Source organism: Eptesicus fuscus, chromosome 17 (genome assembly GCF_027574615.1).
Source record: "Eptesicus fuscus isolate TK198812 chromosome 17, DD_ASM_mEF_20220401, whole genome shotgun sequence".
In the NCBI taxonomy this organism is placed as follows: domain Eukaryota; kingdom Metazoa; phylum Chordata; class Mammalia; order Chiroptera; family Vespertilionidae; genus Eptesicus; species Eptesicus fuscus.
The window spans coordinates 51767539-51837647 of NC_072489.1; the positions used below are offsets into that span (position 1 = coordinate 51767539).

The 70109-nt window shown below is 45.6% G+C and overlaps 2 protein-coding genes across 7 annotated transcripts; both read left to right on the forward strand.

The window, feature by feature from the left end:
• The first annotated feature begins 1404 nt into the window (after window positions 1–1404).
• Window positions 1405–30254, forward strand: CASP7 (caspase 7). 6 transcript variants are annotated; one of them, XM_054729001.1, is made up of 7 exons: window positions 1405–1494; window positions 7923–8047; window positions 25108–25364; window positions 26107–26235; window positions 27181–27356; window positions 27716–27845; window positions 28647–30254. In XM_054729001.1, exons 2-7 carry the CDS (start codon window positions 7923–7925, stop codon window positions 28874–28876), a joined length of 1047 nt encoding a protein of 348 aa, XP_054584976.1. In that variant the 5' UTR covers window positions 1405–1494; the 3' UTR covers window positions 28877–30254. The 6 variants fall into 6 exon arrangements, with proteins under 6 accessions (XP_054584976.1, XP_054584978.1, XP_054584977.1 ...); XM_054729003.1 differs by having other exon boundaries at window positions 1423–1462; XM_054729002.1 differs by lacking the exon at window positions 1405–1494 and adding an exon at window positions 2214–2271.
• Window positions 30255–43544: 13290 nt separating this feature from the next.
• Window positions 43545–58613, forward strand: PLEKHS1 (pleckstrin homology domain containing S1). The gene is made up of 12 exons (XM_054729054.1): window positions 43545–43572; window positions 45446–45534; window positions 45647–45753; window positions 46481–46615; window positions 47999–48074; window positions 48939–49055; window positions 50865–50990; window positions 52737–52843; window positions 53307–53513; window positions 54249–54350; window positions 55583–55718; window positions 57991–58613. Exons 1-12 carry the CDS (start codon window positions 43545–43547, stop codon window positions 58168–58170), a joined length of 1410 nt encoding a protein of 469 aa, XP_054585029.1. The 3' UTR covers window positions 58171–58613.
• Window positions 58614–70109: the final 11496 nt, after the last annotated feature.

Consider the following 70109-nt stretch of genomic DNA (forward strand, 5'->3'; position numbering starts at 1 on the left):
AATGGGACAGTTTAAGGAACCAGAGAGAGCACTCATTGCTGGGGTGAGGTACACACAGCCCTCACCTTCTCGGCAGACACGGCTCGCGGTCGGTCCCCCGTGTCCATCCCACTCTCTCACATCTGGAGCCCCTCCGTCGTCACCGTGATGGCGTCAGGCCATGGGAGCCTTAGCCAAGGAGCACGCAGCACCTCCGGCCGTCAGGATTGGTTCTGACAATGTTTGTCTTAGCCTGGGTTCCCCAGAAAACAGAACCTGAGGCCAGGGCTTATGTGTAAGGACTTTATTCAGAAGTGTTTTGTCCGAGGAACAGGAGCAAGGGGCAGGAAATGGAGGGGAAGAGTCCATATGAGGGTTTGTTCTCCAAGGAGCCACCACTTGCTATGAAGTGCATTGGGTCGCTTGATCTCCATCTTCCAAGGGGCCATCTAAACAACTATGACTTAAGAACACCTGCTAGGGCAGTGGTCGGCAAACTCATTAGGCAACAGAGCCAAATATCAACAGTAAAACGATTGAAATTTCTTTTGAGAGCCAAATTTTTTAAACTTAAACTATATAGGTAGGTGCATTGTTATTAACTTCATTAGGGTACTCCTAAGCTGGCCTTTGCTAAAAACTCAAGGAGCCAAAGAGCCGCATGTGGCTCGCGAGCCGCACTTTGCAGACCACTGTGCTAGGGAAAAGGAAGGATTTATCCGTTGGCCTCTGTCTCCCATTGGGTGGAAGCTCTGCCCCATTGGGAGCTAACTCCCCTCCACGTCCATGCCATGTCCGTGTCCGCAGAGTCCCAAAGGATTTTCACTTAAGTTAATAAATTATAATTATTCCTCTACACTTGCCTGGGACCAGTCCTTCTTAAACCAAGAAAGCGTCCTTACCTGGTGGGATTTTAGAGACAAGATTCAAGTCTCGGGCCCAGGGTAAAGCAAGCAAACCAAAAGGCAAGGTGAGGTTCTGACCTGGTGTCACACCACGAAAGGTTTCCCTCCTTCCACTCAAGGTGTTGATAGTTCTTTAAAAGCAAATATCTCTGCTATGAATAAAAACTGTGTCTTCTCAAATATTTCCACTTCAGGGTGATTGAGTTAACCAGCTGCTCAGCACCCTGAGGAGTCCTGGAGAGAAAGGCATTGGAAGCCTCCGTTGGAGGGCCAAGGGTGAAAAAGCCACGTGTGTGTGTGTGTGTGTGTGTGTGTGTGTGATGGGGGTCGTGGGGTTAGGAGTGGAGTGGAATCTGTGGAAGTGCACTGTTTCCCGGTTTAGACTAACACGCGGCTACCACCAGGGGGCGCTCAGTATTTCGGAGTGACTGGAGCCACATCCGGCCAGCTCACTGTGATTTGTGATGCACGTTTGCTCAGAAAAAACTGAGTCAGCGACCAACCTACCGCCCACTTGCGAAGACAGAAGACCGGCGCCCCTGCGACTGGCAGCAAGTGAGACCGCAGCGCTTCCCACGGTGAGGCCTGAGCGGCTCCGTCTTGGAAGAAGGTAGTTTCTGCAGATGCGGGCGCGAGCTCTCGGGGGGGGGGGGGGGGGGTTAGGAGGGCGCGAACCGCACAGACTAGGGGTCAAAGGTCCGTCTGCGGAAGACCTTTAAGGCTGAGTCCCGAGGCCCACGTCGAGAGGTAGACTGGAGGCAGCTGCGGCGGGGGGTGGGGGGGAGGCTGGCAGGACTCTGAAGAGCGCCCATCTTTGAGCGCCGGGAAGCCTGCAGGGCGCGCTCTCCCGTTGGCGTGGTTGGGACAGGTGTGCGGGGCGCGCCGTCCAGGTGAACTTTGCGCGCGGCCACGTCTGCCGAATGTGCCCTCCTGGGGGCTGCGAGCGCGGCGGCGGGATCTCACGGATCTCCGCAAACGACCCCGCACGCTCTCCGTTGCGCGCGGCAGCTGGGCGGCGGGAGCTCTGCGGGGACGGTGCGCGCGCTGGCCCGGCCACTTTGCGCGCCCAACGTCCCGGGACGCGCGGCCCGTTCGGCATTGGGCGCCGCCGCCCCGGGACGAGGCGCGCGACGGCGGCGCAGAGTCCGCTGCTGGGCGCGCTCTTCCGCGACGGTGCGCACCGCCAGCTTTGCGCCGCGCCGAGCCGAGCCGCCCGGGGGGGGGGGGGGGGGGGGGGCGGTGACCGCGGCTCCGCCTGGCCGCGCGTGCCCCGCGTGCACCCCGGACTCCTCCCACTGGCGAACTTTTACTTTCGCTTCCGTGCCCGCGGCCAGATGCAGGCTGCAGCGGGACAGTGACGGCCGCAAGCCCCGGCTCCCGAGGAACGGTAACTTCGGTCCCGCCCGCGCTTTCGACTTTCCCGCCCGGCCGCGGCGGCGCGCCTCCTCGCTCCTCCGCCCTCCCTTCCATCCCGCGCGCTCCGCCTTCCCTTCCTTCGCGCGCGCTCTGCCGGCCGCCGGGACCACAGTCCGCGAGAAGCTGGGTCCCGGGGCGCTGGGCGGCCCGACCGCTTGCGCTGCAACTTTGGGGAGAGGGGCTCTCCGCGGCCCCCAGCATCGCTCGCTTTGATTTGCTTGATCTCCTTTCCCTCCTAGCCAGCGGGCTGGCGTCACCCGGTACTCGTCAGTTTGGGAAAAGGAGAGGTGGATTTAGAAGGGAAGGAGCGGTTCTCGCAGGGCTGACCGCAAGGGCTCCGGTGTCACAGGGCCGGAGGTTCCAGCCCCCCGCTTCCCTGCTTGCCCGCCGTGGGGCCTGGGCCTCTCGGTTCAATGGGAATGATGGTGAGCCCAGGCTAAAGGCTGCAGCGAGGATGGGAGGAGCTGGTGATGGTGCAAAGCAGTGCCTCCGTCCAGGCTTAGAGTGCTACACGCGAGCTGTCATCATTGTTGGGGTACCCTTGTGCTGGGCCCTTGAAGATCCTTTGAGGACGTGAAAAAAAAAGGCAGAGCTGCCAGTTACCTTTCACCTTTTGTATTCAGGGTTGCCATTTATGGGGCAGTAAAATTACCTGTGGGTGATTGTGTGTGAGTCATTCCCAGGCCTCTTCCGTAGAACTTCTGGGCTGGCTGACAGCGTGGCCCTAACTTTTTCTTTAAGGCTGTTTCCTCCCTAAGGATCTACACAGCCTGGCCTTCATCCCTGATAGGCAGGTGTTTCCTAGATCCACAGTCAGCTTCTGCCTCCTCTTGGCTGTGTGGCTTTAGGCATGTGACTTAACTTCCCTGAAGAAACCAGTTTCTTCTGCAATACAGGTGAAGGCTCCAGTCTCCTGTCGGTGCCTGAGCATCAGGTGACAGCGCGGTACCTGAACCGCGCCCCCCCCCCCCCTTCTCAAGTGCTGGAGGTGAGAGGTGGAGGTCCTCAGAGCTGCTTCTCTTTGAGCCTTTAGGAAGAGTGTCTTCATTGGGCCAAGAATGGGGTGTAAGATGTATTACGTAATTTTTTTTTTTGAGGAAGCATTTTCATCCTCTCCCCCGCCCCCCCATTAAAAAAAGTGATTTCCTGCCAGATGTGTACCACTCGCCAACGAAGCGTGCATGGAAATAATCACTGGAGGGTTTTAGTTTCGTTTCCATAAAAGCTGCGTAACATATGGATGTAATTTTAAAATACCGGTGAAGGCTGATAGTCGAATGTTATCTTGGTCTTGAGCACCGCAGGCAGTGGTGATAATAGGGAATATTTATTGAGCATTTAGAAGGTGCTGCACTGTGCTTAGCATTTCACGTGCATTGTTTCTATCAGCCGACAGCCGCCCGTGACTGAGGCATTGTTGTTTGCCCACTTTACAGATGAGAAAACTGAGTACTTGGTTCAAGGTCCTATGGCTAATAGGTGGAGGAGCTGATTCAGCCCCTGATCTTCTGTTTACCATGACTGGGCTCTCCACAGCCCTCCCTGGATCCCTTTAGTTCTGCTGTGTGTCTTTTATCCACAGTTTATTTGGGACACTGAAGAATTTAAAAATTTTAAGTGCATTTCTATTACAGCATTTATAAAGAAACTAGAGGCCCGGTGCACAAAATTCATGCACAGGTGGGGTCCCTAGGCCTGGCAGGCAATCAGGGCCTATCAGGGCCTTCCTTCATTCCACGCCGCCCCCTGGTGGTCAGCGCATGTCATAGCGAGCAATCAAACTCCCGGTCTCCTGGTCAAACTCCCAAGGGGACAATTTGCATATTAGGCTTTTATATATATATATAGAGAGATTTGTATTGCATGCCTGCCGTGTACCTGGCTTTTTTCTGTGACTAGAACCAAAGAAAGGATCATTAAGATAAGCTCTCATTCTGCAAATAGCTTAAGTCATAATGGATAATAGTAATAATTAACCTAGAGTGCCTGGTACTATTAATGCTTTGTGTATATTATACATGGATTTATTTAAGAGAAGGTAAATGTATTTAACAGTTGAGTATGCAGTATCCCAGGATGACCGCTGTTTGAGCCTGAGCCCCAAGAAGGGGACACATCCAGACAAGTAAGGCCAGGTGTGCCCTCAGCAGAGACTGGGGAGCTGAGATAGGCCTGGATTTTCATGGTGGGCTGTGAGGACACATGGAAATAAGGGGTGAACACCAGGACTTGGCTTCACTGGAATGATGTGACTGGGGTCAGGCCCCCCCTCGGGCACTGCCCTTTGCCCTGGGTGAACTTCATTTCACTCAGAAATCAAGCCCAGCGCCACAGGCATCAGAAAGTCACTGAATGTTTCGCCTTGCAGACTTAAAAGGGCCAAGTCCACCACGCTGGCTTGTGGTAGACATACATTCCAGCAGGTTGTTAGAAGGGATGTTTGCTGCCCCCCCTCCCCTCCCAGACTGTTCAGCATTAACCCAGAAAGATGCTGTAGATTTCCCACAGGACACCCTTCTGGCACAGTGTTTGGAGGGAAATCTTTGGAAAATTCCCACAACTGAGCTGTGGAAATTGGCCTGAACGCCACGTGACCGCTCTGTAGCTAAGCCCAAAGCCCCCTCCAAGTGTCCGGGAAGGAGTATGAGCCACACCTCTCCTTGGATGACGCATGTCAGATGTTCCATGAGTGTGCAGTTCCCTCTGCCTGCTCACCCCTCCCTTCTCCTTCTCAGATCTCTGGTCAGACATTTCCTCCTGCTAAGACCTTCTCCAATTCCTCTGAAGCTTAGTCAGTCCCTCTGGTACTCGCACCCACCCACCAGCAGCCCCACATTTGCGGCTTCCTGTTACGGGAATGATGCCTTTTCCCCAAAAAGACAGGACCAAGTCTGTGCTCCAAAGCATGTCTCCGTGTCCTAGCACACAACCTAGCGCATGAGACATCAAGTACACATTCATCGATGAGTCTTCTCTGCCATCCCAATGTATTAAATGTTTGCCTTTCTTAGGAGCTACTTTGCTAAGCGTCCTCTATTTTTTTTTTTTTAATATAGTGGTCACATCATTTTATCATCATACAGCCTAGATCCAGCCTCTAAGATGAGCGATATCAAAAGGCTCAAGGCTTACACACCACATGTTGAAGTTAGTATCTTTTTCTGATGGATCTTACATACTTGGAACTTGCTAATTTTGAAAATACTTCAGTGCTTTGCTAAATACCAATCCGCATTGAAAGGTAATTAAGTCTGTATAAAGGAGATGAAATAAAAACTATTGAGCACTTCTGAGTGCCCGGATTTACCCTTATCTCTGAACGTATAGGGTTTTATCTCTTGATTTCGAGAAACATTTTGAGTCCTAATCTGAAAAATCTAACTGCTTGCGAACTGGAAACACGTTGGTGGCCATGGTGTGGGGGGCCTCCGTGATGTGCTGAGAAGAAACAGGATGGCCATCTGACTTCTCACGGTCATTGTACAGATCTGGGTGGCGCTCCCCCACCCTCTCAGTTCTCTCCTCACTGTCCAGCTCAGCCCTAAGGGAAGCTGGACGTGACGTGATAATGCCCCTTGGAACTCCAGGCCCCTACGTGTGCTTTGCCATCTTGGACACCTCCCCCTAAGCTGGATTCCTTCTCCTCCCCACCTTCCAAAAGGCATTACTTGCGCTCCGGGACACCGTATGTTCTGTCAAATCAATGTCAAGTTCTGAACCGTCTTCAGCCTCAGCTTCTTCATCTGGCAAACATCCGGAGTGAGCCCAGCAGGAATGCAGACTTGCATCTGCCAACCGTGTTGTGGTCTGTGCAGTGGCTCAGAGACTGAGGCCAGTAGACTTAGGGTCTGGAAGAGGAGTGCCTTCATTCTGGAGAACCGATCCCTTCACGGGGAAAGAAACGGGACTTGATTTAGGGCAAAGGACTCGAAAGCAGGCTCTGCTTCTGACCAGCTGCATCACTTCTAGCGAATTCTCTTCCCAGCTTTCCATTCAATTAATATTTACTTAGTAAGCACCTCTGTGTGCCAGGAGCCTGTGCCATGATGAACTTACATTGTCGTGTTTGGGCCAAGCAATAAGCAGAGTGCAAAAAAAAAAAAAAAAAGACAAACATAAGGGCTGTAAAGGGAATAGGAATTGGAAGGGGGGGTGGTTGGGGAAGGGGGCTGGTGGGATAGGAGTAATCAAGGAGGACCTCTCTGCAAAGGTGCCATTTATGCTGAATTCTGAAGATTGAGAAGTAGCCAGCTGGGCAAGGAGGGTGTATCCAGCAAACATGTGGGTGCTGACTTCTAGAAAGAGAGAACCAACCATGCGTCCAGACAGAACCTGAGATGAGCATAGTGTGCCCAAGGGCACTAGGGAGCTGGGAGCTAAGTGGTGTGATGGTGAGGGGTGGTCTCTGGAGTGCCGGTTGCTGGCTAAAGGTCTGAGTCCTACTATTTACTAGTTATGTGGCCTGGGACAAGTACTAGCCTCTCTCAGCCTCGGCTTCCTCATCTGTCAAAAGGCAGTTATTGCTCTGTCCGGGTAGCTCAGTTGGTTCGAGTGTCGTCCTGATACACCAAGGTTGCGGGTTTGATCCCCGGCCAGGGCACATACAAGAATCAACCAATGAATGCATAAATAAGTGGAACAACAAATCGATCTCTTTCCTCTCTCTCTCTCTAAAATCAATCAAAAAAATATTTTTTTAAAAAAGGCAATTATCAAAAAGACTGACCTAACAGTGTTTATTGGCAGTATTTAAAAAAAGATAATGCCGATAAAACAACATTAAATGTGAATTTCCATTCTTATATTGTTATTTTTACCTCCAAGAGGGAGTGGTAGGTGAGTAGGGGATCCTCGGCTGATAGTTTTCCTAGATCAGGAGTCAGTGCACCTAGTTTGTAAAGGGCCAGGTAGTGAATGTTTGCTGCTTACGGGCCACGTTATCTCTTGCCACAGTTGCTCAACTCTGATTGTGGTGAAAAAAGCAGCCACAGACAGATCATCAGTGAACAGGTGTGGCTGTGTTCCAATAAAAACTGGTGGTGGGCCATAGTTTGAAGGGCCTTCGAGTCCAAGGAGTGGGGTTAGATTTGAAATTGTATATTCTAGGGATCTCTTAAAAACGATCGAGCACCAGGCAGACTTGAGGGAATCTGTTCTGGGAAAACGTGGAAAATCATGTGAAGCAGAAAGAGAGCTTACTACTGCAGGTTGCTCCTTTTTGAACTGGGTTTGAGCGATGCCTGGCAAAGGATGAGCACCTTATCACCTGTGAGGAATCCAGGGGAGTTTCTTGGTACAAACCTTAAGGTACCTGTGTACCTTCCACAGCTTCTCGTACACAAGCAACACTTAACAAAATCATGGATGCTGGATTAGAGGCTCCCTGAGGACAAGGACTTGGTTTTCTTCCCCATTGTATACCCGGCTCTGGAACAATGCCTGGAATAGAGTTAGCATTCAAGTATTTGAATGGATTGATGGGGGCGCTGGAGCGCAGCCCAGGAGCCTCCATGTGCAAGAGTGCTTATCTCTAAGCTTAAGTAAAAACCTCCTCACCTACTGAGTGTTATTTAAAAACATCTCACTGGATACCAATTTTCTGTTTTGTTTTTCTCCTCCCAGATGGCAGACGATCAAAACTCTATCGATCAGAACTCTGTCGGGGAGCAGGGAGCTGGGGAGTCAGCAAGCGAAGATGCAATTGATGCGAAGCCAGACCGGTCCTCCTTTGTCTCCTCATTCCTGAAGTAAGTTTCCTTCCTGGCTGGGTTAATGAGGGGCCTGGGCCACTTCTCTGCTTTTCCCACCCACCTACGGGGAGGGGGATACTCAGGGAAGGGGGTTCACGCTGTACAGGGGAGGTGTGCACAGGGTCCTGCTGGCTCTGTGTGACTAGGTTCCCCCGTGTACTCCTGTGTTTCTGGGACAAGCCCAGGTGTAGGGGAAAGCAAGCCATGGGGTCTCCTGCCCAGCGGCTGTGTGTCAGGGTGGCAGCCGCCCACAGTGAGGGGCTGTCCTTGCCAGAGGTGACTGGCAGCCACCGCCATTGGGAGTAGGGCCTGGGCTCACCCCCACCCTGTGCCTTCAGAGGCGCTCCATTGAAGGGGGAGCATCCTGTCTCTACTGAGTCCCACTTTTTCCCTTACTGAGTCTACTTTTAAATTCTAAACCTCACATTTAATATTAGTAATAGTCACTTTGTTTATTGAACTCTTGTACGCCAGCTCAGTGCTGCATGTAGTCCTTACGACCCTAGGAAATGGTTGTATTGCTATCACCATTTAACAGGTAGGGAAACTGAGGTGCTACGAGGTCTAATAGCTTGCCTTTCGGAAGACAGTTAAACATGGCAGAGCTGAGATTAGAACCCAGGTGTTGCCAGCTTCCCCCACCCATTTAGTGGTTCTGCTGTGCTTCCCATTTAGAAGTTGGGCTGCAGAGACGTGGAGGGAGCCTCAGACCTCACCTTAACCCTGGTCTCAGAGGTTCAAGTGAGTGGGGCTTCCTGAAAGAGACAGGAATAGTCTGTGGGTCAGAAGCATCAGACTTCTTGATAGCTCGCTCCTAAGCCAAGGGGGTTATCGTTGAGGTTACGGGGGGCTCTCAGGCAGCACTCAGGATGGGAAGAGCTGATGATGGGGGGCAGCCTGGCTCCCTGAAACATGCTGGAGAGAGCCTCGGGTCATACCATCCCAGACAAAACTCAGAAAAGTGGGAAGACCCCAGCATCCTGGACCTGAATTCCATTGGCATTTATTGGCTGCCATTTGGGGTCAAGAATACCCAATGAAATGGCCAGAAAATAAAGTTCCAGCTCCTGAAAACTTTAAAGACATACGGTCAATTGGTCCAGGCCAGTGGTCCGCAAACCACAGCTCGCGAGCCACATGCGGCTCTTTGGCCCCTTGAGTGTTCTAACGCCACTTCTTCAAAATAGACTCACCCAGGCCGAAAACCGACTTCTGCGCATGGGCCATGAAGTTTCAATCGCACTGTACGTGCCCACATGTGGTATTTTGTGGAAGAGCCACACTCAAGGGGCCAAAGAGCCGCATGTGGCCTGCGAGCCGCAGTTTGCCAACCACTGATCCAGGCTAAACCACTGCAAGCCCTTTCGAGCAGTGGTTTTCAAATGTTTTTGCTTACAGACCCCACCCTACCAAATAATGTCAGACTACACATCCCCCTCATACATTTTTAAGATGATATAGAAGTTCCTTGTCAAAATAGTTACAAAAAAATGTAATATTTCAGTTTTCCAACTCTTTTGAGTATTTGGGTTAAGCAGATTGCTTCTAAGTGAAAGAGGAACAGGAATCGAGTAATAATAATTTTATGAGTCTTAGTATAAAGTCCTTTGATGTACTTCCAAGAAATTATGAAAATGAATGGTGTATTGTAAATATTGACATTTAAAAATCACTATTAATTTCTCATAGATTAAGTTACTGTTCCAGCTATGAATTCACAGTTGACCTAAACAAATAAATGTTGATAAACCATTAGTATTATTGTCAACATAAGAAATGTCCAAACCTGTGGATAATTTTTATAAGCTTATTTGGGGCAAACTGATGACAAATGCCAGGGAGCAAGATCTCAAATGCTCTGGAGAACAACAGTTTTTCAGTTTCTTTTATGCATTTGACATTAAGGAAGGAAATACATGGAGGTGGAAGAAAGCAAGGCAAGGATTGGATTACAGGACAGTTAACAACATTATGTGCTCTCTTGAGGGTTAATACCCCCTTCAAGGGGTATTACTTCTGGCATTTCACAGGTGTGTTAACCTAGATGTACAAGAACAATGGAAGGGCTGGCTTAAAACTAAAGAAGTCATAGGCCTGGAAACTTCCAATCAAGGTGATGGTTTAGGTAAATGTGATACTCTGAACCTCTCACAACCACATAAAAATTACAACTAAACTATGAACAGCTGTCATTCAGAACCACCTGAAATCTAGCTGAACAGAAGTCCTACAACTAAGGATATAAAGAAGAAGCCATATTGAGACGGGTAGGAAGGGCAGAGACACGGAACAGGCTGGTCCCACACCTACTAGTATGTGTGGTGGTTTAAGAATCAGGAGGATAACTTGGCTAGTAGGTCCCCTTGAGGGGCGAGGGCTCCCAGCCCTACACGGGGCTCCCCAGCCCGGATCACCAGTGCAGGAAGAGAAGTAACCACATCATCTGGCTGTGAAAATCAGTGGGGACTCTGGGTGAGACAGAGGGCTGCTCAAATCCCAGGTCCTCTTAAAGGGCCCAGAGTAGGGACAGCAGCTCGAAAAGCACAGGGACATACCTGGAGGAACTGAATTACCTGGCTACGGGCGAGGCTGGAGGGGCCGCTCTCTGGGGTAGGGCAGGCACCATTGTTTCTTTGTTGAGCCCTCCCCCACCAGCTTGCTTGTCTGAGCCTCTGTTAACCAGGGTAGCACTGATCTCGCTCCTCCTCCAATTCACTCACAAGCCTGAACCTCTTTACATGCTTTTCTTGACAAGCGGCTGACCTGAGCCTGTGCTGAGGACTTTTGTAAAATCTCTGAAAAGTACCCAAACCCCAAACAGGCAGTGTCTACTTCAGCATGCCCTGTACCTCTTGCCAAGTGGCCCCAAACTTGGCACCAGTAGTAGCTGGCCTCGGTTGGCAGCATAGCCTCTCTCAGGTGCCTACAAACCCAGCACAGGCAGCTACCAACTGCAGATCACTTTGTAGCTCCGACCAGGTGACTCTGGGCACAGGTGTCAGCTGACCTTGGCCACCAGGCTAGTATTATAAGAAACGTTAAAGGGTCTTCTTTAAGAAGAAAATCCTATCTAATAAAAGAGTAATATGCAAATTGACCATCACTCCAACACACAAGATGGCTGCCCCCATGTGGACATAAGATGGCCACCACAAGATGGCCTACAAGGGAGGGCAGTTGGGAGGGGTCAGGCCTGCAGGGGAGGGCAGTTAGGGGTGACCAGGCCAGCAGAGGAGGGAAGTTGGGGGTGACCAGGCCTGCAGGGAAGAACAGTTGAGGGGGACCCAGGCCTGCAGGGGAGAGCAGTTGGCGGGACCAGGCCTGCAGGGGAGGGCAGTTAGAGGTGACCAGGCCTGCAGGGGAGGGCAGTTAGGGGCAATCAGGCTGGCAGGGGAGTGGTTAGGGGGTGATCAGGCTGGCAGGCAGAAGCGGTTAGGGGCAATCAGGCAGGCAGGCAGGCGAGCAGTTGGGAGCCAGCAGTCCTGGATGTGAGAGGGTTGTCCAACTGCCCTTTTAGGCCCGATCCTACTGGGGTCCCAAATTGGAGAGGGTGCAGGCTGGCCTGAGGGACACACACCTCCATGCACAAATTTCGTGCACCAGGCCTCTAGTATGTATAATAAAATGGCAGTAACTACATACCTATCAATAATTACTTTAAATGTAAATGGAATTAATGCTCCAATGAAGAGATAGGGTGGCTGAGTGGATAAGAAAACACACCTCCTACTTACGCTGCCTACATGAGACTCACTTCATATCGAAAGACACACACAGACTGAAAGTGAAGTGGTGGAAAAAGGTATTTCATGCAAATGGAAATGAAAAAAAAAATAAAAAGCTGAGTTAGCAATACTTATACCAGACAAATATACTTTAAAACATACATTCAGCAATTCCATTTTAGGGTATTTATCTGAAGAAACCCAAAACACTCATTTGAAAAGACACGTGCATCCTGTGTTCATTGCAGCTTTATTTACAATATCCAAGACATGCAAACAACCTAAATTTCCATTGATAGGCAAATGGATAAAGATGTGGTACACATACTAGTATACTAGTACAATGGAGTATTAGCCATAAAAAAAGAATGGAAGCTTGCCATCAGCAATACATGGATGAATCTAGAGGGTATACGCTAAGTGAAATAAGTCAGACAGAGAAAGACACCAAATGATCTCATTTAGATGTAGAATCTAAAAAAACAAAAACAAAATAAAGGAACAAAAAAACAGGAACAAATTCATAGATACAGAAAACATTTTGATAGTTGCCAGATGGGAGGGGTGTTTGGGGAATGGGTAAAAAAGGGAACGAATTAAGATATGCAAATTGCCAGTTATAAAAATAGTCACAGGGATGTAAAATACAGTATAGGACAGTGGTTGGCAAACCGCGCCTCGCGAGCCACATGCTGCTCTTTGGCCCCTTGAGTGTTCTAACGCCACTTCTTCAAAATAGACTCGCCCAGGCCGAAAACCGACTTCTGTGCATGGGCCACGAAGTTTCAATTTCACTGTACGTGTGCGCCCGCACGTGGTATTTTGTGGAAGAGCCACCCTCAAGGGGCCAAAGAGCCGCATGTGGCTCGTGAGCCACGGTTTGCCGACCACTGGTATAGGAGATACAGTCAGTAATATAGTAACTGTGAATAGTGCCAGGTGGGTTCTAACCTTATTGGGGTGATCTTTTCACAAGTTATATAAATGTCTAATCACTGTATTGTACACCTGAAAGGAATATAATATGGTATATCCACTTTAATTGAAAAATACAAAATTATTAAAAACAAAAAAGTGATAGGCCAGGGGAGTGACTACCCACTGTGACCTGCCCAGTTTGGAATTTATGATCTGATCACCCTGTGAGATTACTTTCCGTCAAATCCCTTTTATTTATCCACATTGTTAAGTTGTTAGTCACCAAAGTAATTATTAAATGGAAATTGTGTTGAAATTGCAACCTATAATGGAATGGATTGGCCTTAAAAGTTAGCTTATGAATAAGTGGACAAATAAAACTTATCGCTAGAAAGAAAGATATTTAGTATCATCTTTTTCCTATTTTTTTTATTTTTAGAGATAGAAGCTCTGAGGAACCATGAATAAATGCATGGGGTGGGCGGGAGTTTTGTTCGACTAATGTCATTACTTCTTTGAATTCCTTCCAAGTTCTGTGTCAAAAAACGACAACTCATTTAGGTCCTTCTTCAGTTGTTTTGAAAATTGAGAATTGGGAATTACCTGACTTTCAAAGAATTGTTATTCAGCCCTTAGAGACACTTATATTTTCAGTTTCTGTGACATACACCAAAGGGGCTTTATCAAAACTTCTCTAATAGCCGTTAATCAAACCTGTTCCTCTTTTCCTTAGAAGCAACTTGTCTAGCCCAAATACTCAACAGAGATACGTTACTTTAAAAAGCATTAACGAACATTTGTTAGTATCCTTGTTTTTTCTTCTTGGAAAATGCTTTTAGACCATATGCTTTAAAAAATAATCTTTTTGTTAAGGCCTTGTTGCTACAAATGTAGTTGATTCATTTATGGGAAATGTCAGCTGTGTAATTTAGTTGACAAAGCCAGTTCTCTTTAACAAACTAGTCAGCCACCCAAGACTTGCTTTCCATCAATCGAGGTCTGATACCATTTATTTTCTATTAATAAATGTGTTATTTGATATATCCCTGTGACAGCCATCTTATTCCTGAATTCTAATTCTTGGATGGATGGATGGATGGATGGATGGATGGATGGATGGATTCATTCTAATTTTTGGATGGATGATGGGAAGGGAAGGAGGGAGGAGAGGGCACAAAGCTCAGTGCTGCGTTTACCTCCTTGAATAGGTGTTTGTATTGCTCTCATGGGACTTAAGCTCAACGGTGATGCTCTCCTTGGGAATAATCAGGGTGCTCCCTGCAGCTGATGGCAGGCCCCTTCTCCCTCCCATCCCATCCCCAGCTCCTTTCTCCAAGGTCTCAGAATTACTGTCTTGTAAGGTATTTTAGGGAGCAGTAACACCCCGCTACCCGTCTATAATTGAGGACAGAATGCCCACCACCCTGCCCTGCAGACCAAGGATTCTGGGAACTGGAAAGAAGCCTCTCTTTCTCCCCAGAGCCTGGAGGGCACTCACTGGCCCTGGGTAGGTAGTTTCAAGCCCTCAGTCCCATCCTGGCTTTTTTGTCTCATTGCCACTAGATGGCACGACAGCATCGTTTTATTTCCATTCCATTCCATCCCGGCTTGAATAAAATCCAGCCTGTTCCTTATGTTCATTTAAAAACAAACATTTTTTAAAATTGTTTTCTAATTTTCTGATTATTGAAGAACATTTGGAAAACACATAGAACCACAAAGGAAGAACCTCCAAATATTAATTTAAAATTAGTAAAGTGTTGGGCTTTTAAGAAATGATTGAGAAGAAATACCTTATGGCCCTAGCCAGTTTGGCTCAGTGGATAGAGCATCGGCCTGTGGACTGAGAGGTTCCAGGTACGATTCCAGTCAAGGGCACATGCATGGATTGTGGGCTCGATCCCCAGTAGGGGGACGTGCAGGAGGCAGCCAATCAGTGATTCTCTCTCATCATTGATGTTTCTCTCTCTCTCCCTTTCCCTTCCTCTCTGAAATCAATAAAAACATATTTTTTTTTAAAAAAAAGAAATACCTTATGTGCACAGTCGACATTTATTATGAGCCCTAGTTTATGGAACAAAACCTGGTGTCATCTGTGAACGTGAAGAGGGCTCCTTTCCATGTAAAGGTGACCCTAACACCTAGCACAGGTTACCTGCCACCCAACTTAATGATAAAACTCGGGGTCTATAACGATATAAACTCGGGGTCTTACCGAATGCCTGAGCACAGCTACAGAAAATAGTTAATACCAAAAAATAATCGCTGGATGGTAGGGGACTGAGTGGGAGCTGTGGGAGGCTGGGGAGAGGAGGAGTTGGGACTTGAAGTGTCAGAGAAAAAGCAGTGGGTTATCAGGGGACTAGAAGGGGCTGCCTGCCAGGGGCTGGGAACACACAGCACAGAGTGGGTGAAGGCCTCGGGTGGGTGAGCTGGGTCCTGGTGCACCACTGGGAGCCATTGCCGGTACACGCCCAAGCCCCGGTTGAGCAGCTGGGCATCCTAGCAGATGGCCCTGCCCAGGAACATGTCTGCAGTGAAGTCAGATTCCTTTCTGAGCTCTGCTCAAGGTCGGCATTAAAGGAACATTCTTTAAAGTAGCACAGATTCCACTCACTCTCGAATTCCCCCAGGGCCTTGGAGCCTGTGTGTCCCTGCCCAGGGGTTGTTTACGATCTGGTCCTGAGTGAAGAGGGCAGAACAGGCCCATTTTTCAGAACTTGATAAACTCCCCATTTTTCGAGGCACTGGCTCAGATCCCGTGAGCTGTCTCCTCTGTGTCATCTTTGCCTTCCGGCCTTGGTCCTCCCGGAGTGTTTAATAAATGCCACTTGGTTGTAATTCTTCCTTGGCCGGGCAACTTGGGTTTTCTCCCCCAGTGAGTGTTATGATGTAAACGGGTCCTTATAAAAAAATGTGTTATTTGTGTAATTATAAGAAAGACTCAGGTGGCCTGCCTTTTCATCTGGAAAGGGAAGAAAAAAGTGTTTTAGAAAAAGCAATGCTTTAGAATTGGAGGGGGAAAGAAAACAAAGAACGCAGACCTTAATTCATTCCAGAAAAATATGTTCCATGTTAAGTGAAAGTCATTCAATCACAACCGTGGATTGAAAGAAGCAGGGTCTGGGCCCCCTAAGAGGAAAAGAACATTGAAACATAGCGAGGGGGGTGGTTACTTTTTAGTAAATGAAGCCTTCAGATCCAGACTCCAGAATTCTGGATGCCTGTCTCCCAAATTTGTATAGAAAGAGTGATAAAGATTTAGTGCTGTATTTGAAGCAGGGACTAGACCACCTAAACGAGAATCAGTGGTGGAGTGGAGTCGAACAACCCCGGTTCAGATCCTGACCCTGCCTCTCACTCGCCAGTTGAGGGACTATGGCAAGTCCTTTGACCTTTCTGAGCCTCGGTTTCCTCATCTGCATAATGGGGATGTGAACACCCATCGACTGCATTGTTGTGAGAATTAAAGTAACTTTCAGCTTGCTGAATTCCTGTTGAGGAAGGAACCGTAATGGTAAAACCGGAAGGCTCCTTTAAAAGGTAATTGATCCATCTCCCTTCTATAAAGATCAAGGGAAGTGAAGACCAGAGAAGTGAAGTGCTCTACCCATAGTCACCCAGCAGGACCAGGCCTAACTCGGGAGTCCAGTGTCCCCACCCCCTTACATCAAGTGCCACCCCCAGCTGCAGAGGCATCAAACTATCCAACCTGTTAATCCACCTGCAGAGTGGTTTTTTCCTTCTACCCGAGAAATACAATTCTTTACTGAAACTGCTCTCTTTCTGCTTCACTTCAGCCGAGGGAGGGTTAGGGCCAGCTGTTCCCACGGGGCTGGCAGTGGGCTTTCTGGTAGAGAAGGCCAGGTGCACATCCCGGGAGCAGGGAGCCACCCCTCTGAGACACGGTCACAGGGCCGAGGAACTTTGAGGCTGTATAAACGTACACAAGGCATAGACTACCTCCAGTTATTTTAGGTCCTGCCTCTTCTCAAGGGGAGAAAAACAAGCTCTAAGGTTAAAAGGAAAAAAAAAATGAGGAAGGGAGGTGAATGAGGTTTTCCTAGTAATGGAAATTGTAAAGCACTCGGTATAGAATTCCATCTAGGACTAGGAGAGGACTAGGAAAAGAAGACCTGATGCACATTGAAAGTGTGCATAATGGCCTTGCGTGTTCTAGCCAGGAGGTGGCTGCTGGAGCCTGAGGGCTGCGTGCCTGGCCAGCTTCTGTGACGGTGCGCGTGCGTTCTGCTCGGATGAAAGTGACAGAAGACGGGTGAGGTGGTTGTGTAAGAATGAGGACTGAAGTGTGTTAACTGTCCTGAGTTCTGCCTCACTGTATCTTCCACTCAGTTACAGGTTAGGTGAAGAGAATTCCGTTCTTTATTTCCCCTGAATGATTTTTTTAAGCCCTTGGTCCATTTTTACTGTCAGAGACCTCCTCTGCTCCTTTTCCAGGGGGAAGAGGAAAATGTGGAGGGCTGTGTTTAGGGGAAGGAATCTTTTTTTTTTTTTCCCCTAGCCTGTATTAAACTGACTTGGTTTCCTAGTGTATCTGTGCAAACTGGGCTTCAGAGAAACATGCACTGAGACGGTTTCCCCTCTCGGTCGGGGACCTGAGCACAGAAATGATTCGGAGGCCTGCCCAGGGTCTCAGGTGTTGTAAGCGTCACACTTTGCACCGACTGTGACCCTGAACCAGGAAACGGGGAGAAGCTTTGCTGAGCCATTTGCTTAGGAAGTGTTTGGTTTTGATGTGTTCACATTTTCGCCTTTGCACTTGGAGAGGTGAGATGGGAAACTGTAGTGACTCCTGGGATCACTGACTTCATTCAAGACCATTGAACATTTATGTGCCTCGTGGAAAATCGACGGCTCTGGTATCCACTCTCGTCTTTTGTTGTTTGTATTACTACCTTGAGTGCCTTTAGGAGGAAAAAAAAATATCCTAATGAGTCTGAACTGTTTGGTTCGCCACAAACTCACTTCCTCTTTTTGTTCATTTACTTAACCCTATCCATTTCACATATTTTGCAATCTTCCTGCTTTGCCCCTTTTGGTAGATTCGGCCCTTCCGTGGGTTGCCTGCCTCTGTGTACCCATCACTTTGCATAGCTGTGTAGGATTTTCCTCTACTAATTCTCGGTCCCTGGCCTAGCCATTCATTCCTCTACTGTTTCCAGCTTTTTGCTCTAAAAGATGGAGCTGCTGACTGCCTCTTAGAGGGAATGTGGGTCTTTTTTTCCTTTGGACCCCATGCACATGGAAAGCCTCTTTGTCCCTGGGGAGCTGTCGCTGGGTGGGGAGGATGCTGCAGGGTGGACAGGGTGGAGTCTGGGCATTTCTGCTGGTCAGCAGAGAAGGGGGAGGCCAGGGTGACTTTCCCAGCCCCAGTGTGAATGGTCTTGTGGAAAACTCCAGCGGGCAGCTCCCTGCTGATTCAGTCGCAGGCCTCAGGGCCCGGCCCGCTACGCCAGCCTTCTGTCTCCTGCTGAGCTCCAAGCATGTTCGGTTTTTATTACTACAGAGAAGAGGGAAGCGCGCTGCCTGTCGCAGGGCGAAGCCTGGCTCTGATGCCAAGTGGGGTGCTTTCGAATGGAGACCCGAGGTATCGCCTTGCCTCTTTCCTTTCCTCTCCTCTCGGCCTTGCTCTGTGCCTTGGAATGTCAGGACTGTTGGGATTGCCCTCGGTTGAAATGTGGCAACCATGAATGAATCATCCCAAAAATATTTAGACAAAGCAGCTACGAAAACCAGAGCTCTCATTCCCAGTGAACCGGCCCAGAGGAAACGTGTGCCTGGGCGGGTGTTTACTCTCGTGCTGAGGAATGCCTGCACACAGACAGAGCTCCTGGGAATTCTGTTCGTGGGCTTTGCATGCTTCTAGCTCGTCCCTTCCAAATATAGAAAGCTATAATTCACGTTTCGAGCAGGCTGGGGGATCTGTAAGAGGATAGAACCTGTACTTATCCACTCCGGCCATGGGGAAAATTACATTCTCGCCCGGAGCGGATTACGAAAGTTCAGCGGGCACTTTTCCGAGACTTTTTTCCGCTTCTTTGCAAAGTAAGCCGGCGGTTTTAATCCGCTGGTGCTTTCTGGTAGGCGCTGCCGTAGACTCCTCCCGGAGGTCTTTTTATATTCAGTAACCACCGAGCGTGGGTTGTCATTTTTGGCCTCTTGACTTTGTGGAAATGACTGCGTTGGCCTCGCACTGTGAAATGTGAGGCTCTGCAAACTGGCTCTGTACCTAAGAAGTTTGGATAATTCCAGTTCCTGGTCATCGACGCTGGCCTTATCTGTGTTCTCGGCAGAGATCTGAGCCTCTTTGAACACATCTGGGAAACGGAGATAACGGTACTGGCCCGGGTTGGTGAGGAAACACAACACCAAGAGACAGTGAGGATGGCTAGGAAGCAGCGCAGTGCACCAGCCTGCTTCCTTAGTGACTGCCCATGCGTGCACACGTATGTGCATTTACTAAGTCACACGTATGTGCATTTACTAAGTCATTCTTCCAGGCCCTCCTAGTTGTTACAGTCTTGCTTATCTGGCCCTAAGCACCGTGATATTCTGGCCAGATCTGCTCTAAAATCTGTAGCCAATTGTGGAACACATGAGCCTTTAAGAGGATTTAGAACTTTTAATTCACTGGTCTGGGTTATCATGAGCCTCACACTTAACAGCAGGTTCCAAAACAAGGACCCTGGCTGGGGATATTTCTTCTCAACATAATAATCTTGGCCGAAGTTTTCACAACGTTTAAAAAAAAAAAAGTTCCAGGTAAAGGGTAGGTTTATCAGCAGAGAATGAGCAAAGGGAGAAGGAGGTAGAATGGGAAGAGAGAGAATGTGACCTAAGAATACCCTGGCCAGCTTCTATTTGCTGAGTCTTCTCATGTCTCTGGTCTGGATTTTGCAGAATGAATGGGAGAAGGGTCACTAACACACTTTGTCAAGCATAAAGCATCCCACCAATGTTAATGATACTTGATCCTGGGGATTTGGGGAGCTACCTGAAGTGGTTCCTCCACCATTTGTACCGTTTGTCAGATTTAGGAGAAAGGCTGAGTCCATTGATCCGGACTTAAAAGGAACTCAGCGTGCCCACCTGTCGGGGACCGTGTTCTCACATGTTGCAGCCTCCGTCCTCTGCCGGAAAGGCCTTATATGAAAGTGGGACAAGAACAGCCACTTTTAGAAAATCTTATCTCGGGAGGGGATGATCTCCAGCTGAAGAAGTTTCTAATCTGGATCTTTGAAAGCTTCTTTTTACCCTTGGCGTCCCCTCCCCGGCCTCACCCCTGTGAGAAGCTGTTCTGCAGATCTGTGGACTGTTGCTATCTTCCTGCCGTTGGCTGGTTAATTAGCGCCATCTCTTTGGAGCCCTTGCGGCCGTTACTCCCATCCAGTGGGCGTTGTTTATCGGATGATCTGAGTGGCTCTGGCAGTTGATTTCCAGACAGACGGTAACTTTATGAGCTGCTGGCACGGGGATCACCCATCTTTCCTCCCCTGACTGGGCTAATGGTGAGCGACAGCTCCACCAAGGCTGTGCCGGGGACGCGTTTTGGTTGTGTTGGTCATTTCCATTGAATGTTCAGCTCCATCTTGCAGGTTTCATGGGAAGTTGTGAATCTCACACATGGCCCTGAATACACCTTGCTGTTAATCCTGGGGCACCTTTCACAGTGTGTGCCTCTCAAGGCACATCTTGCTTGACCTTTGGGCCAAGAGCCAGGGGTCCCAAAGGCTGCACCCAGGTGGAGAGTGGTATTTGATAGGGAAGGGTATAATGATACTTATTATAACTACTAATGTTATGATTGACACATAGAAGAGTAAGACGTTTGAAAGGCTAGGGAGATGGGTAAAACCACAGTGGGAAACAGAAAAATGGAGCCCTTTCAACAATTAGCATAAAAATCCAGTAATCTTCAAAATAGGTCCGATCTCGAAATCTATTTGCTGCAAGTGATTTTTAGCTATTAATAATAATTTTATTATTGAATAATGAACTTATTCACATACACTGACAGGCATACAGTCAAAATTCTTTTTCCCATTCCTTCCTGCTATCCTGCTCCTGGCCCCCCCAAAACACAGGTACCCACTTTTAACGATATACAGTAACATTAGTACTGATAACATCCATTTATTTCCTCCTCATTTTCCCCCAAAAGGTAGCATCTTGTTCTGCCCTTTTGTTTCATTCTACGCTTCACACTACTTACTGGAAATCATCTCACATCAGAACAGAGAGCTTCCTCATTCTTTTTTACAATACTCTGTGGTTTTGATGAAAAGACCCTGCCCTTTCCAGTCCAAACAGGAAGTAGAGACTGAACTGCATCTTCGAAGTGTCCTGCTGGTCATTTATGGGAGTGGGGGGGCGAGCTGAATCACATATGCCTGCCAGCCAGGTCTTTTAATTGAGGGATGCTATTAAAATTCAAAATTGGAAATGAGAGAGGCAAGGGGGGGGGGGCGGGGAGAAAACTTGTCAATCCAGAAGCACTTCCAAGTAATATTAGATGTCACACACAAAAGAAATACTTCAGCAAAAACAATTGTCCTGTGTTCCTGCAGAATCAGCCACCCTCAAATCCAGAAAGAGGAAGCAGATATTAAGTTCATTTTGAAAAATGAGAGTTCAAGTTAGGGCGAGGCTAGGTAAGGGGAACTTTCCTTACCTCCCTTTTGAGATATTTACCAAGGATAAGAATCACATTTCATACTCAATTTTAAGGCACTTTTCATAACCATGGAAAGTGTTTTCTTTATTCCCTATTGTGTTCCTTTAAAAAAACACACACACATTTAATTTTCCAAATTCTATTCTGATAGAAGCGGAGTCCTTTTTTTTGATACATTCAAGCCTGTTTCTCTTTAAAAGATGCTCACTGGTTTTGTTTGCTCATCATTGAGGATGGGCTAATGGCAGCTTAAAAGGAATCACATCTTGTTTTGTTACTTGGATATTGTGCAGTTGGTTTTAAAATAATCCATGCTGCCCAAGATAAAAATAGACTTTTATCTCTGAAAGGGCTTTAGTGCATAAACCGTGCTCTCCAGCCTGCCAGACTCAGTGCGACTCTGATTAGGGTCTTTGGCCTTAAGTGACCTGAAGACCTGTCAGGAGTCAATGAGAAAAGGCAGCTGAGAGTTTAACCAGATCCCCACCCACAGTAAAAGCACTGACAGACGTTGATTGTTATTATAGGGACCTATACAATCGGTGTGATTGTACCCCCTCCACCTACCTCAGAGACGTCAATTGAAGACCAGAGATCGTGGTGCCCATGAAGGGCTGTGCACAGATGTGTTTTAAAATATGTTTTTATTGACTTCAGAGAGGAAGGGAGAGGGAGAGAGAGATAGAAACATCCATGATGAATGAGAATCATTGATCGGCTACCTCCTGCCCGCCCCCAACTGGAGATCAAGCCTGAAACTTGGGCATGTGCCCTGACTGGGAATCGAACCCTGACTTCCTGGTTCATGGGTCAGTGTTCAACCACTGACCCACACTGGCCGGGCTGTTGCCACATATTTTAATGTGCACAGATGCTGTCAGTAGGGGTTATTGACAGGGCAGCAATGACCTGTACTACCCCTTCCCAATGGTATGTCCTTGAAGCATACAGAAACTCGATTTGCTGATACTCAACTCCTCTGAGGTTTTTTTTTGAGGCCTGGGAGGGGAGAAGGCTGCATGGGAGTCCCCGCTCCCACTGAGCCCCCTGTCTAATCTTGTGACAGTCATAGAAGGCTCCATCTTTGGGGAGAGGAAACTGATGCTCTGTGAAGGGCAGAGACTCACTGGCCCAGGTTGCACAGGTGCAGGGATACAGACCTCTGTCTGACTCCAGGTCCAGTGCTCTTTTGGAGCTGCCTCTGGGGGCAGATGTGTGAAGAGAACCTGGTATTACCTGTAAACAGACAACAAACAAAGGGAGGGAGAGTGAGAAGAACAGATTCAGAAGACTTCTTTTTTAAAAATAAAACTAGAGGCCTGGTGCACGAAATTCATGCACTGGTAGGGTTACTAGGCCTGGCCAGCATCAGGGGCAATTGGGGGCCTTCTGGCTGCCAGCTGGGGCCTTCCTTCCTCTGCTACGGGGGCTTTCCTTTGTTCCTCACTGACCCCTGGTGTTCAGCACATGTCATAGCGAGCGATCAAACTCCCAGTTTCCTGGTTGGGGACACTTTGCATATTAGCCTTTAATATCTATAGATGATCTGGAAGAAATTAGGCCTTATGAAAGTGGAGGATATAGTCATGGTGAAGTTGAATAATAGCAATAAGGAAAATGAAGGTTCGATATACAGAGCTAACCTGTAATCTGGACCGAGGTAGGAGGAGGCAAAGGGAGAGGCCAAGTCCTTTCCGAGATCCTGAGAAACCCCAACAGATAAGATTTAATGACAACTCAGAGCCCAGTACCCTTGGACCCACAGTTGATGGGTAACAAGCTTCGTGTTCTCTTTCACTTTCCCTCTTCCAGCTTTTGATAAGAGCTTGGGCGGAACGGGAGATGAATAATTCAAGGGCATCGGGCTCTAGAATGCTGACATGGAAGCCTGATTGGTCCCACTTTGCTGATCACTAGCTGGGCGATCTTGGACAACCCCAGCCTCTCTGTGGCCTTTAGTTTTCATATCTGAAAAATGGGGGAATAAGACTCCATTCATTCATGTATGTAACACACTTTTTTAAACCTAATTGTCCTGACTAGAACCTCTTGTACAGTATTTAATAGAGGAGGCAAGAGTGGGCCTGTGTGGCTTGTTCCTGATCTTAGGGGGAAGCGTCTAGTCTTGCATCAGTGAGTGTGCTGCTGTGGAGTTTTCACAGATGCCCTTCACAAGTCGAGTTCCATCGTCATCCTAGTTTATTTCACATTGTTAACATAACAGGGTGTTGGATTTTTCCAAATGCCTTTTCTGTACTGTATCGAGTTGACCGTAGGGTCTTTGGCCTTTATCAATATGATGTGTTACATTAATTGATTTTCAGAGATTTAAACCAACCTTGTATTCCTGGGATCAATCACACCTGGTCATGATGCATAATCCCATTTATAGGTTGCTGGATTTGACTTGCGTATATTTTGTTAAGGATTTTTTGTATCTGTCTTCCTAAGGGATATTGGCCTGTAGTTTATAACAAATATTTATTGAGCCACGTATATGCTAGGCATTGTTCTAGGTACTAGGGACTCAGCAGTTTTTCAGAACAGATTTAAAACGATCTCTTCTTTGACGGGTTTGGCTCAGTGGATAGAGCGTCGACCTACGGACTCAAGGGTCCCAGGTTCGATTCCGGTCAAGGGCATGTACCTTGGTTGCGGGCATATCCCCAGTAGGGGGTGTGCAGGAGGCAGCTGATCGATGTTTCTCTCTCATCGATGTTGTTTCTAACTCTCTATCCCTCTCCCTTCCTCTCTGTAAAAAATCAAAAAAATATATTTAAAAAAAATTTTTTTAAATAAAACGATCTCTTCTTTTGTGGGACTTACATTCGACTGGACGACTAGCAGGGCGGCTTTGCACTCACATTTGACTTTTTTTTTCCTCTGCCCCTCAGTGATACTCCTGTTCCGGCCTCAGGGCTTACATGCTAGGCTTTTGGTAAATTGGACTTAGGTGTTTGAAGATTGAAAGAGGCCGGCTGTCTTCTTTTAAATTGCTGTTCCTTTTCCCCTGGTATAATGTGAATGTTCATCGAATTAAGGGGCACTCGCTCATGCATTCGCACTAACTGACACAGCCATGTAACCAGCACCCACATCAAGAACAAACTATGACCTGCAGCTGAGAAATTCCTCCTGCCCCTTCCGGTCCCTAACTATCCCACCATCAAGAAAACCCCCTCCCAGCTTCTGATACCAGGTGTTCGTTTTCTGAACTTGATGAAAGACGGAGTCCTCCTATAGGCACCTTTTTAAATCTTGGTTCTTTCCCTCAGGATCGGACTTGTGAGGTTCGTTCCTGTGGCTTCACGTTGTCATGGTTTGTTCACTGTCCTTGTTACCTAGTGTTGCCTTCTACGAATATTGAGCAGTTAGCCCTTCCTACTGTGATTGGACATTTGGGTTATTTCTATGCATGCTATGGTCTGTCTTCTGGTACACGTGTTCGCTCACTTTGGGGCACGTGCCGAGGAGTGGAATTGCTCTGTCACAGGGTATATTTAAGCTCAGTTTTCCAAGACTTCCGCCACTTGGCCGCACAAAGTCGGCTCTCCCCAACCATGCGTGACCATTTCAGGTGCTGCGCACGGTCACCCACAGGTGCAGCCGTTCTGGTATTGCATTGTGATTTTTGTTTTTTTCCCTCTGGCAACTAATGCAATTAAGATGCACGTTCCTTTTAAATGTGATGATTAAACAGAGCCGTGTGTCTGCCCCAGGTCTTTCCGTCACAGATTCTGCAGCTTCCTTGGCCGCCCCCTTCATGCTGATAGTAAGAGCGAGGGGCCATTCATGTCCTGGCTTCTTCTACAGCCCCTGACTGGCTTTCTGTTTCCCAGTAAGAAGAAGAAAGATGACTCTGGGAAATCCATCAAGGCCACCCGGGACCAAGAGCCTACATATCGGTATAACATGAACTTCGAGAAAGTGGGCAAATGCATCATCATAAACAACAAGAACTTCGACGAATCGACAGGTAGGTGCTGTGGGCAGGGGCTCGCCTTGCCTGTTCCCTTCCAGTTTCTCCAGCGGTGTTAAGACTGGTAGCACTCATTCAGCAGAGAATGCTGTGCCCAGCTGCTAGGGCACACGGCCCCTTTGTAGATGGTATTTGCATGTCCAGGAGGAAGTGTGCCACGCCAGCACAGCCAAGGGTTCGGCGAGCCTGAGGGAGGGCTGGTGAAGGATGAAGAAAAAGACAGACAAGAGAATAAGCTGGGTCTAGGTGGATCTTCTGTGCTTGGCTGAGGCCACAGAACAGATCCAGACTGCAAAGCTGATGCTTTATTTATAGTCAGGGGTAAACAAGGTAATTGACAATGTTCTTGTAAGTTTCACTTGTTTTGGCAGCACTTGCTGCCCCTCCCACAGCCCACTAGCCACCCAGGAAAGATCTAGGGAGCAGTCACAAGATCAGGCTTAATTATGCTTAGAGGGCTGTGCCCTCCAAGCTGGGACTTGTTTGCGACTTGGCCAGCAGGTCAGTCCGAGGCTTAACCCTATAACCGCTCCCTACAGGAAGGGATGTGGAGAAATCGGGAACTTGTAGTCCAGGGGCCCACCATGTATGTGCATGAGCTGAGACTCGAGGGGAGCTGTTGGCCTTGACTACAGCTGAGCGTTACCTCTCAGCTGCACGTGGCGCCTGGCTGGGTGATGCCGGCACACAGTGCTCCGCCGAGGATTGCTCACCGGGAACTGGTGCTTGACTCCCACAGGTATGTCCGTCCGGAGCGGAACGGACAGAGATGCCGAGTCCCTTTTCAAGACCTTCCGAAACCTGGGTTTCGACGTGGTGGTGTATAACAACCGCTCTTGTGCCGAGATGCACAATTTGCTGAAAGAAGGTGCATGCCTACCCCTTCCTCCCTCTGTCCTTTTCCTGCGCCCGAGAGAGGAGCAGGGCCCCAGCTGGTCTCAGGGATGCTTCGCAGGACACAGGGATTTCAGTGTGGGAGGTCTTTCCTGCCTCCGGACCACTCCATACCTGTCTCTGGGTGGGTGGGTCTCTTTCAGGAAACTTAGCTTTCTCTGTAAAAAGATGAAATCAGCTTATGTGACAGCAAGAGAAATAAGGTCTGTCTCTACAGAAAGTCTCAATTTCAAAAGGCTAATTCCTAGGGAAGTAACAAATGGATACCATTCTGCTGACCACACAGTTTAAGAGTGAACTTTTCCCTGGTGGAAGAGACGGAAGAATAATCCCATGTACCCCACAATGACGTTCACCCCTCCCCCAGCCCCTGACAACCACCATTCTGCTTTCTCTCTCTGAGAATTTGACTCCTTAGGGACCTCGTAAGGGGAAACATCAAGTGTTTGTCCGTTAGTGACTGGCTTATTTCACTTAGCACGATGCTTTATTTTCTTTAACAAATGACTTGCACGACACTGCCTTACAAATATTGACTCATGTCATAGGTACTGTCCTATCCATTTTACAGACAAGGAAACCAAGGCACAGAATGGCAAAGAAATGTGCCCTGTGTCACAGACCTAACAGATAGCGGGGCCACCCCCTGCAGCACCCCACGATGCTGCCTCCCAGCAGCTGCCTCCACCCTCCCACCTGTGGGGTTCACTTCCTCATGAGACAGCAGCTCCATTCTGGTTTCGGACTGAGAATTCTAGAATTCTCTGACTTCTCCACTGGTCCTCCTCCTCTCCAGCGGGGTGTTCCTCCCCCTGCATGGCTCTCTGCCAGGCTGGGGTGGGGGCAGGGAGGGCACCACCTCTGAGGTCCCACAGGGCTTGTGCTTTAACTGTTCGCTGCTCAAATCCCTTGCTTGCAGCCTCTGAGGAGGACCACAAAAATGCGGCCTGCTTCGCCTGCGTCTTGTTGAGCCACGGAGAAGAAAACTCGATTTACGGAACCGACGGCAAGATGGACATCAAGGACTTGACAGGCCATTTTCGGGGGGATAGATGCAGAAGCCTTTTGGAGAAACCCAAACTCTTCTTCATCCAGGTAATCCCTTTTCAGAGCCAGCCCCACTGAGAGGGGGAACGGGTTACAGCGTGACCTGGACCGTATCATCTCTACAGATCTACGTGCTTTTTCGATTGGGGGATGCAAGTGTGGGTTTTGTTTTTCTACCTCTCAGTGTTTGCTTCAGATCACAGATCATGAGGGCTTCTTTAAGACATTGCCACACTGTTACTTGCTTTGCTGACAAACTCAGTTCAACATTCATTTAGTCATTCATCCGATTATCACTGAGCTCCTCGTACATGCCAAGCACAGCTCCAGGCACTGGGACACAGCAGGGAACAGCGCGCATGTGTCTGTTCTTGACTCCATGGAGTGGTCTCTGCTTTGCCACTTAGGCGTGCCGGGGGACAGAGCTCGATGACGGGATCCAGGCCGACTCGGGGCCTATCAGTGACACAGATGCCAGCCCCCGACAGAAGATCCCCGTGGAGGCCGACTTTCTCTTCGCCTATTCCACAGTGTCAGGTATCAAGTCCCTTATCTGCTAACTGGGCCATGCCATTCCACCATCAGAGGGCAGGCTTGGGGCTGTATGCGTTTCCCATTGCCACGGTGATAAACTACCCCAAACGTAGTGGCTGAACACACACAAATGTGTGATCTTAACAGTTCTGAAGGTCAGAATTCCAAAATGGATTGGCAGGGCTGCATCCCTTTCGGACGGAGGCTGTAGGGGTTAAAATCCATGTCCTTACTTTCTCCCCCGCAATTAGAACCTCCCGTATTTCTTGGCTTATGGCCCCCTTCCTCCAGCCCCCGCAGGGCAGCTGGCTCTCCTAGCTCTGCCCCTAAGGTAATTGCTCATTCAGCCATCTCTCACTTCGAGATTTCTTCAGCAGGAGCCAGCCTCTAGTTCTCCCTCGGCAGCAGGAATATATCTCAAAATCCTCTGAGGTCCCCCTTGGATTGAAAAGTAGCACGCACCCCAAAGAATGGTGAGGCGTTCCAGTTACGGAGCAATTCTCCAGCCTCTCCTTAGGCAGGCTCCGTGTTGGACGTGTCACACACTCACTTAGCAATCTGACATGCATCCCTGCTGGTCCACCAAGTCGTGTGCTGAGCATCTCCACGCAGCCCTCCCAATCTTTAGACGTTTGCCCTTTGAGCACCCCAGCACGATTCTCATTAGGGACTCGCATGCAGAGTAGAGGGACCTCGTTTCAGAAAGGTACGTGGGCGGGCCCCCGACCCTGAGAGCTCACTGTCAGGGGTGAGTGGGGCCGCGGCCAGGGCAGCTGACCTGCTCTTCTTCCTGTCCTGTTGAAGGCTATTACTCGTGGAGGAACCCGGGATGCGGCTCCTGGTTTGTGCAGGCCCTCTGCGCCACCCTGAACGAGTACGGGAAAAGCCTGGACCTCTTGCAGATCCTCACCAGGGTGAACTACAGGGTGGCCAGGCACTTCGAGTCTCGGTCCAACGACCCTCAGTTCCACGAGAAGAAGCAGATCCCGTGTGTGGTCTCCATGCTCACCAAGGACCTCTACTTCTCTAAGTAGCCTTGCCCACGCGTGCCATGTAGATGGAAAGCAATCGATCCTTTATTGATGAATCAGATCTTTTTCTTTTTTTTTTTTTTAATGCTCTTGAGATTTCCATAAATTCTAAAGGATTTTTATTTCTGGAAAATTTCTTGGCTCGAGGGGAAAGGGACTTGCTGGTGCTATCTTACGTTCTCTGAACGTTCACAATGTTATCTACGCGATGACTTTGTCATTTCCTCTTAAGATTCTGGTTTTTTATTATTATTATTATTTTTTGGTTTGTACTTTTCCTCTGGTTGTCCACGTAGCACATACAACAACAATTACCTCTGCAGATGACTCTTGGCTGTGTCCACTGTGGTTGGGGGTGCCTTTGATGAACAATTAGAGTCATGTTGGTACCTGTCAAAGAGAGAGTCCCAGTGCTTGACAAAGCACAGCCAAGGGGGTGGTCTCCCTGATATTGCAGAAGCGGGAGATAGAGTGTGCTTTGAGTGATTTTTGTTTTTTTTAATGGCTTAGGGCAGATTCTCATGCAGAAATTTAAATTCCCATATAAGTTACAAAGGAAAATAATTTAAAGATTCTGTTGTGTATCAGTCGGGGTGCAGTCAGGAAAACAAACCGTTCTAGGTGTTCCAACAGAAGAAATTTAATAGAGGAAATGAACGTACACAGACGACAAAAGAGGAGCCCAATAAGAAAGAGGGAGCTGTTACCACCTAGCGCTGTGAGGCAGTGTGGTTCCCTGAGTCCAGAAGCTGGGGTCTCCCCAGGAGCTGGAGGGCTGCCTGGTGGGCGCTAGCACCCCCAAGGGGAGGAGTTATGGAAAACGGAGCCATGGCAGGGGCAAGCCCACTGCCTGAGATGGGGCAACACCAGATGAGTCAGACATGGAGAAGTACCCTGGCTTCACCTCATTCTGTCTTCCGAGTCTTCTCCGGCACTTACCCTTCCAGACCCACCTGGAAGCCAGTTGACAAGGGCGCTGGGAAGTGTATTTCCCTGTAATACAGCAGAGGAAGGGGTAGTGAATGGGGCGGGGGAGGAACAAGGAGTGGATGTAAGCTGCCCATAATGTGAATAGAAATAATTGTATTCCCTGATGTTTAGCAATTCCTCCATTCAGTCCTTTATTCATTCAGCTGTCAGATAATCTACGTATTGCCCACTATGTGCAAACCAGTCTGTTTTAGCTTTAATAGATACCTGAAACTTTTTAGATGATTCCAAGCCTTATTCTGAGTACATTTTTTGGTAAGTGGGGGACAATTGATGGCAAAGATTTTTTGCACTTTGTTTTCAAGGTGGTGGTTTCTTTTGAACTTTTGACAAATAATAATGGGTTTAATGTTCCTATTTATTGATTAAAATGTGGTGGATTAATGTCTAACCTGCTCAGTTTCTGTTCCTTTGGATGTGTCTTATGGTCGTGGGAAAATGAGAAAACAGGAAAAGAATTGACCCTACTCACTCAGCCTCCACACAAAATATAACTCGCGTTTCTTTTGAAGCTGGAACACTCACAGAATACTAAGTAATCACTTGGGAATCACCGAAACTCCTCACATAAAGGGTTAATCAACTTCTGAAGTTGTTTGTGATGGGCTGCCATTTATTAATTGGCAACAAGTCAGATGGTGTAAAACTACCTTCTTTCAATAAGAAAATGGATGTAGGGTCAGTTTATGAGACTTGTCCCTGGTGTTCTGCCATCTAAAATATACCAAATGTTCAAAATTTAAGCAGAGATCATGAATCAAGAATCAACAGGCACCCAGCCCGCTTTCCCCAGAATTCACAGGCTGTTCTTTGGAAAGTAGACTCTCCTGTTCCCTTTTATAGAAATAAATGTGCCGACATACATTGTCATTTGAAGTAAAAATCATAGCACTCCAGTTATTGGCTTTCGAAAGCATTTATTATAGAGAAATGATGTCGTGTTAAAAAAATTAATTTTCAAAAACTCTTCGAGCAGTTATACTTAATTCAGTTTATAAATAGAGGATTACCTCATGCCCCTTAGATCAGAAACATAGAAATGCTATTAAGAAAGCGCCTTTGGCCCTGGCCAGTATGGCTCAGTTGGTTGGAGCGTCATCCCGTACACCGAAAGGTCATGGGTTCAATTTCTGGTCAGGTCACATACCTAGGTTGTAGGTTTTAGTCCCTGGTTGGGGTATGTACGAGAGGCAACTGATTGATGTTTCTCTCTGTCTCTCTCTCAAGATCAATTGGAAAAAAAAAAAAAAAACATTCTTGGGTGAGGATTAAAAAAAAAAAAAGCCTTTGTCCTAGACAACTTCATCAGGCAGACACTTGTTTATCAAGACTACAGATCCCAGCCCTAGCCGGTTTGGCTCAGTGGAGCCGGTTTGGCTCAGTGGATAGAGCGTCAGCCTGGGGACTGAAGGGTCCCGGGTTTGATTCCGGTCAAGGGCATGTACCTTGGTTGCAGGCACATCCCCAGTAGGGGGTGTGCAAGAGGCAGCTGATTGATGCTTCTCTCTCATCGATGTTTCTAACTCTGTCCCTCTCCCTTCCTCTCTGTAAAAAAATCAATAAAATATATATTTTTTAAAAAAAGACTACAGATCCTATTCCAGGATGGGTATGTGTTCAGTCAACTCTAATCTTAAACTTTTTAAAATATATATTTTTTTAATTGATTTTTTACAGAGAAGAAGGGAGAGGGATAGAGAGTTAGAAACATCCATCAGCTGCCTCCTGCACACCCTCTACTGGGGATGTGCCCGCAACCAAGGTACATGCCCTTGACTGGAATCGAACCTGGGACCCTTCAGTACACAGGCCGACGCTCCATCCACTGAGCCAAACAGGTCAGGGCTCTAATCTTAAACTTTGATCCTTTCATTACCTGAAATTCTGATGACAAGTTACCCTAAAGGAGAGCGTCATCCTGGTTAATACATATTCCTACTTCTCGTTCTTATTTAGGACCCAAGCTCCCCCTGCAAGGGCAGCAGGCAGGGCGCTGTTGTCCTGAGGAAGACAGTGCAATTCTGTGCTAACTTAATCGGCTCAAATCCGAGTTTCTCTGTCTTTTCTCAAGGTGCCACTAACCTCCTTTAAGCGTCGGCTTTAGGCTCTGCCCTGAGCTTTCTCTCTGAGCAAGTTTCCATAAACCATCAGAAGCCTGTTATGTTTCCAGATTGCCCCAAAACAGGCCTCCAAAGAAGTGCTAGGCTTCCGTGTTTCCTTGTGATTTACAACCTCAAAAAAACAACCACCAGGGCCTCACTGTGAGAAAGAAAACGATGTCCACTGACAGGGCGCAGACACTGGTTGACAAATCTTTTGTCCAGTCTTGCATTTGTCGCCTGAAATCTTCTGTCCAGCCGCTCTGGCTACCAAGGATGGCCTTCCGACTTCCTAGGGGCACGCCCTTCTGCCTAGCTTTTCACCTGCCAGGCTTTTTTCCTGCAGGCATCTGGCCAGGTGACAAGCGGTGGCGGTCACCAGTTGAAAGCAGCAGTTCATCTGTGTCATTAGGCAGGGAGCCGCCCAGGTGTCACTAATGTCTGAAGCAATGTGATGCTTGTCAGTTCTTCAGGGAGATGACGGTCAAAGGCTTCTTTTACCCTGTTTGCCTGGTAAGTATTTTAGGATCTTCAACAGCATCCCCAGGAAGCTTGGCCCCGCCCAGATCTGCTCAACTAGCATCTGCATCCGCCTGCACATCGCAGTTTGAGAAGCTCAGTTCTGAGGGCAAGGATCACTTGTTGACACATTTTTGCTTCCCCTCGGCACGGAACATGCCGCTGATCCAGGATATGCCTAAAAGGATTAGGGAAGGGACATAAGTGTTTTGGAGCTTTCACCGAAAATATGTTTTCAAGCATCTCTTCTCCTTCAGCAAATCCTCTTGTAAAAACTACATGACGCCCTTCATTTCCACGGTAGACTTTCTACCCCCTTCTCTATGGTAAATGAGCCTTCAGCCGAGTGATGTCATAGGACTGTTTATGTTCTCGGAGTGTCTGCGAATGTGGACCGAAGCCTTTAAAATGCCTTCATAAACAGAGCAGGATTAAGGGAGCCATTCCTCGCATGTTTCCGTTGGCGGTCGGAGCTGTTGTGCGTTGAAGCCACAGGGTTTGTCTCTTCCCACCCATCCTTGGAGCCCCGTGGACACCCAGAGAATTATGCTCTCTGCCTGCCAGTGAGCCCTCGGGCCACAGGTCACCCTTTTGATAGACCTCAGGGCTTTGTTTTGGATCCGATGGCAAATAATTCATTTTGAGTTAGAGATCGTTAACGCAAACACACCACATTGGGAGGGCCCCAGCCACCACTGCAGTACTGATGTGGCTGTGGAAACTCCCATCTTGCAGGTTCACGCGTGGATAGTCCTCTGAAACTGTGTGATCGACAAAAATGATGACTTGGCTTTTGGTTTCTATAGCACTATAAATACAGGGCTACAATTTTCTAACACGTTTGTTTTAAGGATGTAAAGCCAGTCTGTGCCAAAGGATTTATATTGGGAAGGCACCTGAGGTTACGGCTGCAGATATACAAGGTGGTCCTAGGACAACCTGCTTTACCCTGATACCAGAGACTCCCTTGCACTTCAGCACGAATAGCGGCAAAGCCTGAATTAAACACCTGGGAATGACCACCAAAGGGCCAGCAAAGCATTGGCTACTCACACACCCAATGTCTTAATCCGTGTGGGCTGCCATAGAGCGAATTACTATGGATCGGGTGGCTGAAACGACAAACATTTATTTCTCACAGCTCTGGAGGCTGAGAAGCCCAAGATCAAGGTATCAGCAGATTCATTGTTTGGTGAGAATCTGCTTTCTGGTTCATAGACTTCACCTCTTTGCTGCGTTCCCACATGACAGAAGGGGTGAAGGAGGTCTCTGGGGTCTCCTTTAAAAGGGCACTAATCCTGTTCATGAGGGTTCCACTCTCATGACCTAATCATCTCCTAAAGGCCCCACTTCCAAATACCATTACATTGGGGGTTAGGGTTGAACATAGTGAATTTAGTGGGGGGGGGGGGGGACACAAACATTCAATCCATAATATTCAATTAGCCATCCTACCTCCTGATCACTTGGTGCCATCAGTGGGTGCGAGCAGCAGCTGCCGGTCCCAGTCGTCCCTGAGGGCTTCTCCACTTCCCCCTGCTCCTGAGGGGTGATCGGGGCAGCAACCTCCAGTTTGAATGGCAAAGGATTCAAGGTACACCTTCAAGAACTAGAGAACTCTGGCCCAGGAACTTCCACAGGCTTCACAGTAACTTCGAGCCCAGGGCGCCTTCAGAGGAAGCTGGTGAAGTGTGAGGGAGGAGCAGACCACCAGTTTGCCGTGAATGGGTGCAGGTGCGCTGGCTTCTCCAGCTGGTGTCAGCAGGCACACCTCATTCCTTGTCCTCTCCAATCACGTAGGCAATCACTTCTAGACCAGAAGGGCCTCTCCTGCTTTCTTCCCCTCCAGTACCTTGTAGGTACCGCAATGCAAGATGCTCCCTCTAACAACATTTCTGACATTTTAATAAAGAGCTCTGTACAATCACTTTTCATAATCAATATTAACTAGATGACTGTGAAGTAGGAAAGGGGAAAAAAAAAAAATTCTCCAGTGAATGCTTTTTATACCAGAGTGAAGGACCAACTCTTAAAAGCTTAGGAACATCAGCTCTTGCAGATTATCTTTTCTGAAGATTCCAGCTGTATTAAGTGCTGACGGTTTTTAAGCACTGGGATGAAAGAAACAGTCTTTTCCTTTTGTGTTACTAATTGCAATTGGCACTAGAAGCTGGCTTTCCTCTCGAGACATTTACCAGCGTACATTAATTGCACAAATATTTACAGACGGTTAAAGCACAGCGGCAGCTTATACCAAAAACGATATGGAACACTTGGGGGGGAAAAAAAGCCTCTTTGACACATTATATTCGTGGATGGTTACCCAGAATCAGCATAAACTATTTGCCCCTTAGCCTCGGCAAAAGTGTTTAAAGAACGATGTCCCTGGTTGATTTAGTATTTACTTGGCTGGCAGTGGCTGCTGAAGTCTTCCTTCAAGAGCCTGTGGGTGATACTTCTTCCTCTCCCCATCCCCCCAGGGTTAAAAATAAGGTTTCCCAAAATACATATGCATCTTATGGATTGTTATATTGTCAACACTTTGAATCCTCCAGGCCACCCACATGGCATGGAAGAGATTTCTCCCATGGTAGTTCCAAATCCCAGGAACTTCGGAAAGCTACCGTGAACAAGCTGGAGAGCTTGACTAGCAGAGCCCAGGGCTCACCATACGGTTTCCCCAGTGAGCCAGTTGAGAGCAAAGGCCCTCGTCAGACAGCCCTGTTCAAATCCCAGCTTTGGCACTTCCGAGTTGTCTGATCTTGAGGAATCTCTGGAGCTCCCAAAACCTCTGCTTCTCCATCTTAAAAGGGAACGAGTCCTATGTAGGTACCGAGGAAATGGTACCTACCTCCAAGGGTCTGGTAAAGAGTGAATGAGCTAATGAGTGCAAAGCTCATACCACAACGCCTGCCATAGAGAAAGTGCTGAATAAGTAAGTGTTGGGAGTGTGTTCAAAGGAGCCGGCCCCAATAAGTAATTTAGGCCACAGGAAAGAGATTAGGAAGAGAGGGGGAAAGGAAACGCAAAAAAGATTCTAATAGACATGAGGTTCTTTCTGAGGATAATGGCTATGCATGCAAAGGAGAGGAGGCAGAATGTGGGCAGATGCGGAAGATGTCAAGTTGCTGGGAGATCGTAGGAAGGCAAGAGGAGGGAAGAGCCAGGAGCCCAAGCTTCACACGAGGAGTGGGCACTGAGTGTGGATATGTCCCCTAAAAAAAAAAAAAGGGTGCCCAGTTCAATGGGAACTTCAGAAAGAACAGCAATTTTCTTCATGTAAGTATGTCCCCAATATTGCTTCGTTAACTGAGCATTCTGTGTTGGGCGAGTTTTTTTTTATGGTTTTGCTTTGTCATTATTGTTTCGGTTTGTTGTTTGCTTGCTTGTTTTGCACCGCCCCAGCCCTCACTCTGCAGAGTAAATGAGCTAATGAGGGCAAAGCTCATAGCACAGCGCCTGCCACACAGAAAGTGCTGAGTAAGTGTTGGAGCCTGCTCCAGCTGCCATGGCTTCCTCTCAGCCCCGAATGCCCAGCTTGCAGAGATGTTGGGAGGATCCAGAAATAATGTGTGGACTTGGAAGAAAAAGTTGTGAACCAACTATGATTTCACTGAAAGTACAAATCCTCCAACACAGTCCTTTTAAATCAACTTTTGGGAAACAGGAATCGTGATTTTCAGCATTTTCACCCTTCTCCCCAAACCTCTTCCTAGCCTCAGGAAACGGAACCACTACATCTACCTGCCGAGGCCATAAACTTAGAAGGCACCCTCAATGTCCAGTCCTTTCTCATCTTCTCACTTCGAATCTGTCAGCAAATCTACTGGCTCTACCTTCAAGATAAAGCCCACGTCTAACAACTCACGACCTCCACGGCCACTCCAACCCGTCTTCATCTCATCTGGGCCACCGCTGCAGCAGCCTCTCGCCTGCGCTCCCTGCTTCTACTCTTTCTCTTTTGAATCCATCCTCCAGAGTCTCCTTTAAGAGTTTATGGGATCCGATCACTTCTCTGCTCAAATCTCTCTAAGGTCTTCCCCTTGCATAGGAATTAAATCCAAGGTGCTCACCATGGTTGAAAGCCCTACATGACCCTGTCTGCCTTTCACCCTTATTTCCTGTCATCCTGCTCTATAGCACTGGCTTTCTTGAAGTTTCTCAAACATGCCCAGGTGGTAGCTGCCTCAGGGCCTTTGCACCTGCGACTTGCTCTGCATAGAACCCTCCTTCACATATCCACATGGCCCACTCCCTCACTCCACTCTGATGTGGGCCTTAGAGAGGCCTTTCTCTTCCCAGCTATTCCACCTAACTTAACCTGCCCCTCCTCACCGTTCCTGAGCTACTTACCCTACTTTATCTTTCTTCATAGCACTTCTCACTATATAAAATTACATTAACTCTTTGTTTTCTCTACTAAAATATAAATTCTATGAGGACTAGGAGTGTTTTATCACCTGCTCTGTTCCTGTACATGGTTATTTTCCTTTAGCTGTCTATCATGGTTAGTTGAAGACTTAGTGGTAGCTTCTCAGGTAGATGTGGTTTACTCAGAAGGCTAATTAGTGCCTTTTTATATAACCACCCACACCTTCTATAGCTTCATATCTGAACGAGAAATTGGTCTTCAGCTCCCACAAGACCTGTCATAACTTATAAGAGAAAGTGTGAACCAACTGTGATTTCACTGAAAGTACAAATCCTCCAACACAGCCCTTTTCAGCCACAAATGGATCATGTACCCTCAGGAATGAGAGGGACCACTGTTCCATTGGGCCTGCGGCTGTTCGGTGCTGGTTGATTATTTAAGTACTGGTACCAGGCATTAGATTGTGGGCATCTTGGGCTGGGCACGGGGGGCATTATTTAGTTTACTTTATGTCTCAACTTCCTTATCCTCAAAACCCCGATTGAGATGAAAATAGCCTTGTGCCCAGCTAAAAAACAACATTAACAAGAGCATTTTCCCAAAGGAGATTGTATCAGATGCTAGTGGCGGCCACCTGTCCCCCCACCCCCATGTTAATCACTTCAGTGCAGGGCATACATAGGCCAGAAGTGCCAGAAATTAATGTCCTCAAAGAGCTTTGTAATACTATTAGGGAAATATGACCAAAAAGCCTAGAACAGGTGGGCTGAGTGAGTGTGTGTGGGTGAACGGACACATGGACGGACGGATGGATGGATGGATGGATGGGAAGTCCATCTATTTGTATTACTGATTTATAGATATTTTTCCCAAAGAAACACAATGTTAAAGTGATTTACTCTGTCCCGCGTTTGGTTAGGTCTCTGGATTATGATGATGGTCTGTGGGCAGCATTCTAGTTCTCAGGTGAGTGGAGATCAGCACAGCTTTTCATAAACTACTTAGAACATAACTAGTAATAGCTGTTTAAAGACCAAATGTAAAAATACTAAAGACTATTTTCAGAGTACTCAAACAGTGACCTAAACAAACATACAATGAAATACATTCCAAGAAATTATTTCTCCTAAAACAACCTGTCCTGTGCAAAAGTGGATGATAATCTAATCATATCTGCTTGTCTGAAATCCAGCTGTGTTTTCTAAATGAAGGAACCACTAATATTTGTACTATGCATAGGGTACAAAAGGGAAGAACAGAGAAATAATCTTTGTTCAGTGCTTACCGTGGATTGAGCACTACGCTATAAGCTTTTTTTAATTTTTTAAAAATATATTTTTATTGATTTCAGATGTGGAGAGCGGCTACAGTGTTTGGACAGGTTCAAGCCTCAGAATAATGAGAGGGCACAGTTCTCTCATGGCCACGTGCAAGTCCCAGCTTGGAGGGCAGAGCCCTCCCAGCACAATTATAGCCAAAAGCTATAGTTGTAAGCGTGACCTTATGGTCCGAACCTGTGGCCCCACGTGTCTGAGTGATGTGGGCTTGATAGAGTTCAGGTGCATGTACTTGAGTAGATTCGAAACCCATGAGAATGTTGTAAACATCTTGACCACGCCCTTACTTTGCCTCGTGGAATCTGGCTATAAAATAAAGACACGGCTTGTAGTCCGTGGTGCTGTTGCTAGCTCTCGATCAGAGAGGGCAGCGTCCACCAAGACCCAGCTTTCATTCTCTTGTCTGTCTTTTCTCAATCCTTCACCACCCCCTCTCAGGCTCACCGAACCTGGCTGAGCTGGCTCGGCACATATGGCGCCCAACATGGGACTGAGTATGCCATGGCCGTGCTGGCTCACCACATTCAGTGAGGAAGGGAGAGGGAGAGGGAGAGGGAGAGAGAGATAGAAACATCAATGATGAGAGAGAACATTGATCAGCTGCATCCTGCATGCCCCCTACTGGGGATGGAGCCCACAATCTAGGCATGTGCCCTGACTCGGAATTGAACCATGACCTCCTGGCTCATAGGTTGATGCTCAACCACTGAGCCACACTGGGAAGACCTCACTTAATTTTAAGAAGATCCTGTGAGGTCAACACTACCCACCCCATTTTGAAGATGAGGAAACTTAAATTAGTCAAGGCCACTCAATGAATACCTTGCAGAGTTGGTTCCAACCCAGTTACACTAGTAATGAAAAAGATTAAAATTTTGTACGTTCATTTCTAAAGGTGATCAAAGAAGATAAAATTTATTAGCCACTTCCTCTTTCACCCTAAAAGAAATATTTTTAATTGATTTTTTTTTTTTTTTTTTTTTTTTTTAGAGAGAGAAGAAGGGGAAGAAAGAGAGAGAGACATTGGTCAGATGCCTCTTGTACACTTCCCAACTGGGGATTGAACCCACAACCTGTTTATGTGCCAGGACCTGGAATTAAACCCATGACCCTTGGAGTACAGAACATCGCTCCAAAGCAGCTGAGCCATGCTGGCCAGGGTCCCCTAAAAATTTAATATAAATGAACATATGCCAAAGGCCTTATGGTAGCCAGATCCCACTCAGCAGGTTTAAGAGTGGCCATTCACGTTAGCTGCTTATTTTTAAGGACAGTTGGGTGCTGTGCAGGAGCCACTCAGTGTCACCCTGTTGATATCTTCATTACGGATGATAAGCAAGTCTTCCTGGAGATCCTTGGCCTGTACAAATGTGTTGGAGAAGCCAGGCTTTTGTTTCCTAATCCAACACAGAGGAATCCTTCCTCTCTTCCCCAGGAGGACAGAGGAGGGTATGGATGGTGGAAGCAAGGGAATCGTTTCAATGGGAGCCACGGCAGGTCAAGGCTGGGCTGCCACTGTTCTCAATAAGTCATTGTGACTACAGTCCAAAGTCTGGCAGGAATTTTTAAAAATATGTATTCTTTTCTTTCTTTTTCTCTAGACGACTGGAATGGCAAGGGCAGGCCTGCAGGTCTGTGCCAAGCCACAAGAAGATTAAAAGCCAGGGACTTCCCCTGGGATACCAGCTTCCATTTCAACTTGGGGCAAGAGTAAAATCTGTCCTAAGCTAGAAGTCGGGGAACTTCCTGTTGGTTCGCATTTCAGACAGAGCTCGTGCATGAATCGTCACCTTGGCACTGGAGCACAGAGTGAGCGGGGGTAAAGCAGGAAACCCAGGGAGAAGGCTCTTTGCTAAGAGCTGAACCAGGGGCCTCCTGGCTTCCAGTGAGTACTGTTTGCTGTGCTTCGTGGGGGGTCTCGAGGCCGTGGTGATCTGGAAGCTTACCTGCCCCAAATCGCCGGCGTGGGCTCTTCATAACCTTCTTGCCCGGTACAGTCGGGAGGGAAATAGGACCCCTTGAGGTCACACTCATCAAATGCCAAAGGACATTACAATGACCAGGTTAGGCAACAGCAGTGGGTAGATTCTCCTGCATGAGATCAAAGAGCTAAATCTGAAAGGCTTTCCTGTTTGGAGGCAATGCCAAGAAATGCACGCAGAGCTGTGAAATGCTTTCATTCTTCGTTCTGAGGTGGGAGGAAGAGACAAGTGGTTGAGACTCTCAAGTTAGAATTCTGACTCTGCTTCTTTGCATTTCTGTGGTCGAAGACCAACTGCTTAATCCCTCTGGTAAGTGCCCTCGTCTGTAAAATGGGTGTTGTGTCATTATAAAACTAGTGTAAGCCTTAGAGTGCTGTTATGTGATAGATATTTATAACTCTAATGCGGTTTCATATGTATGAGTTTGCTTGTATTACATAAGCATTGATGTAATATATTGCATATATATGTGGATTTCGTACATATATCCATATACTGGGTTTCATATATAATTATATTTCATATTACCTCTATAAATTATATATTACACATATATAAAATCTAATATATGTATACATATATATGAAATCTATTATAGTCATAGATATGAAATCCATTATACAGATTTTCCTTAGAAGTACCTGGAATGTAATAAGTACTCAATAAATGCTAGTCATTATTAAACAATCATAGAATCATGGGATATCTGAGCTACAAAGGACTTAACAAGTAGCACTTATTGAGCACCTATTCGATACTGAACGCTCCTCGCTAGATTATCTCAAGCGATGCTGACAGCGATCCGATGAGGGTGGTGATATTTCATTTTCATTTTACAGATGAAGAATCAGGGGTATGGAGAGGAGCTATAATGTGCCCAAGATCACATCTCTCCTAACAGATGGAGATGCATTTAAATCCAGGTTCCAGAGTTAGCACTCTAACCCACCACACCCTACTGCCTCATCTGCCATCTCCTTTTGTGGTGGGCGGAGGAAAGAGGGAGGGGAGGTCCCCACGCTTGACTGGAAATGTCCTTGGAAGCTCTCTTGCATCCATAGTGCGCAGGGAGAGGAATGCTGTCGGGAGTGTCTGTGAGTGAGCGTCGGTGTGGTGCGGTGTAGGTCTCTGCTGGGAGCCTACGACCTGGCTCTTCTGTCAAATGCAGGTCTTCATTTCTAAAAGGGGCTACCTTCTAGGACGAGTTCTGAGACACCAAAGCAGCAGTGTATGCAACATTTACAATCTATAAAGGCCCTATGAATCATTGCTTGATCAAGAGAAAAAAAGATGATTGGCTTTTTAAACCAAGAGCTTGCTGCAAACACACTGCTTGAAAATATCTCACCCTCAGCTAATCGCTCCTGCACAGTCCTGTCATCTGATCTTTGAACTCCAGCACTCACTAGGCTAAATGTCCAGTGGGAGGGTTGGCCAAGTTCCACGTAGATGGGTGGAAGGAAGGGTGAGGGCTGAAAACCACTGGTCCCAATTCTGCTTAGGCAGTGAAATCCCTAAAATTGGAAAGAGCCTAATGGATTAGATGCAAAATCTCAGGGGTACATTTTTTAAATGTCCATGATTTTGGGGGGTTGGACAAAACGTAGGTATGTTATACTGTTCTTCCTCATACGGAATTGCTCTTTCAGGGAATGGAGGGTTTGGTCTCAGGAGCCTGGTGCCTTTCTCAGGCATTCCAGCTCGTTGCACAGAGCTAAGTGTACCCTTACACCAGGCTGGGGCCAAGGGCAACAATTCTTTGACGGATGCCTTAAGACACCCCAGAAAGGTCTTGGTGGTTATTTCCCTTGTTGTTTGTTTATTTGTTCACATAATCATTACCGTTAGTATATAGAGGTCCCTCCACAGAGAAAAACTTTTCTCTGGTCCTGGAGGTTGTGAGCTCAGCATCCAAAAAAACCCCACTGGTCTTCAAATAGCTCTCTCGTGCTTCTGAGCAGCCAGCCCAAATAGACTTTGGGAACTTGTGGTCTTAACCTTAAGACTGTCATTGCTGCCCTGTCCGGTTGCTCAGTGGTTAGAGCATTGGCTCATGGACCAAAGGGTCCGGGTTTGATTCGCAGCCAAGGGCGCATATCTCAGTTGCAGGTTTGTTCCCCGGCCCCAATCGGGGCTTGTGCAGAAGGTAACCAGTGGATGTCTCTCTCTCACATCGATGCTTCTCTCTTCTCCTTTCTCCCTTTCACTCTCTCTCTCTCAAAAAAAAAAAAATAAAAATCAATGGAAAAAAATATCCTCGGGTGAGGATTAGAAAAGAAAGACTGTCAGTCATTGATGCCTTAGGAGGAAAGAATGAGTTCATGCCGAAGAAAAAGAGAAATGAGGAAGGAGAGGGAGGAATGACACCGTGCCCAAGGGCAGCGAAAGTCCCTTGGCCTCTTCCCATTTTCCTGGGACTGTCCTGGCACTGCCCTGTTCCGGGCTTCCTTCTAGGGTGTGACTCATTAATTCAAGGTAAAAAATTGGCCATCCATGACTCCCTTTTCTAAAGACCTCACCTGCCCCGTGGCCCTTTACCCTGTGGGATTCCCCTTCTCTCAGGTCCCGTAATGGTCATGGGATTGCTGGCAGAGTGTCCAGGAAAGAGTCTCCTCTCCGGGTCAGTCTCTGTCCCCAGAGCCAGGCAGCCTTGGGAACGGGCCACTTGGGGCTGGGGCAACTTCAGCATGCCGTGGTCCTTGCTCATAGGTTCCCGCTGGGGAAAGTGAGTTCCTGGCGTGGAGAAGGGCTCATCGTGGGCTTCCTTTCAGCCAGAAATGCTTTCTCAGCGACATTTGATCCATAGCATCCTGCCCTTGCCCTGTTCTTATCTGTCCTTCTTGGTGTTGCTTCCCCCCAGGGACACTCTTTTTTTCAATGTATACATATTTTTTATTGGTTACAGAGAGGAAGGGAGAGGGAGAGAGAGAAGGAAACATCAATGATGAGAGAGAATCATTGACCGGCTGCCTCCTGCATGCCCCCTACTGGGGATCGACCCTGCAACCTGGGCATGTGCCCTTGACTGGAATCGAACCCGGGACCCTTCAGTCCACAGGCCGATGCTCTATCCACTGAGCCAAACCAGCTAGGGTGGGACTCTCTTGTCAGAGCAGAAGCAAGGTCAAGGGAAGACAGCTTCTTCAGTCATCTCCATAGAACTGACATTTGGTGAGCGCTGCTTGGAAAGGTCCTGTTGCCATGGCTACCATCAGCCCGGGTCGGGGAAGAGCCAGATAACCCATCTCATCCACATGCATGGGCACCATCCTGATACTTGATGATCAAGTGGCTAATCCATGAAGCATCCTGTTGTTTGGGGACCAACAGCTCTTAATTCTTCTTTTTGACAGGTGAGAACAGCCAGCCACAATGGAACCCAAACCTCGGAAGAGTCCAGGTACCCAGGGGGCACACTCTTAGAAGGAAAAACCCTTTTATTGAAAATGAAGAACAATTCCCATCAACCTAGCCAGATTACAGAAGATGGTTTTAGTGGGGATAACATGTGGCATTGTGGGACAATGATTCTTGGTTTGGAGAATGTAGCAGAGGCCATTGGGTTCAGTTAATTATTTTGTTAAGACCTCTTCTAGCTAGAAACTTGGCATTTTCTGATTTTCATGGACAATTTGTTCCATTTGTTTCATGTTCCATTGTTGCTTAGAGATGATACTAATAACAAACTATACCCAGAAAAGATGGGAAGATTTCCTTAATTTGGCCAAGAACCTACAATTATTAAAGGAGCTGAAACTTGTTATATTTTTCCTTCAAGTTTTTTTTTCCCTTTTCCTTTCTTTGAGGGGCCTTTGGGGAGAGGCTGCAGAAGGAGAGTGAGGACAGCTAGGAATCACTGACCACTAGCATAATGGTCCCATCAGCTGCTTTACCTGACCCAGATTCTCCTTTCACTGGATTTTAAAAAAGCTCTAATTCTTTAGTAAAGGTTGCCTTTCCCCAAACCAAGAACTAATTAGAACTATCATCTGGATATGAAAGCAAAACCAAACTTTTTTGAAAAATTATTTTTTAAAAATATTTTTTTATAGCCGAAACCGGTTTGGCTCAGTGGATAGAGCATCGGCCTGCGGACTCAAGGGTTCCAGGTTCGATTCCGGTCAAGGGCATGTACCTTGGTTGTGGGCACATCCCCAGTAGGGGGTGTGCAAGAGGCAGCTGATCGATGTTTCTCTCTCATCAATGTTTCTAACTCTCTATCCCTCTCTCTTCCTCTCTGTAAAAAATCAATAAAATATATTTAAAAAATATTTTTTTATAGATTTCAGAGAGGAAGGGAGAGGGAGAGAGAGAGAAACATCAATAATGAGAAAGAATCATTGATTGGCTACCTCCTGCAAGCCCTACTGGGGATCAAACCTGCAACCCAGGAATGTGTCCTGACTAGGAATTAAGCTGTGACCTCCTGGTTCATAAGTGGATGCTCAACCACAGAGCCACGCCTGCTGCACTGAAAAATTATTTTTTTAATTTTATATGTTTTCTAAATAATGAAATTAGTTTATATTTCTTGTAGACAGTTTGAAAAATATAGAAAAAATCAAAACTGCATATAATTTCAACACTTTCCAAGAAACACTTAAGCCTGGCTGGCTTGGCTCAGTGGTTGAGCGTTGACCTGTGAACCAGGAGGTCATGGGTTTGACTCCCGGTCAGGGCACATGCCCAGGTTGCGGGCTTGATCCCCAGTGTGGGGGCGTGCAAGAGGCAACCAATCAATGATTCTCTCTCTTCATTGATGTTTCCATCTCTCTTTCTCTCCCTTTCTCTCTGAAATCAATAAAAATATATTTTTTTAAAAAGAAGAAGAAGAAACACTTAATATTTTGGAAACCCCTGTAACCACTTTTGCCACCACATTTTTCATAGCAGGTGGTTTCGCGTTCATTTGCTAAGCCAAAGGGCAAGGCAGAATCATCTTGCTCCTGTGGCTGGTGGGTCAGCAGGAAGGGAGACAAACCTTTGCTCCCATCTAGAGAGCCAGCCAAGTGCTTCAGAAACAGAGGACCTAACGGATGTGAGCTGGACGCAGGTGCCTGAATGAAGGTCCCCGCTGTGGGTGAATAAGAGTCACACACTGGTCTTTGGGCCCTTTGTTTTCCTGGCCTATTACAGATGGGTATTGTTGTTTTTTTCCCATAGCTGACTAATTTGAAGACTTTTCCAGAAGTAAACAATGTTTTCCAACTAAAGCAGTTCTTTTTAGAAACTCACTGGGAACAAACTGAGTTCTGTTCACTTTCTTTTATTAGGCAAACAATTTACATATTATTATGAAAATGAAGTCTGCAAACAAGATTACTTTATTAAATCACCACCTCCTCAGCTTTTCTCCTCAGCAGTAAGTACTCGCTCAGATTTTAACAGGCCTCCCACCAACCTCCTGAGCAATTTTTCAATCCTTCCTCTTCCTCTGAGGTTTAACTGAGATGCAAAATGTTTTCATTTTTCAGCCTTCTTGGAAAAAGAGGTTTTTTGTTCTGTCAAGGAGTGGAGAGAAGGGCTTTAGTCTTTCCTATTACAAAGATCATCATCACCGAGGTTCCATTCAAATCGACGGGTATGTATCCAATTGAGCAGAAGTTTTTAACTTTTGTTGCATGCAAACTAAAATTGAAGTCATTATTGAAAGAAGCAAGGCCTGCACCAAAGGATTAGTAGTCAGGGCACATGCCTGGGTTTCGGGCTCGATGCCCCTGCAAGAAAGAGGCAGTCCATCAATGTTCGGTCCCACATTGATGTTTCTCTCTCTCCCCTCCTCTCTCTAAAAAAGTATCAATTAAAAAAAGGAGCATAATATTTGTTGCCGAAAAGAAGCTAAACTGGAGAACATGTGAGTAGAAGATAGCTAAATAATTATTCCATATTGTATATTCTAGTTGGTAAATTATTCATTGGTATTTAGTTACAAAAGCCATTGATGCGCTTAATTTAGGGATGAGAGAGAGCAGATGAAATCACCATTTCATAAAGCCCAGATAGGTTTAAAAAAAATACTGAGATTGAATCTTTTGTCTTTAAGGAACTATGTACCAAAACATTAGAAACCATGATTATTGTGGAATCAAGGATCCAAGTAAAATGGGAATGTTTGAATTATGTTTTATGCTGAACAAAGTATTTGATGGCCCAGATCTAAACTTATTTTCTAAAATGATTAGGTAATTTTCAAAACGTTGAACAAGCAAACCTCAAGTTTTACTCCATTTGAATCCTAACATAAAACAATTAGTGTTCTTTCTAATTTTGTGTGTGTTTGTTTGATACTTTTTGTCTATGTCGAACAGAAATTCCAGTGTAGACGTTGGCATAAGTAGCCATGAGAAAATGCGATCCGTACAGAAGATGTTTAAGTGCCACCCCGATGAGGTGATGTCCATCAGGACCACTGGCAGAGAGTACTTCCTCATCGGCAGCGACAGGTGAGTCGTCAGATAACAGTGTCGCCCGGGTGCCAAGCAACAAGCAAGCAAACAAAACCATTTTAAAGCAGTGAACAATAAACAGGCTTAGAACAGACCCCCTTCCACACCCTTCCACACCATCTGGGCAGTCTTCAGTATTGCAGTATTGGTTAAAATCCCTTAAAAAGTCACAGTGTTCCTTTCCAAGGGCTGCCATAACCAGGCACACACACTGGGGAGGCTCAGAACAACGTAAGTGTCTATTTTCACTGTTCTGGAGGCTGAGTCCCAAATCAAGGTGCCTCAGGCCACGCCCACGCTGAAGTCCCCAGGGAAGACCTGTTCCAGGCCTCCTGGTACATCCATGGCTCGTGGGAGCGTAACTTCAGTCTTCATGTGGCATCTTCCCTGTGTGCATGTTCAGTTTCCCCTTTTTATTATGACACCAGTCATACTGCCCTCCTTCAGTATGACCTCATCTTAACTAATTACATCTGCAACAGCCCTACCCGATTTCCAAATAAGGTCATATTCTGAGGTCCTGGGGAATGGAACCTCAATATATGAATTGGGGGGGGGGGGAGGGGACACACAATTCAACCCATAACAGTCACCATCACTCCAGATGTTTCACTCCAGATGCACCCCAGATGCAATCCATAACAGTCACCATCACCCCAGATGCATCCCATGTAAAAGAAGCCAATTCCCAGACAGCTGTACAAGCTACATGTATTAGGGTGGGGGGCTGTGCTCATCCCTGAAGGAGTCCTCAGTTTTAAGGAAGTGCCTCATGGATTCTTCATAGATGATTATCTGCTTACGGGGAGGCCAAGGTTGGAGGAGGAAGCCATGCAGAGGGGGCAGCGAATGCTAAAGCCAAAGTGGGAAGAGCCTTGATCTGTTTCAGATTCCACCCCAGAGGCAAAAAGCTTTCTTCTACATTGTCATGAGCATCAACAGAAAAGAAAATGGGATTTATATGAATTTTTCAAGCACATTCTTCATAAACACACACATTGTATCAAGGGAGGCACACCTGGCTGGCTACACACAAAAAAATGGTGCCGACAGGTACCAGGCCCGCTTAGAACACAAAAGAAATCAGTGTCAACGCATCAGCTCCGAACCCCGGTGATTACTACTGTCACTTTCCCCTTTTCCTCCCATTTCTCCGAGCTTTCCTCGCAGAGGTGGCCTGAGGGTTAATTCTAGGGTGTGAGTGTGGAGGAGGTAAGGAGCCAGGGGGTCATTCAAGCTACTTAGAAAAAAGTCCTTATTTCCCCGGTACCTGCTCCCACTGCCTGTTCCAACCTTAATAAAAGAATCCTCCTTTGGTTCAAAAGGAGCGAAGGCGCGATTGTTGCCACATGCCAGCTGCAAGTTTATTCCTATCAACAGGGAGAAGATTAAAGACTGGGTCTCGTTCATGTCATCATTCTGCCGGGATCTGAAAGCAGCACGCCAGAATGCAGAGGTGATTATCGCTCACAAAATGACAGGGCACCTGAGCACAGCCTCCTTCTCCAGGAAACAATGGGAGCTTTTCTCCCCTCCTCCTTGGCAACTGGCATTAATGCAAGGAATAAATAAGTGAGAAAATGTACATCCTTGTTATTTTTATGATTAACAGCGGGGGAAAATACTTTTGTGTTTTGCGCTAAAATAGAGACACTTCAGATTTCCATTATGGAGGTAGGAGGAGTGAAAATTAACTGTGGCATTTTTTAATAGTAGCCGAAACAACAGTATTTTCCCTCATTGTTATTCGAGGTACATAACAGCTACCTTTGGAATGACTAAGTCTAGGGTGGTTTCTATAAAATGCTTTTCCCTTCCCTTGCTTTTTCAATATGATGTCTCCCTAATGTAAGGGCTAGTGACCTGAAGTATTTTTGTTGACTTCCTAAGAACCTTTGCCCAAGTCCTTTTGGTGGACAGACCTTTATTCATGAAACTTTGGTCTCCAGGTATTGTCTTAACATGTTTTCTAGGTTGTTCTATGCTTCCAACAAAAGCTGAAGCCAAGGCAGAAGGGAAAGCAGTCTACAAGTTGACTCAAATTATTAGAACAAAGGAGTGGGGTGCAGAGTGCCATAAGGTTGAAAAGACAGGTTGAGGGAAGTTTGGGGAGTGTCTGACGGCCATGCTGAGAGTCCTTGAGGATTTGGAAACAGGAGGGAGACAAGATCCCCTCATGTCTTCGCGAGAGAAAGCTGGCCAGCAGAATAAATGTTAGCGATGAAAGACCAGAGGCAGGGAGCCCAGGGATGAGGCTGTTGTCTCATTCCAGACAAGAGACCCATCATGCCCTGATTCCGGTATCCTTTTTCACAAGCAGGAGACACTCTCATTGGCTGCTAAAAGGCCCTCTTCAGACCCCAGCCCTCTCCTTGGTTATTCCAGCACATCGGAGACCATCGGCTCCACCACATCCAGAAATACTCTTCCAGACATGGTAACCAGACTCGCCTCACCTCTCTCAGGATGCCATGCCTGGGAGTCAGCTGATGCTTCAAGGGTCTCTCCAATGGATTTGACCCCTTCCTAACCCACCATAAGAACGATTCTTATCCCCAGGATTTATCCTATATATAGTCTGTTGGCTCTACTATAGATGAGCTTTACTGCTTGTTCTGCCTACCTCTAAATGGATTCATTCATTTTGGATGTTCCTCAATACACATCTGGGCATATTGGAAGAAGCCTCCCCCCACCTCCCACCTTCACCTCCCCTAGCTAAACCAAAGGCTGGTTAGTAACCTTTTCCTTCCTTTCACACATAGGGCACAGATTATCTCTGCAAAAAAAAAATTTGCCAAAACACCACTTGATTTCCTGCCATATCATCTGTGCTCTTCAAGGCAAAATCAGAATTTTTATTAATTTCCTTCATTTGCCTAGATCAGTCTTGCTTCTGTGTGTGTGTGTGTGTGTGTGTGTGTGTGTGTGTGTGTGTGATTTCATCTTAATTTCTAATGAAATTTAGTTGAAGAAAAAAATACATCTGTCCCCTGGAAGTGATTTGTAATCGTCCTCTCAGGTCTCTTGCATTTGTGATCTTCCCAGCTTTGGATATTATTAAAAAATGCTTTCCCCTTTGGATATTATTAAAAAATGACTTCCCCTTCTCCCTGGGTACCAGACATATCTTAATATGGCATAGCCTCCCGTTTTTATCTAGTTGGAAGCTCTCCAAGTATTTTAAAAGCTTTTTGTGGCTTATCAAGCTCACCAAACCAAAACCTCACTTGGTGTTTGTAGGGAAGTTGACAGGAAACAGTGTTGGGAAGACTAACTGTTTTCAGTAAATGCCTCTTGTTTTTCACGCATGCTACCCCTTTCTCCCCAAAGATAATGTTATTGGTCATCTCGCCTTTTCACACTATGTATTCAATCCAGTGGTTTTTAGTCAGCTCCAGCTAAGAATACCATCTGCATTGCTGGGATTTATTGTTGTTGTTGCTATTGTGGTGTTGAAATTAAATTAGATCCCTTCTTCATCCCCAGCACAGCATGATCTGGCTCCATGACCTTGGAGCTGGATAAATGGACACAAATTCAATGCATCTATGTTTTTTAAATCACTTCCCTTCAAGGACTGCCTGGAGAACATCCCCGGTCTTTTTAAAAACCTCTGCTCTGAGGCATTGCTCTTGGAAGAATTGAATTGTACCAACTATTTCCCTGCCATGCAAAGCAGCTACTTTAGTAGAGTTTCTTGTATGCATTGGGGAGGGAAGGCAGTAATTGGTTGAACCTAGATCACCCTGAAGCCTGTAATTCATACTGTCACATGACCAGCACTACCACATTGCATTGCTATGAAAACAATAGGAGTATGTGAACAGAACACAAAAGAGAAATATGGAGCAGGAAGAGGAAATTTGCAATGTTTTAACTCTGGACTAATAATTATCTTCTCAGATGCCTTAAGTGAAAACTAGAAAAAAGATGGGGTGGAGGACTTTGGCAAGAGCTTAGTGACTTAGGATGCCACCCACTGAGAGAACCTCTTGTTTTGAGTTACAGATCCCAATGGTAGAGAAAAGCCTGAAAGATGAGCTCATATGTTCACATTGTCAGGGGTGACCCAGACTCAAGAGGCATCTCCAGGTTGTGTAGGATTCTGGATGTAACCTTAGAAGACCCTCTGATCTTCTCAACCCAATTCATTTGTATGGATTTCCCAGAAAGCATGTGCTTTAATTCTGTCTCTTACAAAGAAAAAGCAAAGCATTCATTCTGTCTTCATCTCTTTATTCAGCATTTAATGGAAACAAGTTCTCCAGGACTCAGACAAGCTCATCTACTACATGACTTCTTGCCAGAGACCACTCAAGATACGGAAGAAGAGAGTCATTATATTAGTCCTCGAAGTATTCTTTTAGAGGTAACCCTTTCCATTTATTAATCATTTATCCCTTCTACAAATATTTGCCTGAGCCCCTGCACTGTTCCTGAGGCACTAGGCTGGTTGAATAAAACACCGAATCAGTTAATCAGACATGGGTGATGTGCTCAATGTTCCTATTCAACCAGCTGAATAGGAACCAACCACATTACAAGACGAAAGGGCTCCATGCTGAAGAAAGATGTTTATAAAATGCCCAGAGTGCACGAGGGGTGGGAGGCAAGAGGACTGACTTCCAGACAGAAAACCAGGGAACATTTCAGGGAGATGATATATGACTTCACTTGATAGGTAAAATTTGGACTTGGGAGTTGACTTGGGGAGACTTTCTGCATTCTGGGCAGAAACAATAATATGAACACAGGTCCTTGGGTGATAAATGGTTTGGTGTGTATCAATCAGTCTATTGATCTACTTGAAGCCCCTACTGAGTGCCTTCTGGGTGCTATTCACGGTACTCTACTAGGCATGGAACTTACATCACTCTGCCCTCAGAGCTCACAGCCCTTCCAGTTATCACATGACAATGCTACCCAAGAGGCATGGTCAACAAGCTCTGGAACCAATAGAAAAAGCAGAGATTTTCTCTCTCCCCTGGAGTCAGGGAAGGCTTCAGAGACAAAAAGCCACTTGATAGGTACACAGTAAATAGTTCAACTGGGCTGTAACTTAGAGTGAGTGAATGGCATAGTAGGGAATATGACAGAAAAAAATGAGCCAGGCCAGGATGGGGAATTAACTTCATTCTTCAGTCAGCACAGAGGCTGTGGTGGCCTCTGAGGAGGGCAGTGGCAAACCTGAATTATCTTCTAGTACTATTGACCCAGAAGCTATAATTGAGGTGGATGATGGGCAGGCACTCGGGTTGCTTCTCTATCTTGGCTATTATAAATAATGCTGTAATGAACATAGGGGTGCATTTATTCTTTCGAATTAGTGTTTTGGGTTTCTTTGGATATATACCAAGAAGTGGAAGCTAAAAGACCATTTTAAAAAATTAAGTACAAAACTGTGCAGTAGAAGTTCAGAGAAGGGAGAGATCGGTAGTGGCTGAGGTGGTCAGGAGGGGCCATGGGACCTCAGCCAGGCCTGAACACACTTCACTAGGCAGAAGAGAAAATGGGCATTCCTGGTAAAGGAAACAGCATGAACACGGTCACTAGAAGAGCATTGGTAGATATGTAGTGGGAAGGCTGGCTTGACTGGAATGAACTCTTCCGATTATGGGTTGATGCTTAATTTTTTAGGTAGGCAATAGAAAGCCCTTAGGGTTTTGAGCAACCCTTACCCCAAATGACTGCTTTAGTTCTGAAGGATTTGTTGAGAGGCTCTCTAGGGTCTGTAAAACCCTTTATAGACTTTTGAAGCAACTTGGATCACCTTCATTATAGTAGCCTGAGGCCAGCTCTGTAGCAGAGTCTTTGACCCAGCCAGGTGACATGATTTCAAGTGTCACTGGTTGGGGGAAAGAATTCATGTCATTAAATGCCTGCCAAGGAAACAGAAAAGTCAATAGCAATTTAGTCCAATAAAACACTTGCGACAGGAGCATGGGGACCCAGGAGAAGAAATGGGCTCTGAGTCTGCCAGAGCTTTCCTGGATCAGTCCCTCAGAACGAGCACTGCTGTGCATCCAATGGTGGATGCATTTCCTAGTTTAGGGCCTAGAGCCATCATGGACACCTGGTAGACTTGCATCCTTACATTTATTCCTCTTGTCTGTAGTTGGATAATATCATTGCTTCCTGTGAATCTGGTGAACCCATTGAACTTGGTAATCCAGATCAGGTCTCTGAAAGACTTGAGCATCATTACATGTCAATGAAATCCTGGTAAGTAAAACTACCACATTTTAAAAATTGATTTGGGATAATGTATGGTTACAGAAAATCACTATTGAAATGTTAATACAAAAGTATTACCATCAACCAAATTCTACACGTTCAGTGATTTCAAAACAGGATAAAGTGAGAATTGGCTTCTCTCCCCACAGAAAACCATTAATGACATTCTCAGGACTTTTTTCTGTCTCCTGAGGAAGTAATTTTCTAGTTTGCATTTCTATCTCTCACACTCTCACTTTTGTCTCCCAACCCTTTCAAGGTGAAGGGTTATTTTAACTCCATATCCACTTTTAGATGGAGAGTTTGTTGGATTTGATTCTGTGACTGCGATGTTGATGGTTGGACATACTTCAACATCTTGTTAATGTTCACACGACTACTAGGTGCATAAATGTGAAAGTTGTCAATAGATATGCTAAAAAAGGGTTTGTGTTCACTTCTTATACTCCAGTTTGTTCAAAGAGACAGCCGATGAGTCTGCTAATAGCAAAGTGGAATCCCAGGCCCTTCCAGAGACCCCGAACAGGGTGCTTCATCTGCAAGAACAAGGTTCCAGGAGTGACTCTTGCCTTCCACCTGCCAAAACGGAAGCCCAGACCATGAATGGCAAAAAGGGGTCGACCTCACTAACTGTTGTGCAATTGTCCATATTAATCAAGTAAAGTTCTAATTTCTCAAACTTTGTGGGCCCTTAGAGCAAGGCAGCCTTCCTTTTTTACTCAGAATTCAAATTTTAAAGAAATTCCTAAAAAATCTCAAAGTCAGCCAAGAATCTGACCCGATTCCCCTTGTCACTGATGGGATGGCCAAGCACAGTGTGTAAAAGGGCTGGAAGCTGAGCTCCCTGGGTGGTGGGTGGCATTTTCAAATATTTTGTAAAGATTCTTCATTGGCTAGCCTCTCAGGCCCTGGATCACACTGATCTGGGGGCCGTATCACCCAGCTTTTACTGTTAAAATGTTGGTCATGCAAATCATAAGAGGTCTGGTTCTATGCTAGTAGGAGAAAGAAGGGGACATTTAGGTGTATGAGATTGTTCAAGGGCATTTGATGAAATTGTTCTCAATTTTAACTCTTTCAGTGTCTTCTTCATTCCCAGTGGAGAAATGTGCAAACTGACCTGATATGGACAATTATATAATCAATTTAGTCCATTTTTTCCCCTTCTCATGGTCTCCCATCCACCACCACATCCCAAGAGGGGTGGAGGAGGGCATCTGTGGGTACTTTTCAGTAACTTAAATTCATATTCTTCTCTAGATATGTTGGACGATCTTTAACTGGAAAAGGCTACCTCCTATGTAGGAGGCCAGAGTTTACCCAGAAAGTACCGTTCAGAGCCAGAGATACCGTAGTTGCCTGATTTGACTTTTACCAATGTTTTATCTGATAGTAACATTCCTGATGAAAGCCACGTGGAGAGACTGAATGTGTTCCTTTCTCCTCTTGATGTCACCAATTATCTGGATCTCACAGAAGCCGCAGGACTGATATGGTGGGTCGGAGATTGGAGGGTTATTGATTACAAACTCGGTTGGGAGATATGAAGACAACACTCATACTTTGAAACACTGTAGGTTGCAAAATTGCCTGGAGAGCTTGGACCGTTCTTTTGCTGTTGTAGTAGGTCTTTGATTGATGCTAAAATAAAGATATTGTTGTGTGGGAGGGTCAGCGGGAGATGGGTGGGTTTAGGAGGACCCAAAAGTCCAGGAAGGAGCAAATTCCTGACTTTTTTCAAGGTGAGGAAAAGTGGGATGGAATACATAAGCCTAAGGAAATTATCCCAATGAATGAACAAATTTGTGAATGAACAAAGTTAGTGAAGCCGACAAGAATTCAAGGTCTAAAAGGAAAAGACATAGCAAGGTCTAGACTTCCAGACACTAGCTGAAAACCTGCTGGTCGGGGACAGACACAACAGACCCCGTGACAGAGAGTTTTCTTGAAATAATCACAATTCATTTGATTCTAATTCTCTTAAAGACTTTGTAATTCATTCTGATGGAAGATTACATTTCTACAAGGGAAGAAAGACCTTCAGTGTAAATAAGATGTTTCACGCCAATTGCCTTACACGTTCTATCAGGGGGCAGGAACCACAGCCTTGCCTTTTCCCGCATTGCCCACAATCTAAGGCTCAATAAATACCCAATTAAAACTGTGGACCTCTCTGTGCCTGGGATTTCTCATTCACTAATTTGTTTACAGTATTTGTTCATTAGATGTTCGTAGTGTAATCATTATGTGCTCACTCTCAGTGAATATGTACTTACTGAGCACCTTTTGTTTACTTGGAGTTATGGGAATATAAACAATTTTTTAAAAAAGGTATTAGTGCCATACATCTGGTGAAAAAGACAGCCACCTAAACAAGTAAATATAAAACGCATTTATTTTAATATACAATAAGTGAGTGCTCACACAGCGCAATAGAAGCCCAGGGGTGGGAGAGGAGTGATTAATTAGAGTAAGGGAAGTGGAACGTAGGAGAGCGTTGTAGAGGCTTTGGAGAAGGGTAAGGCTCCCACAGTGGGCAAAGAGGAAAGAATATTTCAGACAGAAAAAAGAGTTCAATTACTTCAGATGTGGTGCAACATAGCTAACGAAACTAGTGGTAGTAATGGTGGGATAGATTAGAGAGAGGGACCCCATCTGTGTCCCCATCCGTGTCCTGCCAGTGAGTGTGGTCTCACGCTTGTGTCCGACGCTGTATTCCCCTTGCAGTGTGGCTGCGTGGAAGGGACCCCCACGCCTGGGGTGCTTATTTTTTCACGGAGACCACCTTTTGGCCGTGAATGACCTAAAGCCCCACAGCCTGGACGAGGTCTCCTTGTTTCTCAGCCGGTCCATCCAGAAGGAGGTGAGTCCTGCTGACTGGCCCTGCCCAGGGCAAGTCAGTGCCAGAAGGAACAAGATCAAGGTCTCAGATTGAGTCTGAACCGTACTCTGAACACAAATGAGACTCTTCAATCCTCAGCCACCATGTGTAAATGAGAGACTAGGAGTGTAAATAACACTTCCTATAATACGTGTCAATAACAGAAGGTTAAATAGGGCCCTTTCATGTGAAGTAATTCAGGAAAGAGCACAGGAAAGGAGACTGAATTGCTGGTCAGGACCTCAGTCACATGATGTGGCATAAAGAGCTTACATTGGAACCAAACTGGCTCAGGGTTTACATCCTGTCCTTTAATCATTTTTTTTTTTTTTGCCTCAATTTTCTCTAATGTGATAATATTAGTTATTGGTGAATTAAATGAGATAATATATCTAACGTGCTTACGACAGTGAATGGTACCTATTAAGTGCTCAGACATGGTTCTGCCTATTAGTAGTTTCCATGTTGTTCATGCCTTCCCTTTTCCATTTTTATTTCTGATGAGCCACATGACCTTGGGAAACACTTTCTTATCTGGGCATCAGTTTCTTCTCTCTAACGTGAGAGAGTTGGTTTTCAACTATATTCCTGGCCCCTGAAAATGACAGGAGAGGAGAGAAGGGGAGAGGAAGGGGACAGTATGGAGTTTCAACCAGAGCAATCAACATTTACCAGTTATCTTTTTTTATATGTTGGACTTTCCTGTTAGCTCTCCTTGAAGAAACTATTTTTTTTGCAAACCACTGTATAGGATGATCTCTCGAATTTCCTCCAGCTCTGAGAGTTTATGATTATATGCTTCATATCACACAATAACCTTGTTGGTTAGACAGATTGTACCACTTCTATTATCTAAATGGGAAACCAGTAAGATTGTGTGAGTTGTCTAAGATGCATAAGTAGTTAGTGGGAGAGCAAGGACTCATTTGTTCATTCATTCGTTCATTCATTCACTCACTGACTGTTTATTGAACATCTACTGTATGCTGGCTGTAGGTCCTAGAGCTATAAAAGAGGCCTCAGCCTGAGCTTAAGGAGCTCACAGATTAGTGATAAATCAGGCATCTTATGTGCTAGCTATGATCCAGTGTGTGCCTTGAGATGAACAGAGAGCCATGGCGGTGTAAAGGGAGAATGGAGTAAATCTCTTTGAGGGATGTCAGAAAGGTGTCTTAGAGAAGGAGGTGTTGTGGTTGGGTTTCGAAGACTAGGGTAGGCGTTTGTGCGGTGGAAAAAAGGTGGCTTTCAGGGGCCCAGTCCAACAATCGGGTACCAATATTTCCTCTGCCAGACACCCAGGCTGGGGCCTAGGGTTCAATAGAATCTTCTTACCAAACAATGCTCTGACCCACCAGCTCCGAAGCCAAGAGGAGTTCGGCCTGGGGGCAGGTCCAAGGAAAGGATGTTTGCCTGGGCGCCGACTGCAGTTGTTATCAAGGCTGCCTTTCTGGATTGTGGAGTCCCCTGCCTGGGAGGGGGCAGCAGCTTCCTCCTGTGCTCCATCTGCCTGACCCTTTTTTCTGGGGGGACAACCAGATGCTTCTGAGAAGTCTGGGGTGCTCACCAACATGATTATTCAATGACCAAAAAAAAAAAACCCCTTCCTTTCCCACCCTTACCGTTCCTGGCTAATTTCTCTATGTGAAAATGGATATCCAGTCCTTTTTAAAAATTCAAAGATCTGGCCTCTGGAAGGAAAAAGAATGTTGGAAGAGGGGAGATGTGGAGGCAAACGCAGGGCAGCCAAGGGCCCCTATTGTTTTAAGCACCTGAACGAAGCAGGTCGCCCCTTCTTCCTTGAGCAGACTCATGTGGGAGGTTGGGGTGGAGCTGGATGAAGACAGTGAGAGGAGAAAATGTGAGATTTTCAATGAAGGGGAGGAGATGCTAGATTTTGCAGGAGACACATCAAACTTCTTTTCTCCCCATTTTGTCAGGGGCTTGTTCTGTCTGGTGGTGTCATTTCTGTTCCTTAGCATCCAGAGGCTTTTTAATTCTTGATACAACTGGGCCCATCGGGCACCATTGATGCCATTTAGAATCTGCCCTAAAGGCTCCAGCCCTTGGATGCCAGACAATAAAACTCCACCTTGCACCTGGAGATACAAGTCCTCCTGCCCTCCTCTCATTGTAGTTCATCACAGGATTTTTTCTTCAAAACCTGCTTTGAAGGGTGTGAATGAGGACATACCGAGAACAAACAGTCCTGAGGACAATCTTTAGTCATTTAATTATTTTCTTTCTTTTGTTTTAGAAAGTAAAACTCACCATAGGCCGGATCCCAAATTCCGAGAAATTCCACGCTATAGACTGTACATGCGCCTTAAAATACCAAGACGTTGTACCTTTTGAATTGGGGAAGTCTAAGCCGGAGAGGACACTGAAGAGGAGCCCAGCCATTAGAAAGGGTCATCAGAAGAGAACTGGAGAGTAACATGTGGGACCCACCCAGGGGGTGAGGATAGGACCCGGACTCCGTACTGGACTCTGCCACCTATCGCTGTGTGATGCGAGGCAAGTCAGCACACCTCTCTGAATTCCCACATCTGCCTCTTCACAATGGGACTCACGACGCCCTCGCTGGCAATTGCATCAGGGATGTGAAGAGGGCCAAGTGGGATAAAGACTACGGAACACAGTGAAAATAGAAGGCCTTATCTCAGACTTCGTTCCAAACAGCACAGACAGAGATTGGGTAATTCCCTCACTGAGAATGTGCTGTGCGCTCGGTGAGGTCACGGTCCACACAATCCCTTCTTTGTTAGGGAACGTGCTGTTGGAAATACTCATTCCGGGAAGGCAAGATTCCCGAGAGAGATGTGATATCATTCAGCCTTCCCAACACCTCCTGCTACTCATCATGCCTGTGGTCCAGAATGCTGAGACAAACTGCAACACACACACACACACACACACACACACACACACACACACACACAAAGAAAAAAACAATAAAGAAAAAAGAAAAATAAACGGAATGCTGAGACAGAGTGGCCTCTTGAATTCAATAATTATCTTGCTTTTTTTAAAGACCCAGTAACTATTTTAGAAGTTAAAGCAGTGTTAGGTCATATCCAGCAAAGACCAGCTTGCTCTCTAAATCATAAGAGAACTACTTAGCACTTCTGAGTTTGGAAGGTCTTAGCTAATTGATGCATTAACTAATTGATCCTGGACGGCCAAAAGAAGCCAACCTTTTTTCATACGTAGGAAGGAAAACAAAGGCAGAGAGCCAAAGGACTAGCCCAGCCCGGGGATGGTAGAGCAACAGGGGGCTTCAGAAAAGACAGGGTGGGCAAAAAGTGGGTTTACAACGGTTCCTATAGAAAACAGTACAATGGTTAATAAATAATGAGACAAGAATAAACTCAGCTGGGAGTTTGGCATACTCCTACTGTAAACCTACTTTGCCCACCCTGTGTATGTCACCAGCTGTGATTCTGCATGGGAAGAAATGAAGGCCTCGAATGTTTAACGAACTACTGCCTTTATGGCTCTCAGTTTCACACCTGCTGGTGGCAGAACCAAGAATCTAAAACCAGCTCTGACAAGCAGGTGTCCCGATCCCCACTTTGTATATGGATTTAGGTTCGAAAAGACCTTCAGCATATAGAAGAGGCATTCAAATTCAGCTCATTTTCTGTTAATGAAATCTTTACCTAATGACCCAAGGATTGGGCAGGATCTCAGAGCCATTCATTCTCAGTATCGACTCGGGCTAGATGGTTCTGGAAAACGAAAGATTTAAGTGAACTTTGCACTCACAGGTTGAACTCTGGAGCTGGCCTGCCTAAGTTGGCAGCCACTAGACACATGTGGCTTCTTACATTTGAACTGAATTAAAATTAGGTAAAAGTTGAAATTTAGTTTCTCGGTTGCACTAGCCACCTTTGAAGTGTTCAGTAGCCCTATGTGGCAGGTGGCTACAGCATTACACAGCACAGAATACGTCCATCCTCATGGAAAGTTCCAGAAAACAGTGCTGCTCTAGAGTGTTAAACTCACAAGAGGGGAACAGGTCACATTTGCCTCGTTCAAAAGCATTATTCTATTTTGATAATGTTTCCAAATAAAATATTCACATTAATGATTCTGGTAGCAATTTTTTTTTTTTTTTGACGGTCAAATCTGATAAACTTAAAACCAAACTGTGGGCCTTTTAAATATAAGCCATGCCTTGGCCGGTTTGGCTCAGTAGATAGAGTGTCGGCCTGTGGACTGAAGGGTCCTGAGTTCAATTATGGTCAAGGGCATATGCCCAGGTTGCAGGCTCCATCCCCAGTAGGGGGCGTGCAGGAGGCAGCCAATCAATGATTCTCACTCATCATTGATGTTTCTATCTCGCCCTCTCCCTTCCTCTCTGAAATCAATAAAAATATTTTAAAAATAATAATAAATACAAGCCGTTTTCCCAACAATGAATGGATTTCTCAGGAGAGTCAGTATTGACTTATGAGCGGTTATGAGGATGCAGAAGAAATACAAGGTCTAAAACTCTTTAACGAGAGCCTATGACATATGGGGAAGAAAAGAATGAGTACGCCAAGGTCTCGTTTACCTGCTGTCATTTGAGAAGGCACCATTCTGTAAGCTTAACTTTAAAACTATGTTCATTGTAATCTTTCTGAAATTTGCCAACATGTTCTCGCCTTCCTCCTCAGAGTCAAGGCGATGGGCATGATTTCACCACACTCTTAGGTATTCCCTATGGAGGACCGTTTCCCCCTCCGCCAATGATCCTGCTTCTGTTTATGCTGCGGGCCGGGAAAGCAGATGATGCCGCTGGTTCTAACCACACATACACTGAGTGTGGGTATAAGAGGATTCAGGAGTAAAGCTCATTCATTTCTGGCACAGGGTTTCTGTGACATTGATTTGGGTGCTCAGTTATCTTGATGATGGTGTTGGTGGTACTGTCGTTTATTTGTATGCCTCTTGGTTCTCAAGAGTGTTCTGGGTAGGTGAGACCACTAGAAAAATGATTGGGAGCCAAGTAACACTACTATATAAAAAAATTAGAAAAATTAACTTCCACGGTGTGTCATGATAGAGGAGTTTAGAGAGGAGAGAGATCACGGTGCTCATCGTGACAAACAGTCAGGGAGCACACACCACTGACTCCTACTGCAGCCTTGTAAAACCAGGGCTCTCACTACTCCCATTCTTTTGGAGGGGTAAACTCAAGCCCAGAGAAGTTCAATAACTTGCTCAAGGCTACAGCTAGTGCATGACAGAGCCAGAATTTAAACCAGACGGGTGCCCGTGGAGGCCACATTGAACACTTCCTGGAAGAGGTGATTTGAGCTCTAGAGGGGAACAGTCCACAAGGGGCAGTGATGCAGACAGGAGCCAGCTTGGAGCATACTTCCTGGGGAGAACAAGGAATGTGGGCAATGACTCAGCTTTTTCACATCTCTGATTTCAGTAATACCCATTCATTTTCTGGGCCTCTTGCCCAGGAAAACCAACGAAGCCCACACCTTATGTTCCAGGAACCAAGGGAATTCTGTGCAGGCTCTTGTTATGGCTCATTAGCATGTTTTACACCCCTCCTTTAGCACGGCCATCTGGCTTCGTAAAACACTCAAGCTAACGAGCAATTAGTACACAGTTCCAATGACAAAGGCTGGTCCTCGGGATAGGAGATGAGTCATCAAGAATTCCTGACTGCAGACCTTATCCTTGAGTGGGGGGTGATGGCAAACGTATACACAGATCACTACAAGGCAAGTCCAAGGGTCCTAAATCCTTTGTTAAAGAGAAAATTCGGTGTTAAATGAGTAAAAGACTTAAAGACTAATCCTATCTAGTTGGTTTGGGGAAAGCTTCATAGAAAGAGTGATTGATTTTTTTTTTTTAATTGTTGGGAGTGGAATTTTACATCTGGAAGAACGAACAGAATTTACTTGATCTTCTAGATCAGGCCAAACCCCCAGTGCACAGCCATCACAATGTAATTGGCAGGACCAAAGAAGTTCTCAGAAGTCCTGTAAAACTCCTTAATTTTTATGCAATTCCAGCCCTTTGAACTGTCACCACCATCACTTTTTGAGCACCTCCAGGTGCAGAGCACTGTGGCAAGTGCTGGTGATATTAACAGGGGGAAAAATTCCCTCAGGAAGGTGATGATCTAATAAAGGATATGGACATAAAAATTGCTTAGGGGTACATTTTCCCCTCATCAAATTAAAATATGTATTTATACAAAAACTTGTACATACTAGTGCAGCCTTATTCGTATTAGTCAAAAAAATGGAAATGTCTATCAATTGATTATGGATAAATAAAATGTGGTATGTCCATATAATGGAATATTATTTAGCTGCAAAAAGAAATGAAGTACTGCTACATAGTATAACATGGATGAACCGTGAACACATTAGGCCAAATAAAAGAATCCAGATACAAAAGGCCACATGTTGTATGATTTCATTGGTATGAAATGTCCAGAAGAGACAAATCCACAGAGACAGAAAGTGAAATAATGGTCGCCGAAGGAGACAATGGGAAGTGACTGCTGGTAGACACGGGGCTTCTTTTGTGGGTGTTGACAATGCTTTGAAATTAGATTGTGGATGGAAAGGGGCCTCATGCTAACCTGACAAGCTCAGGGAAGGCCTTGCAAACTCAGAGACCTAAAATCACCACAAAGGATGGTCTGAAATTAAAACTTTTGAGCTAAAAGCAGTTTATGGCAGGTAGTCATGTCCTAGGCTACACTCTTCCCTGACAAAGGTCAATCTTTACTTTAAGCTTGTCTGTTGTCTTTCGAATCTAAAATAACATACCTTTGCCCAGTAATCCCACTCCTGGGAATATATCCGAAGAAACTAGAAACACCAATCAGAAAGGATATATGCACCCCTATGTTCATAGCAGCACAATTCACCATAGCTAAGATTTGGAAACAGCCTAGGTGCCCGTCAGCAGATGACTGGATCAGAAAACTGTGGTACATCTACACAATGGAATACTATGCTGCCATAAAAAAGAAGGAATTCTCATCATTTGCAGCAACCTGGATGGAATTGGAGAACATTATGTTAAGTGAAATAAGTCAGTCAATGAAAGAAAAATATCACATGATCTCACTCATTTATGGGTAATAAAGAACATTATAAACTTGAACAAAAAGATAGATACAGAGACAGTAAAGCATCAAACAGACTGTCAAATTACAGGGGGAAAGTTAGGGAGAGGTGGGGGAGATAAGAGATCAATCAAAGGACTTGTATGCATGCATATAAGCATAACCAATGGATGCAAAACTCAAAGAGTGTTCTGGGTAGGTGAGACCACTAGAAAAATGATTGGGAGCCAAGTAACACTACTATATAAAAAAAATTAGAAAAATTAACTTCCACGGTGTGTCATGATAGAGGAGTTTAGAGAGGAGAGAGATCACGGTGCTCATCGTGACAAACAGTCAGGGAGCATATATGGGAGTAGGGTGGGGGGTGGCAATGGTAAAATATGTACACATATAATACCTTAATTAAAAAAATTGGAAAAAAAAATAAAATAACATACCTTTGGACTGTCAGGATAACTTCCCCTTTTCCAAACCCCTCAGGGCACAGCCAATGCACTAGAACAGAGACTATAAATCCTTTCTTTGTTATTTTTATCATGTTCATTGTTGACTATTAACAAACCTGTACTCACATTGTAAAATATGTACATATCTATCATTTTACTTTTTATTCAATCCCAGAAGTTTCCCCCCACATCTGCTGTCTCCTGCCTCCTAAATCTCTCACCAATGAATTTCATATAACCAACTTATGTCTTCTCCTTTGAGTGTAATGTATAAAGTAAAGTGCAAACTGCCTTTCTCTGGAGCATTATCTCAATCCATTGAGATTTTGCTTTCCAGCAATTGTCAACAGTTTGGCTTAAATAAACTCACAAAAATTCTTCACAGGTTTGAATGCTTCTTACATTGGCAAGTAGTGGTGATGGTTGTACAACTCTGTGGATACACTAAAAACCACTGAATTGTATTTGGTATATAAATTTTATGTCAATATAAAAACGTTTTTAAAAATTCCCTCATAGCCTCTAAACTAGGGTAGGGAAATTGGATATCAAGGCATCACCCCAACCTTGGCGATTGGCTTCATTTATAGTTAACTAGAGGCCCAGTGCATGAAATTTGTGCACTCAGGGAGGGAGGGGGTCCCTCAGCCCGGCCTGCGCTCTCGCAGTCCTGAAGCCCTTGGGGGATGTCTGATTACTGTGGAGGCGGGAGAGGCTCCCACCACCACTGCTGCACTTGCTAGCCATGAGCCCAGCTCCCCCCATGGGAGCACACTGATCACCAGGGGACAGCTCCTGCATTGAGCATCTGCCCCCTGGTGGTCAGTGTGCGTCATAGCAACTGGTCGTTCCACGTTTCGGTCGATTTGCATATTAGCCTTTTATTATATAGGATGACATAAGGGAAGAAGCAGTCTTCCTCACCGACTGATTCAGCAGACTTTTCTAAAACGTGACTTCATATGAAGATGGTAAGAGTATCCCTGTGTAAGAAACAGTAGATTACCTAATTAACAATAGTCCTGAATTCCTTCATAGGTGATCATTCTTACTACCATCAAATCTTAAAAGTCCCTCAAGGACTTTGAGTCCTACTCTTATACTAAGGTGTAAATGACTATACAAAGGATAGAACAAAAGGATGACAAGAGAGGTTTAGAGGGTGCTCAGTGCCTGACAGAGAAGGATGTGCCGAGCTAGGCTACAGAAAAAGAGGAAAGATACCAATAAATCATCAAAGACAAGTAACATATTTCTCAACTTACCAATAGCTAAGTAATATTGGCTAAGGTAGCCAAAAATTATAGTCCTTCCTCTAAAGCCCTCTTGTAATAACAGCTGAGGAAACATAATTGCTATTTTTGTTCAAAGTCATATTTAGGACAGGCAGTGTTTTCTTGTGCTCTAAAGAAAGGTAACTAACTCTTTGAACAATTTTTTTTTTTGCCTTCCATGATAATCCAATCCTGATTTCTCCTAAACTGTCTTGCAACCGCATTATCTTGCCCCCCCCCACACACACACACACAAATCACACAACTTTTTAACACTGTAGTGAAAAGGTTTTGCAAAGCCTAAACAATGACCAAACTGTGAGGGTCAGTTAGGGAATCGGAAGGTTTGGCAAATGAGCTAAGCAGAGGAGGAGGAGGAGGATGGTTTGAACTAAAAAAGCGAGCGATTTATGAAGCAATTGGTCTTCACCAGTCCCAGATGGCTAGCAAGATGCTGCCAGCTCAGATCAGCCTGGATGCTGTAATGCAGCTTTCCTTTAATTAATATCTCACACTTCCAAACAAAGTGGGTGAAATCACAGAGGACTTTGCCAGGATTCCTCTCGGCTTAAACGAGCCAAACTTGAGCTGGGTTATGGATTTATTAGGCAGTGCTGTGAACGCGTTCAATGCAGTGTTTATTTCCTGAGCTATATAAATAGATTTGACGGTAGTGTCACCATCAGTTCACAGAAGATGCTTCTCTTCATGTGGTCTGATGTTGGCTGTGAGGCATCTGCACATTATTCATTATCCTCAAAGCGTTTTCCTATCCTTAACCACCCTTCCTACTGCAATCCTTCTCCCCCAGTTTGCCGAGTGTAGATGACAATCCAGATCATCAAAACCCTATCAGAACTGCCTGCGTAACTCCCTGTGATATAGGAATTACAGGAAAGAATACGAATAAAGCAAAGCACAGCGCTGTCAACACTTTTAATATAGTATTTGCTTACTTGGTGAACACTCGACCCACAAGGTCCAGCTCAAAAGTCATCCTTCTCCATCTCTTTGCTTCCCCTTCTCAGGTGGGATCGATTGCTCCAGGCACGTCCCCACATCACTTTACATCTATTTTCTCTGGAGTGTGTAAACCTATTAAGGTTATTTATCAATAGATTGTGGATGCTTTGCAAGAAAAGCCATATTTTGACCACTTTGTATGGTTGGGGGTCTTTAAGAGTGCTCAGAATAATAATAAATGCAGGTCAAAGTGAAATACTAGTTAAAATCTTACAGTGCAGAGCCTTCCCCAGAATGCAGCCACAGTGCCCCCAGGACAGCACGTCTCCACTTGGTTTTGGTTACGAAGATGAGTCCTTCAGAGACTCTAGTTTTAATAGAGTTCTAACATTTATCATTACCCAAAATCCTCCACTTGGGATCAATACACAAGTGTTTATTCAGTGCTGTTTCGTACAGGCTTGGAGCTGAGAAGCTCAGTCAACCTGTCACTCAACTTCATGGCATAAATGCTGTCCTACCCTTTGGTGGGAAAAAAAAATCCAATTCATTTGATTTGACCTTTCCTGGGTATTTACTGCATCATTTCACTTTTCCCAATGTCAATAGATTTCATTTTTTGTTTATTATATCCTGATGTCAACATAAAATCAAGGTGGTTTCCAGTATTTACTTTTCTTCCCCTTTTGAAAATTATACTTCCTTTTTTAAAAGTTAATATCTAACAATATTTTTTACTTATTCATTTGTCTGTTATTCCTTGTTGAAAGAACAAGGAGAGGTTGGCTGGTCAATGAATAAGCAAATTTATTTACTTACTTCCATCAGAAAGATGGCAGCTACAAGAAGTACTTTATAGAGATGCATTTCCCAAGGATTCTTTAAGATCTTTGTTTTGTAGTCTAAATTTCTTTAATGTCATTATGTTTAACAAAGCATTCCAAGTTTTACTATATTGTTCTAATTTCTAGACTAATTTCTCATGTGCCTATTGATTTCCCCCCCTCTATTTCTTTCTCCCAGGTGCATGTGTGTGTTCTGTCATATACTTAGTCCTGCTCCAAGCAATTAAAAAATTTAAAGCTAGACAAATGACATGATAGAAGAAGTCATTTCCTTGATGCCTTTCACAAAATGGAACAATCCAGTGCTTCACTCTGTGACTTTAGGGATCTAGAAGTGATCTGGCTTCAAAATTAAAGCACCTTTGATCACTGGCCCTTTTAGGTTCAGAAAAAAACTACTTTTTAAAAAATATATATTTTTTTATTGATTTCAGAGAGGAAAGGAGAGGGAGAGAGATAGAAACATCAATGATGAGAGAGAAACATTGATTTGGCTGCTTTCTCTATGCCCTCTATTGGGGACCAAGACTGCAACCTGGGCATGTGCCCTGACTGGGAATCGAACCATGACTTCCTGGCTCATAGGCTGATGTTCCAATACTGAGCCACACCAGCCAGGCAGAAAGAACTACTCTTTAGGTGACCACCATGGCTTGAAGCATCCACACCTGTTTTTATTCATCTGCAATGGAAGGACTCAGTCAACCTGTCACCCAACTTCATGGCATAAATACTGTGCCTTCAAGGGTGGGGCCCCAGCATTTGGTGAGAGTTTGTGCCCAGAATGCAGAGTAGGAAACGACCACTTGAAGATCCTGCGACCATCAGGCAAAGCTGCTGCTGTTACACCCTGCGTTGACTTTCCCAGGAGGCTGATGATTCAAGACCAAGGTGATCACCCAGCAAAAGTATAAGTGTTTTCAGATGGGAAAACTCTGGATCTCGTGGCTTCAGATGAGAAGACTGCATTTGGAAAGGAAGTAAATTGTGTTGAGAGTGAGCATTCAATAATAATTCCTGCACTCGCTCTGAGGAAGGGGTGCTGAAGACGTTGGGAGGTACACTCCCTATTCCCCCTCCTTGAGTGCTCAACCTTCCCTGGTGCCCTCCTGTGAAAACTCAGCCTTGCAGTTTTCCTAGCTATGCAATGTGAGTGGGTCAGGTGGGGCACCAGAGAGCAAGCTTAGCCAATTTGTGTCAACCTACCTGGCCCTTGAGGGGGCCTCAGATTGAACTGTTCAAGCAAAGTATCTTAATATAACATAAATCCATTCTACAACCAACCTCATGGGAAATTACGTGGGTAGCACTTTCCTTGAAAATGGCTGGCAGGTGGAGAGGAATTGCACAGCATTTCCCCATATGTTAACTGCTTTTCATTTCAGGTCTGGAAATAAAACCGAGCTTAATCATCTCGGCAGGGCTGACTAACAGCATGTCTATGTGTTCGGGCCTTATGTCGATTCTTTCCCAAGAAAAATAGAAAGCTACATTTAAAACTTAAGTTGCCTAAGCTGGCCGTCGTGGCTTAGTGGTTGAGTGTCAACCTATGGACCAGGAGGCCATATGCCCGGGTTGCGGGCTCAATCATCAATGGTGTTTCTATCTCTCTCTTCCTCTCCCACATCAATAAAAATATATTTAAAAAAAATAAAACTTAAGTTGCCTAAGTAGCTTAAGTAGTCCAGTGCAACTCTATCGATGTATATTGAATACCTGTAGTGTGCAAGACACCCTGAGGATATGAAGATGAATGAAACATAAGGCTTCCTTCCATTGCCATCTCTGGCATTTTGAACAGTCGAGGTGAATGTGTGGCTGCAAACACGTGGGCTGAAGATCTGGGAAATCATGCCAAACCCCACATCCATTCTTATTCCTAAACTAATGACCAACCTCAACCTAAAAGTGGAAATAAGATTCAAGTAATAAATGCTATTTAATCTTGGTAAGCCCTCCAAATTTGTAGTCCTGGCTATCTGCTAACCAACTTGTATCTGTTTTTTTGTTTGTTTATTTTTATTGTTTTCTGAGAGGAAGGGAGAGGGAGAGAGAGATAGAAACATCAATGATGAGAGATGTTTGGGGTCTTCCTGCATGCCCCCTACTGGGGATCGAGCCTGCAACCCAGGCATGTGCCTTTGACCAGAATCGAACTAGGGACTCTTCAGTCCACAGCTGACACTCTATCCACTGAGCCAAATTGGCTAGGGCTATCTTTTTTTTTAAAAAAAGTCATTGGTTCAACAAATATATTTCTAGTACCTATTACATCCCAGGTATCATTCAAGGCACCAGAGGTATATCATTAGACAAAATAAGTAAAAATTGTGGCTTACATTTATGGAGCTTACATACTGGTAAAGCATAGCAATTATAATAATAGATGTGTTTTCCATACAAAATTGATAGAGATTGGGTATTTTCTGCCAATATTATTTTAGAAAGAATTTTTATTGACCAACATCTGAATTGAAAATGAACTTTCTAAATAATAGGCATATTAGTTGCTATTTAATTAATTATGCCCTTCTTTTTTTTAAAAAAAATAATACTGTACTTGTTAAGTACCCTAAAATTAAGTGTAACTATATTAATAAATACATATACTTTAAATTACTCATTTAAAATTTTAAAATATACTCAGCATGCTGGGAATATCAAAACAGTTTCATGAATTTTCTGTTCTCCCTAAGACCCTGGGTCTTGCTGGCTTGTGGTTTCTGCCTGTCGGCATAATCTTGACTTTCTCCTTCCAACAAATATCTCTCGAATAACTTGTTTTTGTCCTGAGACACATCCCACATGTGTGCCCTTGAAAGGCCTCAAGTATTTTTCACTTCATAATTTTGCTGCATTTCTGCAAGGTAGTTGGCATGGATCAGACACTTCCTAGCAACATCTTTTGGATACAAAGAGCGCCGGAATTTAACATGCAGACGAGCAAGTGCACCATTTAGAAAAAGCAAGGAATTGGTTAAAAAACTTGGAGAGGTCTGCATTTATTAAAAGAACGAAAAAGAAGGTAACATTGCCAATGAATTCAACAGGGGGGATCCCAAGACAGTGGGGTGTTGGTGAACAGTACAGCATCTGGACTTAGTCTGACCTTCACCGCCGACGCACTGTGCAGCCTTAGATAAGCGACAACTTCTCTGGTTCCCCACCCCCTTCTCCATTTAAAGCCTCCATCTGGCCTCCATCATGAGCTTTCCCTCCCAAACAATTCGATCGTGTTTAAATCAAATAGATTGGATCCCTGTGTGCAATCCCATTTACTTTTAAATAGAATCGGGTGGAACAATTCATCTTCGTGTTAGCATTTTGTTTGATATTGACACTAATCTCAGGAATTGGGAACTGGCTGTCTACTTTTCAGCACCGAAACGCACTAACATTAGTTCCTTTCATGTACAAAATGATTTTAACAGAACGTTTAAAATCACATTGCCTCCCCTAGATCTGTTCTGAATGATCAGACTTGGAATCTTGGCTAAATCCAAAAGGACAATGTTGGGACATTCACAGGACTGTAATCTAAGCCTCTTAATAAAACAAAGGTGAGAGACTGGGCTGGCGGATTGTTTTCAAATTATTTCAAGATCACATCTCCCGAGTTTTGTAACTCATTCCGTCAGCCATGAAAATAAATAATTGCACAATATTTTCAGAACTTAAGTCAGGTTGAAATGAGGCAATCAGACTAAAAACAACTGAATTTACTCTGCTTCTTTTTTCACATTTCCTTGGGT

Bases quoted from the DNA above. Each gene is read 5' to 3' on its own strand.
- PLEKHS1 (XM_054729054.1), top strand. From the start codon at position 43,545: ATGGAACCCAAACCTCGGAAGAGTCCAG. The intron at 45,754-46,480 runs GTATGTATCCAA...TATGTCGAACAG, and splicing joins GGTTCCATTCAAATCGACGG to AAATTCCAGTGTAGACGTTG. The intron at 46,616-47,998 runs GTGAGTCGTCAG...TCCTATCAACAG, and splicing joins TTCCTCATCGGCAGCGACAG to GGAGAAGATTAAAGACTGGG.
- CASP7 (XM_054729000.1), top strand. From the start codon at position 5,403: ATGAGCGATATCAAAAGGCTCAAGGCTTACACACCACATGTTGAA. The intron at 25,365-26,106 runs GTAGGTGCTGTG...TGACTCCCACAG, and splicing joins GAACTTCGACGAATCGACAG to GTATGTCCGTCCGGAGCGGA. The intron at 27,846-28,646 runs GTATCAAGTCCC...GTCCTGTTGAAG, and splicing joins CGCCTATTCCACAGTGTCAG to GCTATTACTCGTGGAGGAAC.